The following is a 72,089-nucleotide window of genomic DNA, read 5'->3' as shown; positions in this document are numbered from 1 at the left end:
ATATCTACTATGCATATTTCCTATTTAGTATTGGGGAAGTTTCATTTATAAGGACGTATACCTGTATTTGTCTGAGTGTTGGGTCATTTGGGTGCTTGGATAAGATGCGGATGTCAAGTTGACCCAAGCTGCCTCCATGGTGGTCTTTGGCATGTTGGTAAAGTATGGAGGACTGTTTTTTGTCATCATATTGTCTCAGATGTCCATTTCGTCGTTCCGCAATGCTCCTAGATGTCTCCCCTATGTACGTCATGTTCATGTCTTTACAAGCACCTTCTATGCATCTTATGCTGTAAACTACATTTCGAGTTCTACAGGTAATGCCAGAGCTAATCCTACATACCATGCAGTTATCATTGGTGCATATGGTATTCTCAAAGGAGTACGTCCTACATAGTTGTGATCTGATGGAGTTCCCTGGCTTTTCAACAATGTTGAGTTTGGTCTCCTTCAGAGCTTTTCTAAATCTACGGGCTAGTTCTTCATGGGCTGTGGCTTCTACAAACATCACTCCTTGATATTTGTCGGTTTTATACCATGTGTTCGCCCTGTTTGCTTTGTCACAAGTTCTTTGTATCCTATTCCATTCTTTGTTTCTATATTTAGGGCAGGTACCACTGATATCATTACGTATAACATTACCTAATTTCCTACTAGCTGCCCCCACCCCCTGTATACTCGAACCCTACCTTTCTGATCATACCCAGAGAATTGCATGCAGTGCATGAAGTTCTGTATATGTATTTTTCATTTTATAGGGGACGCATAGTGGGGACACATTGTTAATTATTCTAACTAAGCCTGCGATCAGTATGTTAATTTTCATCTTGTGTGACACAGCTGAGTTCTTGTGAACAACATATTTTGAAGTTATGGGTGTCATGTAATAGGAGTGGAAGAGCAGCACCTATTGTTCAGTCTCTAACCAAAGTTCAGTATCAAGTACAGGGAGTCTATTGTTGGGGTGCTTAGTGAGGTAATCTATAGTTAACTTGATACTTTGATGGATGGAGTTAGCTATTTGCTGGATGCTCTCCATTATGTTCTTCTCAGTTTCTACATTACCATCACTAGAGTTGGTCCTAACTATGATATTAATGTCATCTTCATATCTACTGTAGAGTAGAAGAGTTAAGGACTGTTCTGCTAACCTTTGTTTAAGTTTTCTGTTCCAACAGCTCATGAAGAGGCCAGTCACATTTCCAGCTACACCTACATGTGGATACATACAGATGGATGGGTACATAGATTATAAGAACAAACAAGCACACATACACAAATGGAGACTGAAACACATGACCATATATACAAACACACTTTACTCCCCACAAGGACACATATGGAGACACTGGTCCACACATAAAAAGATCCACATCCATACACAGTACATAGTTGCAAAACAAACACACACACAGATATGTATACACACAGACATGCACACACAAGGAGACAGAGGTGCATACGTATACAAACATACGCTCACACACACACATACATAGAAAATACACAAACACGGACATGCAAGCACATGAATATGCAGAATACATATATACAGATGCACACACATACATACATGTATACATATGCATACACACACATATATACTTACACACACTTGCATACATGCATACATACATACACACATACATACATGCATGCATGCATGCATAGGCACACACACACATGCGCACAAACAAACAAAAAGGAACTCAGTGTAAATAATAGACAGTCAAGACTATTGAAAAGGTTGCAAGATGCAACGAAAATTTTAGGAAAATAAAAATAAGAAATAAATGGAAATTTTCCCCTGTGAGTGTGTTATATCATAAGGCACAAAAAGAAAATGACTCTCCCCAGACACAACAGAATATGCTTCAACACATGAACTCATATAAAGAATCTTGCAAACCAAATCCAAAAATGAAACTTACAGTAACCACCTGGTCTTGGCATTTTTACAGACCAAGAATCAACTTGTCATCATCTATTGAAAGAACTGACCAACTGTATAGATATAAACACATTTTTTCTTCTTTCTTCCTTCCTTTCTTTCCTTCTCTTTTCCATTGACACTAAGAAAAAACACATTTTTTCACTTTGAAAACATTTTTCTTTCAAAAAACCTGGTGAGCTGGCAGAACCAAAGTAAGCATCTGTCCTAGCCACCTACTTAAAAATATATATTCTTTTTCTTTGTCTCTTGTTCAAAAGCTTCCTTTCAGATACAGGAGCACACACACACACACACAAACATTCTCAGTTTTTCCCTCCCTCCACATTATTCTTCTTTCTCCCCTCTCCCTCTCCACCCCAACCTATTCACTAATACTATAAAAATAGATAAATCCCTTCACAAAATTTAAATCTGAAAAATCTATTAGAGTAGATGAAAGTGCTTATATGTGATTTGTAAAAACATTTCACACTTTAATAAATATTTGTATATGTACAACCATCCAGATCACTGAATATCTTATTTATTTATATATATGTAATAATAATAATAATAATAATAATAATGATGATGATGATAATTAGAAAATGGAAATGAATTGAATATAAATGAATTTATTAATTAATCAATACCATCACCTACAATTGTTTCATTTCATGAAGTCAAAATTACAAGACATATACAAATATAAATAAAATTTTCATTTTAAATACCTTTGGTGAAAATCTTCAGGTTACATATAAGGACTACATAGTGATTTGATGGAATATTCAATTTATACACAGAATATATATTTATGTTTACAATGTGTAAGTGTGTGTGCATGCATTGTTAAAAATATTCATTCATTTTTTTAATTCAGTATTACTAATAACAATATCATTGGGCAAAAAAAAAAAACTGTCATGCTATTTAAACTTTTTCAGATGATTTAGGGTAATTTTAAGGTACTGAATCTGAATCTGACATCAGTTTTCAGACAGCAAGTGTAGCTTTTTTAGTTATTCACAGCATCAGATTTTCCAACCAATTGATAATATTGACAAAGTAGTAGGCTATTTGCTTTCAATTTTCATTCATATACTCATCACGGAAATAAAAATAAGTGCTAATAGAGGTTAAATGTAGGCTACCTGTTAAATTGTCACACAAGATGAGAATTTATTTTACTTTGTTATTGCTGTAATTATAGTAAAGTTCTCCTCACAAAAGGCTATTGATATTAAGTTATAGAAAGCCACTCAGACACCCTTTCCTTGATAACTGTTAGTGCTGTTAAAACAAAGTACATCAAATAAGAGAGCCAGGTTACATGAAAAGCAGTTTAGTAGAAAGTTTAGTTATTTATTAAAGTGATCAATCCTTAAAATTTAGAGATGGAAAAAATTGTTTCATGATAGCCATAGCTTCAGTACATTCTATAATAATTTCAATGATTTTTTTGAGAAATATATTTTGATGTTTTACAGTAACATTTACATTTGATTTATTTTATATTTTAGTTTACTGATAGTCTTCATTGAGTGTTGATTTAGGTTATTTCTGTTTATTTTTGATGAGGAGACAAGTTTGTGCTAATCCCCAGGACAGCTTTTGTTATGTGTGGAAAATTTACATCAAAAGATCAGAGAAATAAGCTTACAACAAAATTTTAAAATGCTTACAAGCTTTACTTTGGGTCCAAAGTTGGGGACCAAGATAAACTGTGGGCACCTCCTCTTTGTTGCAAAAGCTGCTACATAGCTCTAACCCAATGGTTGAAAGATAAACGGAAAAGTATGCGCAAACCAACAAACCACTATACCAATTGTTATTTCTGCTTAACTAATATCACAGGTTTCTCTAGGGAGAACAAATCCAAGATTTGTTTGTCGAGATTGCTCTTCAGCTTTAAAACCAGTTTCTCATGCTGCTGAAAATATTCCAATTCCAGAACCTCCTTCATCTTTTGACAAAGATAGTTTAAATGAAGAAAATACTGCATCTACTTCAATTGAAGGCATGTCAAGTGATACCGCAGATCACTGTGATGAACCAGGATCTTCGAAAAAAGTTCTGTATTTATTGAGTCCACTTGAGTTAAATGATTTAGTTAGAGACTTGGGTTTAACAAAAGAAAAGTCAGAACTACTGGGCTCCAGGTTGAAACAATGGAATCTTTTACACCATGTTATAAAATATTCGTACTTTCAAAACGGCATACAGAATTGCATTAATTCATTGCATGTAGGATTAAAGGAAATGTATGAATCAATGGATAAAATTTTGCACTTGATTAAATATTCTGAACACAAGTGGAATATATGCAGGGACTTGAAAGTTATTGGTTTGCTTCTTGGGTTGCAAATGAGGTATGTAAAGCGTTAGTGCTTTTTGTGCCTTTAGAACAGCAGAGATGACAAGCATCACTATAATCAAAAACAGTGGCCAAAGTGAAGAGAATTCACTCCAGGGAGATATGACATTAAATATATATCCCTTTAGTTGACCTTCAGAAAATTTTCCTTCATCCCTTACACATTAAATTTGGCTTGTTTAAGAATTTTGTTACGGCCATGAATGTAGACAATGAAGGATTCAAATATCTCAGTGAAAAATTTGTTTCTAGCATGAGTGAAACTAAAATCAAAGCTGGTGGACAAGATATCTCAAGAACAACCATATGAATTCAGATGAAACTTTCAGGGATGCTTGGCCTCATGGCTAGCATAAACTGATTAGATTTTGGGATCAATCTGGTACTGGACAAGGATTCTAGATTATTTGTTATATTTACTTAAGTATTACGATCTTACACTGAATTTTAAGTCTTTCTCTGATCATCTCCCTTGAAAGCACACCCATGGTTTCCACATAAGTTATGACAGTGTTGTTGCTTCCAAAGTATTATTTTGTTTCTCTAATATTAATTTTACACACATCTCTATCTTAGTAGAAACTGATGGACAAAGAAATCAAACTACATAAACAAATGGCAGCAAAACTGCTCAGAAATTAAATAACACTAAAATATTTAGTAACAATAATAAATTTAATTTATCCTTGATAATTTTTAGTTTTACCAATTTTGAATATATAGCTCCTGTTCAAAACCTCTTACCTACTTGGCAATTGCATTTCTAGCTCTGCCTTGAAGGAAGCTTTACTTCTTGAACTCACATTTTTGTGTGCAACGATGTTGTTAAACCTCCGTTAACAGCACTGTATGCAGGTCCTTTCCATTTTCTTTCACACATGGATAAATATTTCACTATAGACTTTAATGGTCATTAAGACACTATATTAGTGGATAGACTAAAAAAGGCTTTCATAGAGAAAACTGTTCCTGTTCCCAATGCAGACGACACACATGCAGCATTACAAATATGGCCCCACACACCCACCTTCACATTCCATGACTACCATTGGGATGAATCAGATAGTGGATAAGGATTCTGGATTAATTTTCCGTGTTTTTTACTTAATTTTTGAGAGCAGTCAGGTTCATTTTTAATATTCTCATTTGTGAGAGCAGTTGAGTTTATTTCAGATATTCTCATTTTAAAAATCCTCTCCAGTTAATCATTGAGAGGATGTTAGTGTTGCCTTGGTGGAGATTTCTGCTCGTTTAATATTCATATTTATATTTAAATTTAATAATGATAATAATCAATTAAATTATATAAGAGTAGAAGTAGATAATTAAAATATATAATATCTTAATATAAAAAAAATACCCTGTCTGTGTGTGTCCTCAATGCATGCTCAAAGTTCTGAATTAATTTGTACCATACTTGGGGTACATGAATAATTTGACCTTGGAAAGAATAATGTAATCTTGATTTATTTTTTGTTTTTTAAAATAAATAATATTGCTCTACAGAAAAGATTCACTTGTTCAAATCGTTTTCTTAACTTCCTGTGCTTGAACTTCCTGTCTTTGATGTCCTAACACACATGTATGTATACATTATTACAGTTGTGATGATTCTGACAAAAAGAATTTCTAAAGGTACTTTCATGTCAGAAAAATAATTTCATACGGAGACAGACACCATTTTTTCAGTTAATTAAATGAGGTACTATATACTGTACATTAATTTTCCAAAACATATTTTGGCCATTTTGGGAACAAGTGGCTTTATTAAGACTTGATATTTCACATTTAAATCCCATGTGATTATTCTTGATGCAAATCAACTTATTAACACTTTCACTTAATTGTATTGTCAATGTCAACATAGTAACTAAGTAACCAGCTATTTACACACACACACACACACACGTATGTATACATCATTACAGTTCTGACGATTTCAGATAAAAAAGAATTTCTAAAGTTACTTACATTGTATATTTTCTTCTCCGGCTTTCTATTTGTGTAAGATATATACTTATGTGAGTGTGTGTGTGTGTGTGTGTGTGTGTGTGTGTGTGTGTAAGAGAAAAAAAATTTCATATGGAGATTTCATTTAATTGATCAATTGTCAACAGGGCATAATTACAGATTTCTGCAACCCTCAGAGACTTTGGATGATCATAACTTTAAGAAAAATGGATATTTTTTAATGAAATTTTCTACGAATATGTTCTATATCATGTAGATTCTGAATATATAAAATTTGTTGGGGGAAGTGTTCACTGGAGTCCTCTTCAATCTGCTTAACTTTCACGAAAATGGATATTTTTAAATGAAATTGTTGACAAATATACCTTGGACTATATACATATAAGATTTTGTGGGAAATCCTATATGTACATATAGGAATTTTGGGGTGGGGGGAAACAATTGGGGATTATTTTTCAGAACTGTTCCTCATTCGGAGGTGTTTTGGAACAAGTCATCCGTATTTGTTACATTTTCTCTCTTTTGTGCATTTGTGCATCCATAGATTTCTACTGAAGCAACAGGCAATGAAAGCAAATGAACCCCTCATCAGAAAACTCATGCTAAAAATAACAGCTGAACGTATGGTACACAATATATGCTTCTAACATGACTTATCTATTGCATACATTTTTTTTTTCACTCGAAGTAAATTCCAGGTAAATGGTTCTACATAGAAAGGGAGAAGACATCAGAGCAAAATAGGAAGGAATTACAAACCATTCGTGGTCTGCTACCACAACAGTCCTTTAATATTACTCAGACATCATCAGGAACTCCAGTTTTTACTTCTCTAGTTTATAAATGCAAACAGTAAATATAGAAGTGTAAGTATAATTTGTTACATAATCTCTAAAATAAACATGATACTGATGGAAATTCCTCATTTGATCTTTTTCATTATATGTGTGTGTGTGAGACACTGAAAATAAGCATGCTACCCTTTTGTGCTTTTGTTTTTTCTTTGTATTCCCACCTTGTCTCCAATGGAGATTCTGAATATGCAAAAAATCTACTTTTAGACTTTTTAATACACCACTCCTTAACTTTTCAATTTTTTCTTGAATTTTACAACTAGGGTTAAGGGTTATATACAGGTGCACAAACCACAAAACGGAGAAACAGAAACAAATATGGATAACTTGTTCTGAAACATCCTCCAGTGGGGAATAGTTCACAAAAATAATCCCAATTGTTTCCTCCCAAATCCTATATGGATGGAATCTACATACTTCAAGGTATATTTGTATTAAAAATATCCATTTTCTAAAGTTAAGACAAATTCAAGTGGATTCCGGTGAATTTTCCGAAAGTCCTCCTCCAACCCCTGCTAAAATACTTTTCCCCCCCAATTTGTATGTTGGGAATCTACATGATATAACACATATTCATTAAAAATTTCATTAAAATATCCATTTTTCTGAAAGTTATCATCATCCAAAGTTGGTGGGGAGGGGCAGAAAGCCTGTGGTGAGATGGTACCAACTGTCAATGATCTCATAATGCATGTGCTCCCAAACACTGCACAAAACTTTAGCAACAGTCAATGGCTCTGTGAGCGAGCCATCTTAGTACCATGTAATGATGCTATTAACAAAATCGACTGGGATCTCTTGTAGCTGTTGCCTGGACAATAACAGTCTTTCAAACTAAGTTCTTGAACTCTCTACAGCCATCTGAGATGCTACCTCATCACTTAACACTTAAAAAGGAGGCCCCAATCATGCTGCTCAGGAATCTGGAATCACCTCGACTGTGCAATGGCACCTGACTGGTGGTGAAAGTGATGTGATTCCATGTCCCGGAAGCAATAATTATGACTAGGAACTATAAGGGTGAGGATGTCTTCATTCCACAGATCCTGTTAATCCCACATGACATCCCCTTTGAATGGTTCCAGCTCCCAGTGAAACTAAGTTTCACTATGTTAATAAATAAGGACAGCCTCTCTTGTTGAACTTCACCTTGCTTCTCGCATGGGCAATTATATGTAGGATGTTCGCAGGTTGGAAGTCCCCAAAATCTTTTCATTTATACACCAATTACAGGACACACTCTAAACATCATTTAGAAGCTCTAGATAATTAAACTGTGACTGATTGCTGGATTTGTTTCAATACATTTGTTTATACTCACACATCATCACATAGAATTTTTATTAAAATTCTTATTAACAGGAGGAGAGTGCCTGCAGACTGGTTCTTCTCAAATTTATGCACTTTCAGGTTCAATGCATTTCAAATAAGTACTGATAATTGAAGGTGATTGCAAAGACAAAGAACTACCTGGTCTTTAACAGTTCTAACAGTGAAAACATTGGATAAAACATGTTATTGACATTAATAGTTTGTACCTCAGCTAATTACTGTTGAGAACTGCATAATCCAGGTTTCATTTTAGTTAGGGATTTAAAAGGCATATTTAAATTTCATTATTTCCAATAACCTGGCAGGTTATTAATGTATAACGTTGGTACCTCAGCTACTAGGAGGTAAGACCAGTGTAGTCTATGTTTCATGTTAGAGATCTAAAAGGTATTTTTAAATTTCATTATTTTCTTAAACCTGGGCAACAGTAGGTATTTCAGCTAGTAATAAAATTAGATAAGGCAGCAGAAATAATGAATATAGAATAAATAAGATAAGAATAAAAATTAGAAATAAAGGGAAAGTTTATGTGGGAATTCATGCACAAGTATACATCTGTGTGTATATGCATACATGGATTACATTGAGGAGCACTCCATTGGTTATGATGACAAAGGTCCTAGCTGATATGATCGACAGGACAGCTTGCTCATGAAATTAATGTGCAAGTGGCTGAGCACTCCACAGACATGTGTACCCTTAACATAGTTCTCAAGGAGATTCAGCATGACATGGCTGGCCCTTTGAAATACAGGTGCTACTCATTTTGCCAGCTGAGTGAACTGGAGCAACGTGAAATAATGTGTCTTGCTCAAGGACACAATGCATCACCAGGAATTGAACTTATGATCTTATGATCATGAGCTGAATGCCCTAACCACTAAGCCACGTGCCTTTACTATGCATAGATGGATTATATTATGTGTATATGTATACATGGATAACATTGTTGGTATTTATACAACATAATAAATAAAATAAAATAAGGTAAATAAGTAAGGAGAAATAAGGAGTAAAGAATAAATAAAACTATAAAAGTGAAATAAATTTGCTTATGTGGTTATTTTTATTTATAATTAATTAATTCATTCATTATTTCTGCCTACTTATTTATGTTATTTTATTATATATTTTACTAGTAGTATAGCTCGGTGTTGCCCGGAATTAAGTTAGGATTATAAAGTGATCAAACACTCTATTTCAAACCAAAATAAGTGACACCGACATCAAATTTGAGCAAAATCCATTGAAATTGGTATACTATTGGCTGAAAATGGGTTGCAGGCAATTTGATTATGAAATCCCATAAGGAATTGGTTTATCGATTATTTCCATTCAGCGATTGTTTATTTATTTTTTTTGAGAACTTACAGTATTCAAAGATTCCATGGGTCCTAAGTAATGCTGGCATCAAGTTTGGGGAAAATATGTCAAAATATGTGAAAGTTATGGTTGAAAATGGGGTGTAGCCAATTTTAGTAGGAAATCCTATAAGGAATTGGTTCATCAATTTTTTATCCTGATTGAATGGAAAACCCCAAATGGATGCCTGCCACCAATAGTGTTTGGCCTTGGGATTTGTTGATGGACATGGCGAAGCATGATCTCACTGGGAACTGCGATCTGAGGAGGTTAAATGGCATGTCTGACCCTGAGGGATAAAGCTGCATCCTTGAAATGAAAATATTTTCACCCCTCCAGCACCCTGTAACAATGGTGGCCTCAGTCAAGTGGGGCGTCAGATACTTGATTACTAAGCAGGTCCCTTTGCACTGTTTAGGTGGAAGCAAGTTTCTAATTAGCATAATTGGGCATCCAACCCTTAGCCTAAGAATGTGAGTGGAAGCCATGTTGGCTCCAATGAGTTGAGAAACTCGATAGAGTAAATGGCAATGTCTTGGGGGTCAGAGATCTGGTCAATTGATTTGTAGATGCACTCCTCACCTGGAATTCGGCTTATGAGCTGGTCGTTGACAGCACTGACAGCTACGTTTTTGGGGGCCAGGATGGTTCTTTCACTGAGCCAATTGATGTCTGCATAATTACTTTCCAGATTGGGGAACACTGTTTCCAAAGATCAGAAGGGTTGTCCACAGTGTTGCACAGTTCAGAGATGGATATGTCACCCCTATAACTCCTAGGGACCTTGCCTTCTCCAAGGGTTAAAATGACTTCAGCAAATGCTGCAGACATGCTATCTCCAAGCAAGTGTGCACACATGTTGCGCTTAGGCTTAAGGTCTTAACCTGGAGCCACATCATCGATGACTTAAGGCATAAACGCACTTCATCAGCCTGGCTCCCTTTAGGGATGACAGGAAGTGTTTGCCACAAATCTCCTGAAAGTAATAGAGTTACACCACTCATAGAAGCTGTAGAATCCCTAATACCTTTCAGTGACTGGTCCAGTGCCTCAAGGGCACCCTTACTTGTCATTGTGCATTTGTCCCATACAATGAGATGGTACTAAGGACTTCAGCTTCCTCTGAAATTTTGCCAATCTTGCAAGTAGGAACCTCGGCCCTCACCAAATGTAAAGGCAGCCTGAATACCGAGTGCACCGTTCTACCTACCGGCAATAACGTAGCAGCGATTCCCGAGGAAGCAACTGCTAGTGCATTTGTTTCTTGCAATGAATATTAGCAAGTATTAATTGTGTTACAAAGGATTTTCTGGTACCTCTAGCAGCATTGAGGAAAAAAATGCCGCCCACCTGTTTTTCAATGGCACTGACGACAGTTTCGTACACTAGCCTCTGATCAGGCAGCAATTTTGGTTCATTTACTCTCAGGTACTCTGCAAGGCCATCAGCGTCATACGACAAGTCCAGATGTAACTTTGGTGGGAGTGTGTTAACGTCCTGTCGCAATGAGGATGGCAAACAGAATGTGTTCAACGCTGCCCCACCCATCCTGAGCAGGGCATCCTTGATTTCAATCAGCGCATTATTGTAGATCAGGTCATTGTATCCGATGTCAGCATTAGGGCACTGTTGCTTTGCCAGTCATCATTTGCCTTGACCATCAAGAAAGCAAAATTACATACAGAGAATTTCATAAAGAAATGAATGGAAAAGGTTTTGAATTAAATTTTAGACTAACACTTGCACGACTTTCACTAAGTAAAAAAAATTGATTTTTTGCTTGGAATCAACTACCAAGGCCACCTAATATGCTACAAAACCCTTTTTGTGGTCTAAAAAACAGGGTGGGCTGTAGTGGAAGCTTCTGAAATTTCACACCCCATACCCATTGATCTTTTCACCATCTATTTTTCAATGTATGTGGAAAAATAAGGAGATTAAGAATATGGAAAACATTTTTTTTTTACTCTCAAATTTACCATGAAACACTCCAGGCAAATTTTTAGATAAAGCTCACACAATTTTCACATACGAAATTTTTAAATGTGCCACCGGCATGGAAGCCAGTCAAGCTTCGGATGGTGCTTTTTACGTGACACCAGCACAGGTATCACAACTACAATTTCCATTTGATTTTTATTTGATGTTGATGTACTTGACTCAATAGGCCTCCGCAAGCACAGCAGGCCACCCGACAATCCAAGATAAGCACAAGGTCGTCCTGTGATCCACGGTACTTTGGATGGGCTGGGGCTGCTATGTGAAGCTGGTGCAGGAGACAGCCATGAACTCAAGTTATTTGTCGGTTTTCACAGTCACAGCATGCCTCCAGAGTTCTCGGTATTTTGTCATTGCCTCTGTGAGGCCCAACGTTCGAAGGTCCTGCTTGACCACCTCATCCCATGTCTTTTTGGGTCTACCTCTACCCTGGATTCCTTCAACTGTTTGAGAGTGGCATTTCTTCAAACATCTTTCCTCATCCATCTTTAGTACATGACCATACCAGTGCAAAAGTCTCTCTTGCACGCCACATCCAATGCTTCTTATGTCCAGTATTTCTCTCAGGGCACTTACACTCTGTCATGTGTGAACACTGACATTACACATCCAGCGGATCATGCTAGCTTCATTTCTTTCAAGCCAATGCATGTCCTCTGCAGTCACAGCCTATGTTTCACTACCATGAAGCATTGTAGTTAACACACATGTGTCGTACAATCTACCTTTCACTCTGAGCGAGACCCTTTGTCACTAGTAGGGGTGAACACTCTATGAGCATCCACCTCCACTACTAACTTGGTCACCTAGGTAGCGGGAAACTATCAACTACTTCTAGTTTCTCTCCCTGGAGTGTGATGGAATTTGTTTTCTGAGTATCTGTGGTGTCTATTGCCCCTGTGCATCTGCAGCACACAAAAGCTATCTCTCGGTTAATTTTCCTCTGACGTTGCTGCACCTCTTATGCATCCATAGCTTACACTGGGTACATCTTATGGAGTTTCTACCAACACCTTTTCTACAGATTGAGGGGGTGTGTGATGAGTTTGCCTTCCTACTTACTATAACTTTAGTCTTTGATACATTGACTCTAAGGCCTTTTGATTTGAAACCTTGCTTCCATAGCCGAAATTTCTTTTCTAGTTCTGGTAGTGATTCTGCTATGAGGGCCAGGTCATCAGCATGGAGGAGTTCCCAGGGGCAACCTGTCTTGAATTCCTCTGTTATTGCCTAGAGGACTATGATGAATAAAAGGGACTGAGGGCTGAACCTTGGTGGATCCCTACTTCTACCCGGAATTCTTTACTATACTCGTTGCTAATCGTAACCTTACTAACAGCCTCTCGGTATAGGGCCTGTACAGCCCTTATTAACCATTTGTCAATCTCCAATTTCCACATTGCCCACTAGATAAGGGATTGGGGAACCCTGTTAAAGGCTTTCTCCAAGTCCACAAAAGCTAAGTACAGGGGTTTATCTTCAGCTAGGTATTTCTCCTGCAGTTGTTAAACCAGGAATATGTCATCAGTGGTGCTTCTGCCCAGAACAAAACTGAACTGCATCTCATCTAAGCAGACTCTCTCCCTAATGAGATGGGCTATGACCCTCTCTGTGACAGTCATCACCTGAACCAGCAGTTTAATACCCTTGTAGTTATTTCTATCTAGAGCATCACCTTTACCTTTGTAGCAGTTGACTATGGTGCTGCTACGCCAGTCATTGGGCATGGCTCCATTATGAACTACCTGGTTTACAATGCATGTGACTAGGCCATAGCCCACTCCACCAGATGTTTTAAACATCTCAGCAGTGATTCCTGATAGGCCGGGGCTTTTTCTTATACCCTTAATTGCTTTATCTACTAGGGAGCTGTCTATTCAGATAGCTGGTCCTTCTACTGGGTTAACATTTGGCAGGCTCTTCTCCTCATTCATTCTCTACATTCAGCAGTCTTTCATAATAGCTTCTCCAAGCCACTTTCTTTTCAGAAACATTAAATGCAAGTCTTTTCAGAAACTTAATGTTTCTATGTTGTTAAATACATAGATTCTCAACAAAACACTTTTTCAATGTAAAATAAAAACAAACTCTTTCGTGCCCAAAGTAATGTGTGTGTGTGTGAGAGAGAGGGGGGCAGGGAGAAAGATGAACAATTAAAATAAATAAATGATTTAAAATGAATATATTTTAATTGTTGTGTGAGAAAGTATATATAATCTGATTATAAAGTATAGTGTCTTTCAAAAACATCCTAAATTTGAATACTATATCTCGTGTATAAGAAAAAAAAACATTTTACATTTTTATTTTTGGTGAACACTGTCACTTACTCTATCTCTCCCTCACACACACACACACATCAACACACAACATCTGTCTCCCTCACACACACACATACATACATCAACACAACTTCTCTCTCCCTCACACACACACATTTTCACTTCGTTATGGCAAGAAGGGACTTAACTCATGTTAGCAAACTTCAAAATTGGTAAAAGTTAAGGTTGAAAATAGGTTTTTACTACTACCCGCTGGTGCTTCGGGAAAATAATTCGACAAAAATACAGTTAGGATCATGACAAATGTCCTCCTAAAATTGGAGCGACATATGCTAATTTGTGGACGTGCAAAATACATTCACGTACACATACACACATCCTGCATTTTTATATACAGATAAATACCAACAATATTATACACATATACATCATCATCATCATCATCGTCATTTAACATCCGCTTTCCATGCTAGCATGGGTTGGACGGTTTGACTGTCGGCTGGTGAACCAGATGGCTGCACCAAGCTCCAATCTGGCAGAGTTTCTACAGCTGGAGTCCCTTCCTAACACCAACCACTCCGAGAGTGTAGTGGGTGCTTTTATGTGCCACCAGCTTGGGGCCAGTCAGGCGGTACTGGCAACGACCTCGCTCGAATTTGTTTTTACACATGCCAACGGCACAGGTGCCAGTAAGGCGATGCTGGTAATGATCCCGCTCGAATGGTGCCTTCTACATGCCTCCTACAAGCCAGTTAGCCGCTCTGGCAACGATCACACTCAGATGGTGCTCTTAGCACCCTACTAGCACAGGGCACAAGTGCCAGTAAGGCGAAGCTGGCAACAATCACGCTCATATGGTGCTCATGCCTGTCATCGAATTTCACTTTGATTTTGATTTCGTTTCGATTTCAATTGCCTCAACAGGTCTTCGCAAACAGAGATTAGTGTTCAGAGAAGAAAAGGTACGCACAAGTGGGCTGGTTACACCCCTGGCACAGGCAAACGAGGTTATGGTCTCATTTGGCTTGCCGGGTCTTCTCAAGCACAGCATATTTCCATAGGTCTCGGTCATTAGTCATTTCCTTGGTGAGGCCTAAAGTTCGAAGATCGTGCTTCCCCACTTCATCCCAGGTCTTCCTGGGTCTACTTCTTCCACAGGTTCCCTCAACCGCTAGGGTGTGGAAATATAAACTAATGAACTAATGAAATAACTAGAAATAAACATCTGTATATCTGTATATGCAAGTACATATAGAGATACTAATATGTAAACAAGATACACCCATACGTGTATGCACATGTATAAACACATAAGCAAATTTATTTCACCTTTATATTTTTATTTATTCTTTATTCCTTATTTCTGCTTACTTATTTACCTTATTTTATTTTATTTATTATGTTTTATAAATACCAACAATGTTATCCATATATAGATATCCACATACACATAATATAATCCATGTATGCATATACACGCACATGCATTCACGCATAAACAAATTTTACTTCCCCTTTATTTCTATTTTTTATTCTTATCCTATTTATTCTATATTCATTATTCTGCTACCTTATTTTATTTTATTTTATTATATATATATTTAATCATGTACTTTTACTTTTATATAATTTAGTTGATTATTATCATTATTATTAAACTTCAATATAAATATTAATATCAAATAATGTGTGAATGAACTTTTATTGCTGCTCTTATGTATTTATGTACATTAATAAAAAACTTAGAAAGTAACATATATACACATGTAAGTTGACATATAAACCATTGGCATCCATAATTATTGTGTGTATATATATCTGTATCTCTGTATGTGCGTCTGTGTGTGTGTGTGCGTGCGTATATGTAAATATGAGCATAGACATGCGCACACACATATACAAACATGATCATAAACTTTATTTCTCTTTCACTTTAATATTATTTCATTTTATTCAGTAAATAATGTTCCTCTTACATAGTATAAATCATTATTCATGATTATTGTTATTAGTAATATTGAATTTAAAAATAAATGAATATTTTTAATGCATGCGTGCACACACACATATACATAGTAAACATAAATATATTTTCTGTGTATATTTGAATATTCCAGTAAATCGCTATGTAGTTCACATATTGTCCTTTTATGCACCCTGAAAATTTTCACCAAAGCATTTAAAATGCAAAATTTATTATATATATAAAGAGAGTTAATTAATTTGTTTGTCAACCAAAATGAAACTAAATGGTTCAGGGGAAGCTATTATGTTTTATCTATCTATATATATATTAGCTGATGTACCCAGTAATTCCTGGGAAAGCAGGGCTTATCTCTTTGTTCTGTTCTTAATCCAATAAGTAGCATATGCAAAATGGTATTAAAGAAGGGTAGGAAAATATTAGATTTATAAACCCCAAAATTCACTCCATAATTACCCACGGGCTTATGGCATAGTGGTTAAGAGCGCGCGCAGGCTACTAACCCAAGATTCCAAGTTCAATTCCAGGCAGTGACCTGAATGATAATACTAACATCAAAACTACTCTAATGGAAGACAAGGTTTACGATATCGGGAGAATATCGCCTTCTCTCATTATATCTTGAGAACCCAGGTTCGCAATTTCCCAAGACACCTGAGGGTATATCAGCCAAAACATTGTGTTAACAAGACAAGCAAGATGAGGACAAATATTCGTCAAATGTAAATAATATACAGCTGTATACTGTTTAAAAGTTGATAGGTTGAAATAAATTTTACAACCTACAATTTGTATTTTTATTAAACAATTTATTTTAGAAAAACAAAGAAAATCAACTATGTGAAGATTTTGGGGTAAAACCAAATTAACAAAGATGAAAGATCGTAGTACTTTTCTGTAATGAATGTAAATAAATTATTTTACAGGTTTGTAATAGAATTTTAAGCTTTCAACTTACATTCTACATTGATCCAATGTTTTTATGTAATTCTCTTTTACTGCACTTGTTAGAAGCATAACAAGTGTAAACCTCATTATTGTGTGTTCGATTGAGTTGAGAAAGTGTTAAATTTTGTGAGGTTTGTTACTTACTGGATCCCACCTGTAGCTGTACTTTTCTGGATATCCATTTATTGCCTTACAATGCAAAATACCTTTGCGACCTTCAAGAAAGGGTTCATCAGTCTTGATTTCTATTGTTTTAGGTGGATCTGTATAAAAGGAAATCAGATTATTTACGTAAATACTTGCATAAAGATATTTTATTTTTTGCTGTTACATTGGTGATTAATATTCCAAGTTGCATTAGATATAAAGTGATGCATAAAAATGAGAAAATTTTAAATAAATTCTATTAGTATTGCAATCTTTTACACTGAAAGAAATGTCCAATACAAATTTTCAAATCCTAACCAATATATTAGAAAATACACATCTATATAAAAATACTTGTATCCAAGAATTTCATCAGACTACCATTTAAGTTTTGAAGATGTTGGCAAAATTTAATTAGCAAGACACAAAGTTTCAGGAAAAGGATGCAGAATAAAAGGCAACATTGAATATAAGTCTACATAGGTTCCACAACTACTATCATTAAATAAAATAAAATAAAAATGTGTATGATGAAATATTACATTTTTGTAAATTGGGACTGCTGATAATGATAGAATTGTAATAAAATAAGGGAAGTTTAATGTCAAACTAAAATACCACAATATAGGTGTTTTTAAAAAAGGAATTTATGAAAATTTGTTGGTGCAGGCTTTTCATAATGTTTTACCTACATTTTGCAAAACTTCATAAATTGCATTACATTATTAATTTCTTTATACCTTCCTCAAAACAGATATTTTTTCCATACCTACCAGATCTCAAGAGCACAGAGTATTTCTTAATTGTGCTGTTATCTAATATCCATTTTAATTCCCAGAGTAAAACCAAGTGGTAAGATTAGCTGTAATGGATCTATAATACTGTACATTTTGACTATTATACCTGCCCTATTAACAAATGTAAATGGGCTTATTTTTTTCTGACATATGGATTCTTAATATGTATATATCTTCCTCAAAATAGACATGCACTATCATCATAGAGATGATGATAATCATCATTGCTGCCACTACCACTATCATCTTGTGTCTGCTTTCCATGCTAGCATGACAATACGTTTTAACAAGGTCCTGCAGGCCAGAGAACCACATCTTGCTTAAAAGTCAGTTTTAGCATGCTTTATGTATACCTTTCCTAATGCCAACCACTTTACAGAGTTTACTGGGTGCTATTTTCATAGCATCAACTCTAATGAGGTTCCTTTGAAACTTGCAAGACTGAAGAGCTATTCAACTAATGGGGAAGATAAGAGATAGGGTGGATGCTTTAAGCAAGGAGTTGAGATGTTAAAGTATCACTGTGGAGGGTGGCAGAAAGATGTATGGCAACTATTTATTTTGCATCAATGGGTGGGAAGGACTGGAATGGGACTCAAGAGGTAAAAATGGTGATGACAAGGTAACAGAACATACATGCATGGTAACATGTCCAAGAGATAAATGGAGAGAGAAGGATACAGGAGAATAATGAAGGTTTGCGAAAAGGCTGTAAGAGTGTGAAAGGAGAGTGAGGTGGATATAAACATGAGGTGAATGAGGTCAGTAGTATATAGAAGATAAATGTAGAGAAGGGTGAACAAGGGTGGAGGTAACCAGTATGAGTGAGGTACAATTGAGAATGAGGAATGAAGGCTGATTGAGAATAGTATAGAGAAGAGTGGTGATCAGCAGTACAGAGATGGCAATGGTATGGTATATAGTAGCAGGTTCTATATCAGTTTCTTACAAGAGCAGAAAAATGTAGTATATTGGGAAATGATAGAGGAATGTGTGATAGCGTGATGAGGGATAGAACTCAGGTTGCAAGTGGAGGAGACTGAGGGGATAGGATGCTGGATGTAGAATTAGAGATTGCGAGTGAGATGTGAGGATGAGAAGTGGAGTTGAGGTTGTGAGTGAAGTGAATGTGAAAATTGAAACCCAACGAGGAAAGGAATGTAGTCATGGATGACAAAAATGAGGAATGAGTATCAATAGGAAGTGGCAGCGATCCAGAAGTTACAAATGAAGATGAGAGTTTAAGATGGATATTAACAAGGGTGAGGTAGGGATTGTCAATTGTTACAATGAGGAGAATGGAAGTGGCTTGAAGGGGGAACTTGTTGTCTGGATAGATGGGGGAGACGACTCAGGTGCATAGTGTACATATATATATATATTACGCTTTGAGAGCCTTAGCCATGATGTGCAATCATAGGAAGGTAAATCATGTTGAGTACTGCATATCACTAATCAACTTGGTTTGTCATCTCTTCCATGAGTGCCAGCATCCTGAGATCAGCCTTCACTACCTCATCCCATGTCTTTCTCTCACACAGGTTTCATCTACTGTGAGTGATCATTACTTTATATACAACTGTCTTATCCATACATATTACATACCCAAACTAATGTATACTACATTTAATTCTTGGCCAGTTGTTCTCCTCAACACATTGTATTCCATCAATCTTTCACACTAACATTGCATATCTAGTGGAGCATGTATGCTTTATTTATTTCTAGTCTTTTCAGGTCCTCCACATTCAAGGCTCATGTCTCACTATCATGGAGCATTTCAAGTTGAAAAAAGCATCATAAAGTCAGCTTTTCACACTGAGAGAAAAACTTTATGTTTATGACAGAAGTAATAAATCCATGGACTTTCTCTACTCAGATTTTACATTGGCTACTACACTTTGAGAACAATTTCCACCAATACTGTTTTGATCACCTAGATAACAAAAGCTCTCTATTACATCTAGAAATCTTCCTGGGCTTTTGAAGGCTTCATTTCTCATGTTCACTTAAAGTTTATTGCTCCAGCACACCTGCTATATACAATGTCACTTTGTCAACCTACCCATAATTCCATTGTATCTCTTGCACATACACAGTTTGCACTGGATACACTATATCAACTTTCCACCCATTTCTTTTTTACATATGAAACAAGGTAATTATCCAGATGGATGAAGGGTCTTGTATGTTTTCTGATTTACTAAGATTTGAATGTTTACCAAGGTAATGAGGCCCTTTGATTCCATGCTTTGCTTTCACACCTGTAATGTTTTCCCAGTCTTACTCCAGCTTCAGCCATAAAAAGGAGAACATGAGCAAATAAGAATTCCTGTAGACACCTAATCTTAAACTCCCCTGGAGGTCTTTGATAAATAGAAAGAGACTAAGCACTGATGGTATCCTACCTACACACTAAAGTCATCACTGTACTCATTGCTATTTCTCATATTGCTGACAATACACCTGTATATGGATTGTATGGCTCACATAAGCCATTCTTATACTCCTAGCTTCATCAATAATTACTAGATCCCCAAATGAGTAACCTTTGTCAAAGGCTTTCTCTAGGTCAACAGGTTCTTCACTTGTTGACTCACTAGGAATATGATATCAGTACTTCTTTTTTCCAGAACAAAACTGAACTGCATCTCATCTAGTTTAACTGTCAATTATCAACAGAGCCATAACTCTTTTTCTGACTTTAATGAACTAGTCCAGTAATTTGATATCCCTCTAATTACTGATCTCTTTTCCTAAATAAAATTTAAAGAGCTCCCAGATATTTAGCCATAAATCTTTAAATTGTTTCAACTTCAAAGTTGTGGTCATGCTGGGGCACTATTTATAATGGCATTTGACCATAAGTTTATTTCCTCTGTATATTCAACTTGCATGATAAAACTACACAAATTCCAACAATGCAATTAGATACATAGTTCCAGAAGAATAACAACGCTCACACTGGTTTGGAATCACAGGATATTATTATTTTTTCTTTCCTTCACTCAAAAACCTACAGCCAAACCAACCAACATATACAAAAGACTAAATCTTACAGTTAAAATTTTTTTTCATATTTGAATTAAAAAAAGAAAATGATAAAAACAGAAGATAAAATTTTCAAAAGATGCTTCATTATACTCACAATGAATAGTTAAATTCTTTTCACGAGACACATTTGCAGCAATATGAATGCCCGACACTTGACTGTTTGATGAGATTTGGAAGGTATTACATTAATTTCAACTTCTTCTTTACTAGTATTTGAGTATTTTTCATACTCCAGGGTTACACTTGCTGGTGGATTACCACCTTTCCAACTGCAGCGGAATTTGGTTGGAGTATCAACACATACTTTTCCTCCAGAAACATCTAGTATCATATTTTCTGGAGAATCTATGAATTTCAGAACATAAAGAGTTAAAAGAAAAACAAACAAAATCAAATTAGTGCACTTAATAAAAGAACAAAAAAGTAAAGAAAAAAACAAACCAGAAGTATATTTTGAAGAAAATTAGCAATTTTTCAAAATTTTTTAAATATGTTTCTAATAATAAAGATTTGAACATTGGTCACATTTGTAATAAATCAGGTACAATTTTGAGAGGAGGGGCTATGTCAATATCAATGACCCAAGATGGGTTCTCTCTTTTACTGGCCTTGAAGAAATGGAAGTCAAAAATCAATTTCAATAGAATTTGAACTCAGAATGTAAACAGGCCTAACTAAATAATGCATTGTATTTTGTCCCATCCTCTGCTGATGCTGCTTATTTACCACATTAATTACTTTGGATTTTAGGGCAGTGAGCGGGCAGAACCATTAGCATATCAGGAAAAATGCTTAGTGGCATTTCAACCAACTTTATATTCTGAGGTCAAATTTTGCTGAGATCAACTTTGCATTTCATCCTTCCAGGGTCAATAAAATAAGTACCAAGTAGGACACTGGAGTCAACGTAATCAACTTACTCCAACTCCTAAAATTGCAGGCCTTGTGCCAAAATATGGAACCAATAATTACTTTTGGTTTTTGCAAAAGGCCAGCAATTTCGAGGTGAAGTGTGTTAGCTGATAACATCAACCACCTGACTTAATTTCTTTATTTTTATCAACATTGGAAGGACTAAGGGTGAATTTAATCTCACTAGGAAATGAATGCAAATATTGCAACACATCTTGTTTGACACATCTTGTCTGTCAGATTGATACCATAATAATAATAATAACAATAATGATAATAATCTAAAACTAAAGGCACAAGGCCTGTAATTTGGTGGGAGGGGACTAAATAATTACATCAACCCCAGTATTTCACTTGTACTTAATTTATCAACTCCAAAAGGATGAAAGGCAAAGTCAACCTCTGAGGAATTGAACTCAGAACATAGGAATGGGTGAAATACTGCTAAACATTTTGCCTGGTGTGCCAATGATTCAGCCAGCTTGCCATCTTGAATAACAATAACCCTATTATAGGCACAAGGTGAAATTTTGAGGGAGGTGGGGTTAGCCAATTACAATGAGACCCTAGTCATCTGCAAAGATGAAAGACAACCTCGTGCCATTTGAATTCAGAATATAAAGACAAATGAAATGTTGCAAACATTTTGTTTAGCATGCTAATGGTCTTGTCAGTTCACTGCCTTAACAATAATAATAATGATTTCAAATTCTGGCTCAAAGTCAGCAATTTTGAGGGAGGGGCATGGTGATTACATCTATCCCAGGGTTCAACTGGTACTTATTTTATCAACCTCGAAAAGTTGAAAGGTAAAGTTGACCTCAGCAAAATTTGAACTCAAAACATACAAATGGATGAAATGTTGCTAGGAATTTTGCCTGGTGTGCTTACAATTCTGCTAGCTTACTGCCACAATAATAATAATAATAATATAATAATAATAATAATAATAATAAAGGTGACAGTTAGACAATTTTCCAGGAATTAGTCAATATCACCAATATTATACAATTTTATTTTGTTTTATCAACACCAAAAGAGTGAAAGGTACACCTGACCATTGCAAGAATAGAACTCAGTACATAAAGTGTTGGAACAAACACCACAAAGCATTTTTCTAATGCTTCAAAGATTCTGCTAGTTTACTACATTAACAACAACAGCTACAATTTCTTTCATTTGCAAGCTGGGTGATGGATGAGGGAGACAATACACAAAGATGAAGATAAAATGTGGTGATTTAAATAGAATTGCATGATAAAAATGTGTAGAAAACATACACAGTAAAAATACAAAACAAGGTAAAATGTATACATAGTTGTTGGCACCACTCTGTCCAGATTTGGTTCATTTGATGCCTCCACAATACTTAAACTTGACATGGCTGAGAAGGCCAAGTCAGGAATGGAACAACCTCACGCATTGACTGCATGGCAGGGTGGGTGTGGACTTGGCTGCAGTTGTCAGGCCTTGCATTGCTTTCTTTTGCTTCTTCTTCAGTCTTTCTCCTCAAAAGTAGAACAACTGAAATGAATTGCTCTTCGCCAAGGTGGACAGTTGACAATTTCAGTTTCCAGGTATTAAGGGTGATTGCAGCTTGAAGGATTGAAGACTTCAGTTGTTCTTTGAATCTGCAGTTTGGGGGTCTTCAATGCCATTGACGAACTCACTGTAGAGGATGGGACTGTTCAGATGATATATGTCTTGACCACTTGAGGCAATGCAACTTGAGGATGGCAACTTCAATGCTTGGCATTTCTGAATGATCGAGGACTTTGTAGATGACGTGTCAGTCCTGCCATTTGATATTGAGGATCTGTTAAAGCTTAGCTGGTTGGAAATGCTCAAACTTTTTCAAGTCTTTTCAATACAGAGTCCATGTCTCACATGTGTAGAGCAAGGTGAAGATGACAAGGACATGGAACACCATGAATTTTGTTCAGAGAGGGAGCCTGTGGTTGTTGAATACTTGCTTGCTGTGTCTTCTAAAAGCTAAATGAGTGGATTTGATTCTGTGGTCGATGTCCCTTTTGTATGGTCCAGATTGTGAGAGAGTGCTGCTGAGGTACTGGAAATAACTGATGACTTCCAGTGGTGCCCCCTTTGTTGACAGTAGCTTCTAGTATTTCTTGTCCAGGAACAGACTACACAAGTCTTTTCATTTTGTCCTCATTCACTTCCATCCCAAAGCAATGGTAGGCTTCTAAGACAAGAGTCAAACAGTGCTGGAGGTCAACAACAGAGGCAATAGGAGTAGCACTGTCATTTGTGTACTGGAACTTCTTGATGCTGCTATTTGATGTTCAAGTTTTGGATCTTAGGCGTGCCAGGTTATAGAGTCTGCTATGCAGGTGATAGCGGATATTGACACTGAGAGAGTTATGTGAGATTTCATTGAACATCACTATCAGGTTGAAGGAGAACAAGGTAAGAGCCAAGATGCAGCCTTCTTTCAGACCTCTGGAGATGGAGAATGATTCAGAAAGTGCATTTAGTTTGCAAACATCCTACCATGCCATCATAGAGATGTGAGATCTCACATTGGTTATCGGTCCAGCAACCTATTTGTTTGTACACTGACCACTGAAAATACTCAATAAAATTGATAATATTTCAGGCTTTGCTTGTTATTGACCATTCTGCACATAACAGTTCACTTATTTTCTAAAAATGGATTGGTGAGAGTCAACTTGGTGGTGTATTGGCAATCCACGTATTATTTCACTGTGATGTCTACATGTCCTTATAAAAAGCAAAGTTTGTTTGTTTCTAGGTTGACCACTGAAAACACTAAATAAAATTGGCAACATTTTAGGATTTTTACATCATTTGAATTAATCTAACCATTCTGCAGATAACTGTGCACTTATTTTCTGAAAACAGAATGAAAAGGGGGCAAGTAGGAGGTGTACTGGCTACTATTTCTAGCAATTCACATACAGTCTATTTCACTATTATGACTGCTGAAAATACTAAATAAAATTGATAGTATTTCTGGTTTTGTGTATCAAAGTGGCTGAGTTCCTTTCAAGTGTTGGGCCTCACGGAGGCAATGACCAAGACCTTTGGCATTATGTCGTGCTTGAGAAGAAGACCCATCAAGCCAAGCAAAATCACAGATGCAGCAGATACCAGTGTCACACTAATTGGCACCTGTGCCAGTGGCTCATAAACACACCTCAGTGTCATGCCAGTGGCATGTAAAAGCACCCATTACACACTCAGACTGGTTGGCGTTATGAAGGGCATCCAGCTGTAGAAAACGATGCCAAATCAGACTGGAGTCTGGTGCAGCCTTCCAGCATACCAGTCCAGTCAAACCATCCAACCCATGCCAGCACGGCCAATTAAATGATGATGATGATTCCGCACATAACTGTACACATATTTTCTGAAAATAGATGGGGGTGACTTGGTGGTGTATTGGCTCCTATTTCAAGCAATCTACATACTATTTCACTGAAAAAAACCCAAAGTTTGTTTGTTTTTACACTGACCATTGTGAACAAAAATATAAAAAGCAAAGTTTGTTTGTTTATGTAGTGAAAAAATACATTTGTTAATATAGATATGTATATACATTAATACCTAATACATTATTCATCATTATCTCATTTGAATTTCGTTTTCATGTATTATCAGTTTTCATGTTACATTTGATAACATCTATAAACAAGATTTTTGTCCTTGGTAGCAACTGTTATTTCCTATATATTTACCCCTAGAAAGTATAAAAAATGGCTTATATTCCTTTCAAACTTTGCTTTTGTTACATTTATTCAAACCCCAAAGAATCCCTCTCAACACATGGCTATAATGCTCCACCACTACTACTCAGCTCACAATTAGAGATGCACAGATTGTCAACCAATAACAGGCATGCTCAAGTGATAAAGATCAAGCAAATGACAAGCAAATATGTGGTATCAAGCAGATTATATGTTACAACAATATTTCTGCTTCAGCAGCTCAGCAGTAAATTAGTCTGAAGTTAAAATATTTTTCATAATTCACATCGTTTCCAGGCAACAATCAACTCCAACTTACAATTTTCTATTAAAAATTTACACACAACACATACATATGTATCTATTGTATCTATATACATACATGCATATAAATATGTATGTATATGTAGCACTTGTCACTATGTCAAAATTATTCTATTGACCTGTGAACTGTTTTCATGATGTGCATAATTATGGATACACGTAATGCATAAATATAACATTGTGGACCCACGTGCATGTCACTACTAGTAATGCATGCTTCATGTATGCACTTATGCATACAAGTGTATGTCTCATATATATGTGTGTACAATGTGATGATAGTTATAATTTAGAAATGTATATTATCATGATGTGCACAGCTACTTCTGTAGCGCCAAAGACTAATTGTTGCCTTAATAATAATAATAATGTCAAAGACTTCCAATTTACCTGAAACCTCCACCATAGTTGCATATCCACAAAAGATAATCAGAACCGATGGAAATTTTAATTGTTATCTATGTTGCAACCTGTACCTGTACCTGCTAACTCTAGGCTGCAGGACCCATTATATTCAAGCAAGCAAATGCTAAGATCCTGATTTTGCAAAGAAACAACTTCCCTCCCAGGCTTCCTAGATTCACAAGCTCAGAGCTGCCACAATCAATGTCAGAACAAGGAAAGGTACGTCTGGTGAGATTGTTGAAATGCTTGAGTGGAGGCATGTGGATGCAAGAGGTTATGATGAAAGTGATCAACTAGACTGCTCACAAACCAAAATAGAAAAGGAGGTTATGGAAGCTCAAGTATCCTTCAAATGGGCAAAGACTTTAGAGATGTTCTTAATGAAACCTTTCATGAGTAGGTAGAGATGGAGTCATGCAACATAGAGGACAATTGGGAGTTCTTATGGGACAATCAACAAAATGTGACAGATCAAACCTATGATTGGAGCAGTTTCTTTCTCTCAGACCAAGGTTGACAAAGTGGTGAAACAGTGAGATTGATGGAGTTATAAAAGAGAAGAGGCAGTCTTGGAAATAATGGAAGAGTGTGGGTACTAAAGAAACATACCAGATAGCTAAAAAAGAAGCAAGGCGTCAGGTATATTTGGCTTGGGCAGAAACAGAAAGGGAGAGTTTTGCCAATGTTTTACAGTGTGAAGATCAGAGATTTGAGGTATTTCAGATTGCTAGACCGTGTGTTAGAGAGAAACAAGATGTTGTGGGGGAGAAGGATGTACCAACAGATAATGGTACGCTTGCTCTTAGTGATCCTGAAAAGAAAGTGGCATAGAAAAGTTATTATGAAAGACTATTAAATGTGGAGAATGAATGGAAGAAAGAGAGTCTCCGTCATGTGAACCCAACACAGGGACCATCTATCCTAGTTGACAGTAGCATGATACATAAGGCAATTAAAGATACGAGGTAGTATCAAAAAGTTCCCGGACTAGTTATATTTAATACAAAATTATTTACTTACTAAGTCTTAACATCATCTCCTTCGAAATAGTCACCTTGTGTGACAATACTCTTGTCTCAGCATTCCTGCCTCTTTTGGAATCCAACCAGAAAGTTGTTTTCCATAAGTGAGTTGAGGATCTTCTGTGATTAAAAGTATTAGAACCATGAACATTGAGCTGCATTTTCATCTTGGGAAATAGATGGAATTCTGCAGGCACTAAATTTGGCGAACATGGTGGGTGTGGAAGTCATACCATATTGTTTTGGGGGAGAAACTCATGAGTGAGGGGAGCTTGGTAACAGGGTACACTGTTATGAAGAATCCAATTCTTCACACTCCATAAATCTGGTTGCTTTCACCAAATGTCCCTTCCTCAAATGTTTCAAAATATCACAGAAGTTACAATTGACAGTCTGGCTCTGGAGGATGAACCCTCAATGCACAATATCACAGATGACGAAGAAAATGATGAGCATGTTGTTGATTGAGCTGTGACTCTGTCGTGCCTTCTTCAGTCATGGAGATGAAGGGCTCTTCCACTGTGATGACTGCTGCTTTGTCTCAGGGTCAAACCTGTAGGCTCAACTCTTGTAACTGGTGATGATCCTTGACATAAAAGATGAGTCATCAGTGGCATACTACGAAGATCTTGACAAACTTCAACATGATACTCTTTCTGCTCAGTAGGTGAGAGACAAACTTGGCAGAAACACACCACATGTTCAATTCAGGTATTAGAATTGCCTGCATGGACCCATACAACAGACCAACAACATCAGCAATGTCATTCATTCCTCCGACAGTCCTCATGCACAAGCTGATGAATTTTCTCCACTTTCCTGGGGGTGATGCTTGTTCCAGGTCTTCCAGATTGCTCAGTGTCTTTCAGGAATGTTCTTCCACTTTTGCAGCACCTGTACCACTCAAAATATTGTGTATGATCCATTGCTTTGATACAAGAAGCCTAATTGTCCATTTTTATTATTATTATTGTGTATATGTATGTGTGCTTTAATGTATCATCATCCTTTTAATAACAAATGTTCCATGCTCACATGCAACTGTGGACATGAAGTTTTTACATGGCACTGGCAGCAGTAACATCACTAAGTAAGTAACTTGCAAGGCAAGACTCCTCAACTGAGAGGAGGAAGAGTATCAAAAGAAGTGGCTTTGTGCTAAGTGATAAGAGGAATAGAGGGACAGAAATAACTGCTTTGCAGTAGAGGAGATGCATGGCTACCTCAGCTGGAAAAAGAAAGGGTGAGAGAGATGATTACGTGATGGGGGGAGGAGTGCATTCAAGTTACAGGGAGGTGTAAGTAATTGGATAGGGTGAGTGGATAGGTAAGTTTATGAGAATGCAAAAGAAGAGTGAAAGGTTGAGGGGAAGGGCTGTAGCAAGTGGACACAAGCAGACAGAGGAAGAGTGTGAGGAGGATATGTTGTTGGGAAGAGATTTGACGGGGACACATTTTGTGCAGGTAGGTTTACAAAGGTGCAAAGGGAGAGTGGGAGATAGAAGGGAGGGGAATACAGTGAGTGGTGAATATGGATGGAAGGAGGGGGAGGTGTTTGGATTGTGTGGGAGAAGTTTGCCTGGAACATAGGCATAAATGACATGCCTTAATTGTCCTGATTTTACTTAGCTGGATGAATCTTCTCAAGCACAGCGAATCACCAACTGTTTCACAGGGGTTTTGTTGATTACAATGACTCCAGTACTTGACTGTACTTACTTTATCGACCCAAAATGATGAAAGGCAAAATCACCTTCAGGTGGAATTTGAACTCAGGATGTAAAAACAAGAAATGCTGCTAAGCACTTTGCCCAGTGCAGTAATGATTGAGCCAGCTCACTGTCTTATATGGAAATAATAATAATAATCAAAAAAACAGTATGGTATTCAATGCTTTATAGGATATATAAGTATTTCAACAAAATTCTGAATTAACTATTTAACAGTTGTAGAAACATTATGCAACTTTACATTTGACCTCATTAGTATCTCTCAATAAATACAACAGATTTAAAGCTCCAAGTATATACACTTTTCCCAATAATAGTAATAGTGTATAGGAGTTTTGACATCTGTGGCTGCATTATGTTTCTACAAATGTGATATAAATACTTTGGCATTTTTCGGAAACACATGTATGTCCAATAAAGTGATGGATACCATACTGGTTTTTTAATTATTACTATCATCAGTGTTGTTGTTATTTGGCTTGTATTCTGCACAGTAGCCTACCCCAAGTTTGATGCCCTGTATCATAATACATTGGATATTAGTGTGAAGTGCGAACCCACAAATGAGCCTGATCTTTGGCGACATATCGTACTTTACAGCGTCTTTCTTTTAATATATACTAGTGTGAACAAGCTATCTTCAAGATAGCAAGTCTTACATTGGTTTGATATCATTGTATCATATATATATATATATATGTAATCAAAAAATGCAACAAGGGTATACAGAAGTAATGCAGTACAATCGTTTCACACGTAATTCCATTTAATTGAACAATGCAATCATTAAATCAATTTAAATGCAGAGCAATCTTCAACTGCATAAAGACATAGAATTTATTTAAATTAAATCAGATGGACACATTAGTATAATTTTACATAAAATCTCCAAGAAGGTAAGGAGATTTACAGAGAACATGCTATCTTCACTTCAGCTTAGAAGTTACTAAGGAAGAAAGACTTGTTACAGATTTTGCTTGTCACTGTTTTATGGGGTCAGTTTTAATTTATAGACTAGTTTATCAAATCTTTGTATATCTAAGGCCAAAAGAGCAAGGAGTAATGCCTGTCAGGAAGTGGGCTGAGGGAATCAACAGAAATCATAATGGGTATAGTCATAAAAAACTATCAAGATTTATTTTGAAGCAGTATCATGAGATTTGGTAAAGGAAAACTGAAATCAAGATTTTAGCTTCCATTTAAAGGGGCAGGCCACTATTAGACCATTTATAATGAAAAATGGGAAATCTTATGTGGTACTATAGTTAAAAATTTGAAACATTTTAAACAATATTTCCATATTTTATAAGTTAAAATTTAGGGTTATTCAGAAGAATATTAAAACAAAAGGATGAAAAGATTTTTTTGAATACTTTTGAGTATATACCAAACTTTTACCACATTAGAGGGAGGAAAAGAAGTTATCTCATAATAGCTTAATATTTATACTTATTATATACTTAAATACGAACTTATCAGATTGTATCTATGAAGAATGATCAATTAGTATATACTGGTATTTAATAAAGGTGTACTGAGGTAAGAGAGCATACTAACTATATATTAATTAAATTATAATCTAAGCAGTTTATTTTAAGTAGTGAATATACCAGTATTGTTTTGTATATGCTCAGTATGAATTTATAGAGGTACAAAATTAGATTCATTTTATAAATAAATAAAGGCTATTTTAAAATAATAGATAATAAAATAATCAGGTAGGGCAGAACACCATTTTCTCCTAACCACTCAGTTGAAGTCGACTCTCGGTCACTCGTTGGATCAGTGTCCTCCAGTCAGTTCTATCCTGGGCCGCTTCTTTCAGACTGGCTATGTCCATTCCGGTATCACTCTTGATGGTGTCAAGCAAGCAGGTTCTCGGTTGGATTCTTCCTCTCTTGCCACTGACCATTCCGAGCATGATGTCCTTCTCCAGGGATTTTCTCCGCATAATATGACCGAAATATGCCAATCTATGCTTGGTGATCCTAGCTTCTAGCAACATTTCCGACCTTATCTGCTTAAGAACTTCTCCATTGGTGAGCCTCGCTGTCAATGGAATCCGTAAAAGTCTTCTCCAACACCAAAGCTTAAATGCATTAATTCTCTTCTGGTCAGCTTTCTTTAGTGTCCATGTCTCGCATCCATATGTTGCTATTGGGAAGACAATTGCATTCACCAATCTGCATTTGGTAGCGAGTCTGATGTCTCTACTCTTCCAGACCCTGCTCATGCTGACCATTGCCTCTCTGCCTAGTACTATCCTAGTACTATCTTATTTCTGGAGTGCAGTTACCATCTTGATTTATTTTGGAGCCAAGGAAGATGGAATCATCAACCACTTCAATCTCTTCATTATCGATCTTGATGCTGATGTTTGTCATGGCTGATGTTGACATGATCTTTGTTTTCTTAACATTGAGGTACAGCCTAAATTTCTCACTCTCTTTCTTGACCAGCAGGACAAGATCCTCCAGATCCTTACCACTCTCCGCCAGCAGGGTTATATCATCTGCATAGCGAAGGTTATTAATATTTCTTCCTCCAATCCTAACTCCAATGCTGCTATCCTCCAGGCCTGCATTCCTCATGACCTTTTCAGTGTACATGTTGAAGGCTGCTGGTGACAGGATGCAACCTTGCCGATATCTTAATCACTAACAACATGACAAAGTAAATATACCTTATTGACATCATTAGAGAAGGTTTAAAGAAAATGTATAATAATTTAAGTATACTAAACTAAAATTAAATCTTTATTTATTAAGCTAGGATCAATAAAGACTGATACCTGGTATTATCTAAAGGAATATTGATGTTATAGGGCATACTAATTCCATACTAAATTTTAAAACTAAGAAATATATTATAAGCTTTAGAAGATATTATTCTTACTCCATACATAATATTTATAGTTTCTTAGGGGTACTTAATTTGAAAGGCTACTTATATAAAGGCCTATATAAATATTAAGATCAGGAGGGCAGAACACTTTAAAATCATTAGGTAGGGTAGAACACCATAGAAAAGTACATAAAATAGCTTAATCACTAAAAATAATGATGAAGTATATACACAACTTAGTAACATCAATAGAGAAGATTTATAGAAAATGTATACAATTCAAGTATTTAAAACTAAAAATAGTTTATTTACTTATTCAGCTTTTATCTCTAAAGACTGTTACCCTGTATTAGCTAAAGTAATAATGTTGTAGGACATGCTCACTATATACTAATTTTGAGCAAAGAAGTTTCTAATAGGTTTTAAATTTCAAGATCAATAAAGTGCTACTTTCTAAAATATTTAAAGGTACAGGTGACACTATGTACATATGATACCCTAAGGTCTAATCAATTATTAATCAGGTTGCCCTTATCTTTTTGCTTAAAAATTTCATGTTTCCATAGAGAACAGCTCACACCCATATCTGCTATTTCCTTCAATTTCCAAATTTTACTGGATAATAACGTACAAATTGCTTTATACTTAAGTTTAAAGGATGACAGGTAGTTGTATAGACGCCGTTTCATATTAATCAAACAACTGATATATATAAAATCATTAGTTGTAGTTTTTATTGTACAGTTATATATCACGTTCTGGGTAAGATGTAAGCAGAAAGCGAATTGTACTTTAACATCCTCTCCAATCTGCATATCTAACCTCTCTTCCACTGAGGAAATTTTCAATAATCACGCACCATATTACACACAAGCACTTGCTGCTAGTGGCATTTTCCAACAAATAGAATACATCCATAACACCAAGCTCAAACAATATATATTTCAAATCACATCTCAAACACCCACCAACCATCATAACGACCAACCACACACACTCATTGATGGAACCCAGGAAGGTCTTACACCAAGGCAACCTAGATCCCACATACATACATTTAACACTAGGTCAAAAACTAAAACAACTAAAACAGCTAATAACAAAAGGCTTCACTGCCCACATACATTCTACAAAAGTATAGATAGCACTTCTTTATCTAAAAACTTTGATAGCACTACATCCAGACACTCTAAAATAAGTGGCAGATGCGCCATTCTGTGGTACATACCCCCATTCTCACTTAACTTTAAGAACTTAGCTGAATCCTTCTTTAAAATACTAGACTCTAACTTCCTTCAGAAACATAAATATCATTCTATCTTTATTAGATCCACTCTGAAACTATCTTATTCTGCCCCACCCAATTTTGAATCTATTGTAGCAGCCTCTAATAAGCACTTTACTATCAAAACTCACATAATTACAACTCTAGTCATAAGAACACTCAACATATACACAGCTCCAGCACAGATGCCCTTACATTAGACCACAACCACAACCCAACCCATCCTACTGACACTGCCCAGAACACCACCACAATTTCTACCACTCTTACAAATAGTACAATTAATAACAACAATAGTAATAATAACAATGACATTAATGATAATGTTAATAATACTAATAATCTAGAATCTTCGACCCCCTTCTCTAACCTCTCCTCTGATAATATTACCTCCTCCATTCCTGAACACATTCCCCAAAATTCACTTAATTGTACCTGCCATCCTGGAATCATCTGCCTGTTACAAACCCATTGCAGAAGATATAATGTAATTTATAAATGCACTGTCCTTAATATATTACACAACTCTACAGCCATATACATAGGATCAACCCAAAATTTTAAGCAGCGATATGCCGCTCACCTCCATTCTTTTAGATATGATAAACATAGTAAATCTACAGCACTCGCCAACCATATACATCATCTCAAAAATACAAATATACCCTACTGGATTCAGGGCATCCCTACAGAGGTCAACGCTCAACCAGCTAGCTTTGCCTGAAGGAGGCACTTCACATATTAAAGCACAACTATCCAACACTGCTAAATAAACATAATGAGGCACTAAGCACATGCAACCACCACTTTTTTCACACATTCAAATTCTTCCACAAATCCAAATGCCTAAATGACCATACAGCATATTTCCACAATACCCCTTAGGTAATCCCAATAACCTTATAAATGTGTGTATGTGTATGTATGTATGCAAGGTATATATACCTGCGTGTATAGGGGCGATAATACTTACAATTACATGTATGTATGGGTCTACATATACATATGAGTACGTGTTGTATGTGTAGGTGTTGATATGTATAAATATCTATATTAATATATGCATGTGTATACCTGTTTATATATATATATTCTTCTACTACTAAGCATAGACCAGTCCTCTAACCAACCTAACCTATATTCTCAAATTCTTCATTCCACCAATTTACTACTCTTACCCCCCTCTCTCAGCCCCTCACTTAGGCTCTATCACTACCTTCCTGACAATCCTTTACTCTTTACACTCCCATACCTATCTCTCTCTATCACCAATCAACCCCCATTCCTTCTATCTGACACTCTTTACACTTTACCCTATCATCTTTTTACACTCTCATATCTTTCTCCCTTTATCACCCCACCTCCCTATTCCTACTATCAATTTATCTTTTATATACTGACCACTAACCAGTATATTTTCCCCTCTTCATCTCTTTATTATCTCTCTCCCCACTTTTTTTTCTTTTTTCTTTTCTTTGTTCCTATCCTCCTGGTTTTGATTTGATGTTACAAATACATTACCAACTTTTAAGTCACTTTAAATAAAACCCTCAATTTAATAACAATGTGTACAAACTCTATACTTGGAGTGACCAACTTTAAATATTATTGGAACTTACTCACAAGGTACTGGACTCTTATATGTATACCATTCTGCCCAAATAATGGATCTACAGATGCAACATCCCTACATATCTCATGTCTATTTTCATTCCTCCACTCTTTGTTTCATATCTATGGCTTAACCATTTTCTTACACTGTCTTGCAGTGTTTCTACAGCTGGATGCCCTTCCTTATGCCAACAAGTCAGAGCATAGTGGGTGCTTTTTATGTACCACTGGCACAGGAGCCAGAGGAGCTGGCGTTGATCACAATTGGATGATGCTTTTTACATGCCACCAGTACAGAATTCAGTCAAAGCGGCACTGGCATTGTCCACGCCCGGATGGTGCTTTTTACATGCTACCAGCAAGGGGTTTACAACTACAATTTCCATTTGATCTAATTTTGATATTGCTGTTGATGTTTATGTACTTGACTCAATAGATCTCCTCAAGCATGGCATGTCACCCTACGATCCAAAGTACTTTTGAGTGGGCTGGTTATGCGACACTGGTGTAGGTTACAGCTGTGGACTCATTTTATTTGCTGGGTCTTCTCAGTTACAGCATACCTCCAAAGGTCTTGGTCTTTTGTCACTGCCTCTGTGAGGCCCAATGTTCAAACGTCATACTTCGCCACCTCATCTCATATCTTCCTGGGTCTACCTCTACCCCGGATTCCTTCCACTGTTTGGGAGTGGCACTTCTTCACGCAGCTCTCCTTGTCCATCTGTAGTACATGACCATACCAATGCAAACGTCTCTCTTGCATGCCATATCCAATACTTCTTATGTCTAACATATCTCTCAGGGAGCTTACACACTGTTATGTGTTCACACTGGCATTACACATCCAGTGGATCATGGTAGCTTCATTTCTTTCAAGCCTACACATGTCTTCAGCAGCCATGAAGTATGGCAGTTCGCACACATGCATCATACAATCTACCTTTCACTCTGAGTGAGAGACCCTTTGTCACCAGTAGGGGTAGAAGCTTTCTGAACTTTGCCCAGGCTATTCTTATTCTAGTGGCAACACTCTCTGAGCATCCACTCCCCACTACAGACTTGGTCACCTAGATAGTAGAAGCTATCAACTACTTCTAGTTTCTTCCCCTGGCATGTGATGGAATCTGATTTCTGAGCATCTGTGGTGTTGATTGCCCCTGTGCATCTGCTGCATGTGAAAGCTATCTTCCTGGTTAATCTCCCTTTCATGTTGCTGCACCGCATATGTGTCCATAGCTTAAACTGGGTACATCTTATGGGGTTTCTACCTAGACCTTTTCTATAGATCGAACAGGGCCACCTACCTGAAGGGGTGTGTGATGTGTTTGTTTTCCTTACTTACTAGAACTTTGGTCTTTGCAATGTTGACTCTAAGGCCCTTTGATTCTAAACCTTGCTTCCACACTTGAAGTTTCTTCTCTAATTCTGGTAGTGATTCTGCTATGAGGGCCAGGTCATCAGCATAGAGGAGTTCTCAGGGGCAACCTGTCTTGGATTCCTCTGTTATTGCCTGGAGGACGAGGATGAATAAGAGGGAGCTGAGGGCTGATTCTTGGTGAGCCCCCACTTCTAAACAGAATTCTTCACTATACTCATTTCCAATCCTAACCCTACTAACGGCATCTTTGTATAGGGCCTGTACATCCCTTAATAACCATTTGTCAATCCCCAGTTTCCACACTGCCCACCATATAAGGGATTGGGGGACCCTGTCAAAGGCTTTCTGCAAGTTCACAAAAGCCAAATATATCTTGGCTAGGTACTTCTCCTGCAGTTGCTGTACCTTGCTTCCACACTTGATGTTTCTTCTCTAGTTCTGGTAGTGATTCTGCTATCAGGACCAGGTCATCAGCATAGAGCAGTTCCCAGGGCAATCTGTCTTGAATTCCTCTGTTATTGTCTGGAGGACTATGATGAATAAGAGGGGGATGAGGGCTGATCCTTGGTGGACCCCCACTTCTACTCGGAATTCTTCACTATACTCATTTCCAATACTAACCCTACTCTGTATAGGGCCTGTATACCCCTTATTAACCATTTGTCAATCCCCAGTTTCCCCTTTGCCCACCAGATAAGGGATTGGGGGATCCTGTCAAAGACTTTCTCCAAGTCCACAAAAGCCAAATATATCTTGGATAGGTACTTCTCCTGCAGTTGCCATACCAGGAATATAGCATCAGTGGTGCTGCTTAGTTGGGTTATGACACTCACCGTGACCTTCATCACCTGATCCAGCAGTTTGATACGTCTGTAGTTATTTCTATCTAAAGCATCACCTTTACCTTTGTAGCAATTGACTATGATGCTGCTGTGCCAGTTATTAGGTATAACTCCATCATGAACCACCTGGTTTACAATACGGGTGACTAGGCCATAGCCTACACCACCAGACGTTTTAAGCATCTCAGTGGTGATTCCTGATCAGTCGGGGGCTTTTCCTAGCTTCATATCCTTAATTGCTTTATCTACTAGGGTGCTGTCTATTCAGATAGCTGGTCCCTCTGTTGGATCAACATTTAGCAGGCTCTCTTCCTCCCATTCATTCTCTACATTCAGCAGTTTTTCATAATGGCTCCTCCAAGCCTCTTTCTTTTCTGAATCATTAACAGCAAGTGCACCATCATCCATGCAGATACATTTCTGTCTTGTGACATCACAATTTTCCCTTACATACTGTCTTACAATCTGGAATACCTCAGTTCTTTGGTCGTCACGTCACTGGACATTGGAAAACTTCTTTTCTGCTTCGCCCTTGGCTATGTATACCTGGTACCCAGCTTCCCTTTTGGCTATTTGGTATGGTTCCCTGCAACCCACACCCTTCCAGGCTTTCCAGGCCTGTTTCTTTGCCCTGATGGCTTTGTCTACTGTATTATTTCCCCACCACAAAACTCTAGGTCTGGATGGGACTTTGCACCATCCTCAAACTTGGTCTGAGGCACTCAGTAAGCTGTCCCATAAGAATTTCCAGCTACCTTCTATGTTTGAGGACTGTAGTTCCTCCTCCCTCTCCTTAAACTTCTTAATGAGGATGTCTCTAGGTGAGATATATATATGTATATGTAAGTATTATATATCATCATTATCAACATCAACATTTAACATCTGTCTCCCATGTGTGCGATGGTTTGACAGGAGCTGGTAAGCCAGAGGACTGCACCAACCTCCATTGTCTGCTTTGGCATGGTTATTGCATGTGGATGACCTACCTAATACACCTTCTCCTTGACTTATGACAATCTGCACTTATAACCACAAAAAATAAATAAAATATAAAATCAATTTTTGGACTTTGGGCAGTTGTGCATACAATAACTATGGCAGCATCTGGTAATACAGGTCTCCCTCAAACCCAGGCATCCACTGCCTGCCACTGTCTCTCACTCAGTTGCAGAGATTGGATTGGAAGCACACAGAGCAGCAGAAGAAAAAGTGAGAAAGAAGAAGATGAACCAGAAAAGAAATTCACAGTGAAGTGTCTATTGATTCGTTTTCGCAATTGAATAAAACTCTTACCAGTTTCAAAGCAATGGATCCTAATGTCAACCGCTTTGCAAAGGTTGAATGTATCATTCAAGATACTTTGTATTGTTATCATAAGATATGAAAGGAAAAAAAAACTACTCCAACAAAGCTCACCATGTTCCTCAAAAAACCCTCTGTCTCAACCCAAGAACCTGACTGTGAAGATTAATATTGTATTTTCAATTGCACTTTTTTCACAGGAACAATTTTTTTATTGTATGTATGTGAAATTTCATTTATTTTAATTTTTACATTAATTTTAGATTGTATTTTTGTTTACAGTGCAATAAGGTATTTATGTATTTTTTACATTATATATAATAATTATAGATGAAATTTTTGTGTTTTATATTTTTGTAATGAAAATACTGCTGAAAAATATAAATTCACCATACAACCTGTCAGTCGGAATGGGACACATTCGTAAGTCGAGAAGAAAGTGTATATGCGTGTGTGAGTCTATCTGTGTGTATATATAAATATGAGTGTTATTTATTTATACATGTAGGAGTATCAAGGAAATAAAACAAGTTGAAAATACAGTGAGTGGCCATAAGAGATGCATTTACCCAGAATATAAACAGTACCTACTAGTTACCTTATGCCAACCAACACATATCAAACCAAATATACCATTTAACCTTGCTAGAACTTCACTCTCTTGTTTCCAATCTTGAAGTACAGTATAAAAAGCTCCAACAATTAAAACAGGCAGTACTTGAAAGACAATACCTGTCTAAGATAACAGGGAATTGAATAGAACATGTCAAAGCAATAGACATTGAAGATACACCCAAAACTCTACCTTTTATAACAATTATTACATCACAGACCACAAGAAACACTAAGACATTTAACGTTAAAAAGGCAAAAAACTATATACCAGTTCAGAACTACTTCCTATAAACAGTTGAAAAGTATGGTTCTAAATTCATAACTTGTACTAAACTTATTGAAGATACATAACATAAATTAAAATCAGCATATCTTTTTATTGTGAAAACAACTTCACTTGCTCATCAAATAATTTAACATATATCATCATATGTAATATATGCAGTGAAGATTACATTGGAAAAACCAAACTGAGTTTGAAAATGAGATTAATGATACACTAAGATTAATAATACAAATTTGAGATCCCAGGACTAGATACATCTCAAACAGTGAACAGTTGGACCTATATGCAACAATGAAATCCCACAAATTCCTAGTCTTTCCACTTTATCACTGTGCAGGTGATACCACAAAACAAACACAAATAAGTAAAGAAAATACTTTTATTTAAAAATTCAAACCATAGTTGAGTAGGCTACAAAAACATCAAAAATATACAATTTGCCACTCACTATAAATGCTTTTCATTTTTATATGAAGATCCCTGCTGATGGAAGTGAATATGGTCTTGTTTCTGTTAAGGACATTGCTGATGTAGGTATCACTTAGTATTCAAGCCAACATTACAAAGTCATCAATAAATGCTGATATCCAAGTTACACAGCCTATCCACTTCAACTTCCAATGAGTTTATTGTATTTACCTTTTTTATAGTTCTCTATCACCATTCAAATATTTTTCTTAAACATTACTGCATTTAAAATAAACTTCACCTCCTTATAAACTTCTGCCTCTCTTTTTAGGCAAGTTAGGCTACTGTCTTATTATAAGAATTGTCCACATTTTCAAGATTATACAAAGAACAAATGAGACACTAATACTTCACCTTAGATAATTAAGATAATAACTACTCATACAGCAACTAGACACAGCCCAAAATTCAGGTGTAACTTTTATTAAGCATAGCTATTGTTCTGATTGTCACATGACATATCTACTGCATTTAACTTTTGAAGTGGCGTTTACATATGGTCATCACATGACATTAATGTATAAATGTAGCAGAGAATTTACCACAGAAATCCCTTACCTCACTATGAGACCATTCTCATCCAATCAATCTGTACATTAACTGGTAGTGATCTGAGTCTCACTCTCTCTATAAAAACACATTTTAGAACAACAGCTAGAGGCAATACTGTAGCTGAACCAGCTCTATGTCCCTCAAATCTTATAATTTTGAAAATCATACAAATGTGGAAACTGTTAAGTGCATTAATATTAATATATCTTTCTATACACTCTCAATGCATTTTTAACATTTTTTTAATTTCCTTTATATAACTACTACTACTTATATGGATTAATAACTATTTTTTCTATACATATTCCCCACACAAGGAATGAAAATGTCATCAAAAACCAACCGAAACAAAAATAGACAGAGCAAAGATATTCTTAAATAACTGCAAAAGATATCTTCTAAACTTTCAATCCTGACTAAAAATATTGATCAATTTCAGAACTGTACCAAAGGAAACTGGGCAATAGGAGTGAACACCTAACAAGTGTAATATGTAGTACCTCTGAGTTGTAATGTATTAGCAATATGGGTAGGGATTCCTTTCTTCAACTTGTATATAGATAATAACGGATGCTGAACAGTCTGTAATCAAAAACTTCTACTGCGTAAGAATATATGAAATTTTTTATAACAAAAATAATTGCTAAATTGCTAGAGCCTCTTTCTCAATTTGGCTGAAATTTTTTCTGCTGGTATCAGAGAAAGTGAGGCATGACCCACAGTCTTCATGTTACTATATATTTATGTAGCATTATTGCCTCTGATACCATACTCAGAGGCATTTGAAGCTACAACTATCTCTGATACAGGATCGAAATGTACTAACAACAAATCAGATGTTAATATTTTCTTCATTTTGTTGAATGCCTTCTGACAATTTTCAGACCAATTCCACTTTTACATCTTTTTTTAGTAGATTATTTAGTGGAGCTCTTACCTTATATATCTTTGGTATATCACTTTGATGATAGTTTTCAAGTTCAGAAAAAGGTTTTAAGTAGATATAGTTGTCAAAGAGGGCATATTTTTAAATGCATCTGCTTTTGATGGATCTGGTTGATGACCATCTTTATCAATAATTTGCCCTAAACATTTGATTTTCGGTAGGAATTCACACTTGTCCTCACTCAAAGTGAAGCTGTAATCCCTTATTTTTTCCAACACATACTTTATGTGCTCTACATACAGGTCCCAAGGTTCACTTTTAATTACTATATTGTCCAGGCAGGTCATCACAAAGTTGCACTCTGCAAGCTTCGTATCCATCTCTAGTTGGAATATAGTTGGAGCAACTTTTATGTCAGAAGGAAATCCATTAAATTAATATAATCCCTTATGAGTGTTTATTGTTAATACTTTTGAACACTCCTAATCCACTTGTATCTGTAGGTATGCTTTGAAAAAACTTTCCCATCATTTGACTTAGCAAAAATTCCTTCTGGACCTGGTAACAATTAATTATGAGTGATCAAACACTTGTTTAACCCTGTTGAAAAATTAACACATACGTGGATTTTGCTTTCTTTTCTTTGACGTAAACTGTTGGTGATGCCCATTCAGCATGATCAATTTTTCCAATAATCTCAAGCTTTTCAAGTCTATTCAATTCCCCATCAACTTATTTCAATGCTGTGAAAGGTACAGTTTGTTTTGGTTTAAATACCGGAATAATGTCTTCTTTTACTTGAAACTTCACCTTTCTTTTGGTGCAAAGACCTAATTCATCAGGAAAAAACTTCAGGAAAAATCATTTTTAATTTTTATTTTAATTCCTCTGACACCTGATTTGTACTGGTGGAAAGACCATTCACATTTTTCAGGAAAAATATATGGAAAGGTCCCATAAGTTAAATAATTCCATTCAGTCTGTTCCAAATAAATTTGTCCTATTATTTAGTAGAAAAACTTTCAAGGTTTTTCCATGAAATGTAATATCACTTATCATTTCACCCTTGAAATGTAATTTTTTTTACTGAAACACCACATGCAATTTTTGAAGTTTCTTTCAATTTAGGTTTCCCAATTTTCTCCCTGTATCTGTATTAACTCTTTAGTGTTCAGATTAATCTGTCAAATGTAATGCTTATTTGTTCACGTTATTTTGAATTATTCAGGTTCAAGAGGGGTGTCCACAATAATTGCTTGTAACTTTGTTATTTTTTATATACAGATTTGAAATTTTGTCAGTGGGTGCTTATATACCAAAAGATTATAGTTATGTAATTTTAGCTGATCTAGTTGATTAACTTTGACTTTTATGAGCAAGTAAATTTAATTAACAGTAATAACATTATGGATAAACACTAAAACTGAAATTCTTAATGCATCTTACCTATATGATTTGTTGCGAAAATCATCCCCAATCTCAACCAGTAACAATTTTGCCACTTTTCAAGAAGAAGCACATTAATTTGAATTACATTTATAATTAGCATAAGATTTTATTCTTTTCCTGTATTTCATTCAAATATTCTTATCGAAAATCATCATCATCATCATTTCATGTCCGCTTTCCATGCTAACATGGGTTGGATGATTTGCTTGAGGTCTGGCAAACCAGATGGCTGCACCAGACTCCAGTCTGATCTGGCAGAGTTTCTACAGCTAGATGCCCTTCCTAACACCAACTACTCCAAGAGTGTAGTGGGTGCTTTTACGTGCCACCGGCACAGGGGCCAGGCTGGCAGTACTGGCAACGGCCATGCTTAATAGGCGCTTTTTATGTGCCACCTGCACAGGAGCCAGTCCAGCAGCACTGGCAACAACCTCGCTCGAATGTTTTTTCCCATGCCACCAGCACAAGTGCTAGTAAGGCAACGCAGGTAACAATCATGCTCCAATGATGTTTTTAACCTGCCATCGGCTCAGAGGCCAGATTGTTGCTCTGGCAACGATCTCACTCATATGGTACTCTTAGCGCCCCACTAACACAGATGTCAGTCTTCGAGTTTGATTTCGATTTTGACTTCACTTGCCTCAACAAGTCTTCGCAAGCAGAGTTTATGCCTCAACAAGTCTTCGCAAGCAGAGTTTAGTGTCCAATGAAGGAAAGGCATGCAAAAGTGGACTGGTTACACCCCTGGCATAGACCATAAGGTTATGGTCTCACTTGCGCTTGCTGAGTCTTCTCAAGCGCAGCATATTTCCAGAGGTCCCGGTCACTAGTCATTGCCTCGGTGAGGCCCAGTGTTTGAAGGTCATGCTTCACTACCTCATCCCAGGTCTTCCTGGGTCTACCTCTTCCACAGGTTCCCTCAACTGCTAGGGTGTGGCACTTTTTCACACAACTATCCACATCCATTCTCGCCACATGACCATACCAGCGCAGTTGTCTCTCTTGCACATCACATCTGATGCTTCTTAGGTCTAAACTTTCTCACAAGGCACTAACACGCTGTCGAGTATGCACACTGACATTACACATCCATCGGAGCATGCTGGCTTCATTCTTTGTGAGCTTACGCATGTCCTCAGCAGTCACGGCCCATGTTTTACTGCCATGTAGCTGATTGTACACATGTGTCGTACAGTCTACCTTTTATTCTGTGAGAGAGGCCCTTTGTCACCAGCAGAGGTAAGTGCTCTCTGAACTTTGCCCAGGCTATTCTTATTCTAGCAGCTACACTTTCAGTGCACCCTTCCCCGTTACTGACTAGGTCACCTAGGTAATGGAAGCTATCAACTACTAGTTATTCTCTCTGGGATGTGGTGGAAGTTGTTCTTTGCACATTTTCAGTTTTATTTATTGCTCCTGAGCATCTGCCACATACAAAACTATCCTCCCAGGTAGCCTTCCTTTGATATTGCTGCACCTCTTATGTGTCCATAGCTTACACTGGGTACATCTTATAGAGTTTCTACCTACGCCTTCTCTACAGATCAAGCAGAGCCATCTACTTCAAGGGATTTGTGGTTTGCCTGCCTTCCTACTTATTAGGACTTTGGTTTTAGCTAGGTTGACTCTAAGGCCCTTTGATTCTAATCCTTCTTTCCATACTTGAAACTTGTGCTCTAGTTCTGATAGTGACTCAGCAATTAGAGCAAGGTCATCAGCATAGAGGAGCTCCCAGGGGCATCCTGTCTTGAATTCCACCATTATTGTCTGGAGGACTATGATAAATAGGAGGGGGCTGAGGACTGAACCTTTATGGACCCCTACCTCTACCCTGAATTCTTCACTGTACTCGTTGCCAACCCTCACCTTTCTGACAGCGTTCATGTACATGGCTTGCATGGCTCTCACTAACCATTCAACTATCCCTAGTTTCCACATTGACCACCAGATAAGGGATTGGGGGACCCTGTCAAAGGCTTTCTCCATGTCAACGAAAGTCAGGTACAGGGGCTTATCTTTGGCTAGGTATTTCTCCTGCAGCTGTCTTACCAGAAATATAGCGTCAGTGGTGCTTTTCCCTGGCAAGAAACCAAACTGCATCTCATCTAGTACAAAACTCTTATACTAGTCAATATACCATTGGCTATGTACTCTTATACAATTTAATGAATACATTTACATAACAAAATGTATCTAATAAAGAAAGCTCATTAATAGGTGAGGCAAAGGTGAATATAGGTGTGTAACATAAATATGTATGAAAATAAATATGTATTTTGCACTTTCACATATTATTTCTAATAAAATGAAAAGAATACATGATAGTATTACTATCAAACAACAAAATATAGTAATGCCATGTTTCTATGGTGAAACTGTCCAAAGCACCCTTTACACAAGGGCACTTTGCAAAACAAACACATATATGAGGTCTCAAAGTGATATCCTTTTGGAGTTTTACTTATTTGCAGTGAACACAATCTGCAAACTTTTTCCCTACCATTCATTTTCTCCACTTTATGGAAGTCAATATTTTCTCTCAGTTAATTTTGTTTTTCTCCCAGTTCTGTGCTTTCTGGAAGAAAAGCCCTCCCATAACTGAGATGCAATGTCAACCCAAAATTTCAAATGGTTGTAGTCCTTTGGTGGTGAAGGTACCTTGTGGCTTTTTACATGATATATGAATTAACTATAGTTAGACATAATGCTGGAGATATATGGGTCACCATACCTTATATCAGGATTCCACTAGTTCCTCAGCTGAGTAAGCTTCTTGATACCAAACATAATGTTTATAGTAAAAAAAGCTCGCATTTCCACAGTATCAGTTGGCTGTCATAATGGATCGGGTCTTCCGCGAAAATAAATTATGCCTTGAACATTTGTTTCCTCCGCGACAGTTTCAAAAAAAATTTTTCAGTAAAAATAAAAATTAATAGATAGTCCAGTCATTGAGCATTGGGAGGTAGACTGTATTATGGACCAGTCTTTTCTGTGAAATCAGAAATTGTGGTTGATGTAGTAATCTTCAACCATGTTGCCATAATGTTTTCAATATCATTTATATCACTTTCATTATAAAAATTTTCCTCATCTGATGAAGATTCATAAATGTGAATATGATTTGTCTTCAGACAAATCATTGCTGTTTTCATTTGTGTTTTATACATCATCAAGAGTAAAATCTTTGAAGTTGGAATTGCTACTTGCTGATACCATATCATTAAAAACCAAGAAGTCTCAAAAATTTCACCATATTTTTACTTGAATAAAGGTGGGAAAGGCTTTATCTCGCATTATCTGAAAGCTACGAGAATTCAATAATATAATTTGTTTATCTTTTTAGTGATTTTGTAGAGAAATCAGATATGGCAGATTTGACTGGTTCAAACAAATAAAGAGGAATAATTTTCAGCCAGTAATGACCTGTTTAAACACTAAAGGCTTAATTATTGTGATATCACTGCCTGTATCCAATTGTAACATGATATTCACTTTATTCATTTTTATAAACTCGAATTTTCTTTTCTGAGCCTTGCTTAGGATTTCTGTTGACAATACCTTCTTGCCAGAATTTATTTCATTCAACCTTTAAACATTTTCGTTTCCTTTTACATTGTGAGCTTTTGTGACCTATTTTTCCACGCTCAAAGCATTTTAGATTTTTAAAAGAGCAGTTACATTTGAAATGTAAACCTCCATTCCTATAGCATGGATTGGGTCTTGACATTTGTTTCTTTTTTCTATTCATTCAGGTCAACATGAATGAATATGAGAGCAATCTTTTCTTTCAATTTTATCTGCGTCATCTCTTAAATTTATAATCCTCTGGCATTCTTCTGCTACAGTCTACAGAGTTAATTTTTGGTCTTGTTCTAATGTTGTTAATATTCAGAAATGGATATCTGCATCTTTGCTTGATCAAAAATTAGACATTTGAACATGTCAAGGGTTAATTCATTTAATTTGAATTTTTCATAATCTCTTAACAACCCTGGCATAGGTGACAAAATCTTCATCATCTTCTTTAACCAAATTTAAATACTACCAGTGAGTACAGAACAGGGAACTTCTTTCACTGAAATCTTTCAATAAAAAATTATTTCATCACAACAAATCTCACCTGGTTTCTTCGGCAGAATATAGCTACTATATTTTTCATGTTCAGCAGGGGATAACTTTCTTAAAAGTAGTAGTACTTTTTTCTCATCCATCCATACATTCTTCTTTGAACATTTCTTCATATCTTTGAGAATATACAGAGAAGGTGATCCAGTCTTCTGGATTATAACTGAATTCTCCAACTGAGTTTGCTATGCTCTCTGGCGAGTATGAACCTTAAGTATTTTTAAACTTCTTTAATTTTAATCCAAGCAACTGTTGGCTTTGCTGTTGTAGTTGCTGTTGTTGTTACTGTTGTAGTTGTTGTTAATGCTGATTTTGCATGGAGGCCAATAAGTCCTCCATGTTAAACAATTTTTTGTTTTGCACCAAAAGTTTTAATGTTCAATGCAAGCTTCGAATATCTCATCGCCATTTTTATAGCCTACTGCGTTGGATATATTTTCTGATTTGGGCGTAAAGTAAGGTCTTCGTATGATGTAGTACTACTGCTGCTAGATGAGGCTAAACACTTTCTATCAACTGCTCGAGTCAACTCGACAGTTCTTTATTTTATAGAAAAGTATCAGTCCATGTTTAATCATTAGGAAGTGGTCGGAATCCTTCCACAACATTATACATCTTACTCTAGAAACCAGAACTCAATGAAGTAGATGCTTTAGTAAATTTAGGCAAATTACAGAAATGACCACATATATTTTGGGATCAACTAGTTCATAATTGCTCAGAGATACGATATTACAACAACAAAAAAGTGAATTAAAACAAAAAATCTTTTCAAAACTGCTGAAGTTGTGTAATCTTCTCATTGTTGTAGTAAATATAAATCTAGAAATGAAGAAATATTTCACAAAAATATTTTGAACAAATCTATACTTTGTGCTTTATAGAGATAAAGAAGAAAAACTTACATTTTATATGCAAATCGAGTTCCTTTGAATGGTTACCAAATTCATTTTTACCCGGAAAATATGCAACACACTGTAATTTCTTAAAATTCTTATTAAGAGTTAATGTCAGTTCTGATGATAAAGTAGTCAGCTTTCCTGATTTGCTTGACTTGTTTGAAATATACTTTGTAGCATTTTTTTGTGTTCCATCATTCCTGGTAATCAACCAAAAGACTGAAAATTCAGGGTTGGTGTCTTTAATAAGGCATTCATAACTTTTGATCTGATTTTCCACAGGAACTGTGTTAGAAATACTCTTGATTGTGACTGATTTTGGTAAAACTGAAATAGGAAAAGTGATAAAAATTATATTGAGAAATGAATGGAATGTGTGTGTGTAGATTTTGAAAATATATATATGTATATTTATTTCTGCTGGATAAGAGAACTGTGATAATAGTAATCTCATGAATATTGTTTATATATTTTTAGTTAGATGAAAAATAAAACAGGCTATTGTATGTTTAAGAGTTCTGCCAAATGCAAGCTTTCTCTTCAGGTACATGATGCTGCTGTCCCCCATTCCAGGGTCTCACAGGCCCACACCTTCCACACCCTCAGAGTTGGGATACTTAATATTTTTGTTAATATCAATAATCAGGTGTTGCACAATACTCACTGTTTGATCTAACTTAGCAAACCATCATATATATGGACCAACTGGAATACACTCTTATGCTTTTTTTTCTTCGGATATGCAGATGACATTTTCAAGCTCAACTCTTTTCATGGTGAGACTGACAGAGTAATCTTGCCTTACAAAGTAGAAGCCAAGAAGATGTTCAGATAAACAACTTTGTTTTCCAACAGACTACACATCTAAAACCTCTTTTTACAGTGCAAATTATAATTACTTTATTATTTCATTATCTATGTATGTAAACATGGTTTAGTCTTCCACACCATAGGTTAGAAAAAACTAAAGATCCCGACATTCAATCCAATTCTCCTTCTCTTTCATGCTCATTTATTATTGTTATTCATTCATTTATCTAATTTTGTCACAGTTTGGCTGACCAAAACCTGTTGGTTATAACTCTAGTTAAAAATGCAAATGTCCAATTCTATCTTCTTCTTCTTATCATCATCAATCTTTCACACCAACAGCCAAAGTGTTTGTTGCTTCGCAGTGTTATTCACCTAGCAGTTTGTTATGATGGCAAGTTAAATCCATTCCATTTGATGAATTATATTACTCTAAATTCCAAAAATTCCATCTCGCCATGTTCTGTCTTCGCCCAGCCTAACTATGGACTCTCTCTCTCTCCCTCTCTCTCTCAGTTCCGTTAACCACTTGCTTCTCCCAACACGACATTACCTCCGCGCTCCTAACCCCACCCTATATAAAGTAGCTTCATTCAGATTCTGCTGCCTCACATTTTAATATCTTGCCACACAAAGTAGAACCCAAGAAAACGTTCAGATAAGCAACTCTGTTTTCCAACCTAAAACACATCTAAAACCCCTTTTTTTTAGTGCAAATTATAATTACTTTGTTATTTCATTATCTATCTATGTAAACACAGTTTCTTCTTCCATACCATCTGCTAGTGAAAACTTAAGATCCCTATGTTCAATGCAATTCTCTCTCTTTCTCTCTTCTTCTCTTTCATGCTCATTTATTATTGTTATTATTATGGAGATTTTAATGGGCATGTTGGGCGGGATTCAGGTATCGTCACTGGTGTACACAGGGGCCACGGTATTGGTTCCCGAAACAATGAGGGAACTAGGCTACTGGAGTTCTGTGATGCATGTAACCTTTTAATCTGCAACACTAACTTCAGCAAACCAGACAGCCACCTGATAACCTATCAATCAGGTGACTCTGCTAGCCAGATTGTTTTCATCCTCACTAGACAGTGATCCTCCCAGGTGAAGAATGTACACCCCAGCATAGGTTAGTCATTAGTGACTTTAGGCTTAAGGCCAGAAGGATACCAAGAAGCAGACCAATCTAAAACAAGGATTGGGAAGCTAAAGAACCCTTCAAATGGTCAGAGATTTAGGGACATCCTCATCAAGAAATTTGATGAGAGGGAAGAGGAACTACAGTCTTAAAACAAAGAAGGTAGCTGGAAATTCCTACAGGACAGCTTGCTGAGTGCCACAGACCAAAACTGCGGATGGTGCAAAGTCCCTTCAAGACCTAGAGTTACGTGGTGATGGAATAGTACGGTAGACAAAGCCATTACACTAAAGAAACAGGCCTGGAAAGCCTGGGAGGGTGCGTGTAGCAGGGAACTGTACCAGGTAGACAAAAGGGAGGCTGGGCGGTAGGCATGCATAGCCAAGGGAGAAGTAGAAAAGAAGTTTGCGAAAGTCCATCAATGTGAGGACCAAAGAACTGAGGTATTTCAGATTGCAAAACAGTGTGTGAGAGAAAATTGTGATGTCACAGGAGCGAAATGTGTCCGCATCGAAGATGGTGCACTTGCTTTTAATGATTCGGAAAAGAAAGAGGCTTGGAGAAGCCATTATGAAAGACTGCTGAATGTGGAGAATGAGAGCCTGCCAAATGTTGACCCAGTAGAGGGACCAGCTATCCGAATAGACAGCTCCCTGGTAGATAAAGCAATTAAGGATATGAAGCCAGGAAAAGCCTCTGGCCTATCAGGAATCACTGCTGAGATGCTTAAAACAACTGGTGGTGTGGGCTATGGCCTAGTTACCTGCATTGTAAACCAGGCAGTTCATGACAGAGTCATACCCAATGACTGGCGTAGCAGCACCATAGTCAACTGCTACAAGGGTAAAGGTGATGCTCTAGATAGAAATAACTACAGGGGTATCAAACTGCTGGATCAGGTGATGAAGGTCATGAAGAGGGTCATAGCCCATCTCATTAGGCAGAGCATCTGCTTAGATGTGATGCAGTTCGGTTTTGTTCTGGGTAGAAGCACCACTGATGCCATATTCCTGGTTTGACAACAACAGGAGAAATACCTAGCTGAAGATAAACCCCTGTACTTAGATTTTGTGGACTTGGAGAAAGCTTTTGACAGGGTTCCCCGATCCCTTATCTGGTGGGTGATGTGGAAATTGGAGATTGACGAATGGTTAATAAGATCTGTACAGGCCCTATACTGAGAGGCCGTTAGTAAGGGGAGAGTGTCTGATTAGATGAGATGCAGTTTGGTTTTGTGCCAGGTAGAAGCACCACTGATGCCATATTCCTGGTTTGACAACTGCATGAGAAATACCTAGGTAAAGATAAACCCATATACTTAGCATTTGTGGACTTGGAGAAAGCCTTTGACAGGGTCCCTCGATCCCATATTTGGTGGGTGATGTAGAAACTGGGGACTGACAAATGGTTACTAAGAATAAGGACTGTACAGGCCCTATACAGACAGGTCGTTAGTATGGTTAGGATTGGCAATTAGTGAAGAATTCCTGGTAGAAGTAGGAGTCCATCAAGGTTCAGCCTTCAGCCCCCTTTTATTTATCATAGTCCTCTAGGCAATAAGAGGGGAATTCAAAATGGGTTGCCCTTGAGAGCTCCTCTATGCTGATGGCCTGGCCCTCATAGCAGAATTACTACCAGAACTAGAAAAGAAATTTCGGGTGTGGAAGCAAGGTTTAGAATCAAAAGGCCTTAGAGTCAATGTAGCAAAGACCAAAGTTCTAGTAAGTAGGAAGGCGAACACATCATACACCTCCTCAGGTGGCCCTGCTCAATCTGTAGAAAAGGTTTTGGTAGAAACTCTATAGGATGTACCCAGTGTAAGCTATGGACACATAAGAGGTGCAGCAACATCATAGTAAGATTAATTGAGAAGATAGCTTTCGCGTGCGACAGATGCACAGGGGCAATAAACACCACAGATGCTCAGAAAACAGATTCCATCACACTCCAGGGGGAGAAACTAGAAGTAGTTGATAGCTTCCGCTACCTAGGTGATCAAGTCTGTAGTGGGGAGGGAGGTGGGTGCTCAGAGAGTGTTACCACTAGAATAAAAATAAGCTGGCCAAAGTTAAGAAAGTTTCTACCCCTACTGGTGACAAAGGGCCTCTCACTCAGAGTGAAAGGTAGATTGTACGATGCATGTGTGCAAACAGCCATGCTTCACAGCAGTGAAACATGGGCTGTGACTGCGGAGGACATGTGTAGGCTCGAGAGAAACAAAGCTACCATGATCCACTGGATGCGTAATGTCAGAGTGCACACACGACAGAGTGTAAGCGCCCTGAGAGAAATGTTGGACATAAGAAGCATTGGTTGTGACATACAAGAGAGACGTTTGCACTGGTATGGTCATGTACTATGGATAGATGAGGAGAGATGTGTGAAGAAGTGCAACTTCCAAACAGTTGAAGGAATTCAGGGTAGAGGTAGATTGAGGAAGACATAGAATGAGGTGGTCAAGCATGACCTTTGAATGTTGGGGCCCACAGAGGCAATGATGAAAGACCGAGATCTCTGGAGGTATGCTCTGACTGTGAAGACCTGGCAAATAAAGTGAGTTCACGGCTGTATCCTACATCAGTTTCGCATAACCAGCCCCAGCCCATTCAAAAGTACCTTGGATTGTAGGGTGACCTGCTGTGCTTGAGGAGTATATCAAAATCAAAATGAAAATCAAATGGAAATTGTAGTTGTGATACCCATGCTGGTGGCACATAAAAAGCACCATCTGAACATGGCCAATGCCAGCACAGCCTTGACTAGCACCAACTGGTGTAAAAAGCACCAACCGATTGTAGCCATTGTCAGCCTCCTCTGGCCCCTGTGCCGGTGACACGTAAAATTTACCCACTACACTCATGGAGTTGTTGGCATTAGGAAGGGCATCCAGCTGTAGAAACACTGTCAGATCAGACTGGAACATGGTGCAGCCTCCTGGCTTCCCAGACCCCGATCGAACCATCCAACCCATGCTAGCATGGAAAACGGACATTAAACAATGATAATGATGATGATTCATTTATCTAATTTTGTCACAGTTTCACTGACTGAAACCTGTTAGTTATAGCTCTTGTTAAGAATGCAAATGTCCAATTCCATCTCATTATTTTTATTAGTATTATTTCTATTATCATTGTTTTCATTATTATTATTCTTTCACACCAGCAGCCAGAATGTTTGCTGTTTCAAGCTGTGACTGCCCATCCCACCCCACCACCTATACTGGAAGTCTTTGTCCTCTGACCTCTATCAGATGTCTTTCCCCTGAACACCTCCAATGGCTTAAATGCTACCCCATCTCTACTTAGTGTTTAACTCCTATGAAATGTAGTGATTATGTAGGACATAAAATGATGGTGTAGTGCATGCAGGTTGAAGTCTATTGTATGTTTATGAGTTCTGTCAAATGCGAGCTTTCTTTTCAGGCACATGATGCTGCTGTCCCCCATCCCAGGGTCTCGCAGGCCCATACCTTCCACAACCTCAGAGTTGGTATACTTAATATTGGCACATTGAAAGGTAGGGCTGGTGAGATTGTTAAAATGCTTGAATGGAGACGTGTAGATTTGTGCTGTATCCAAGAAGTAAGATGGAGAGGAAGTTCTGCTAGGTTCCTCACAGGCAAAGAATACAGGTATAAGATTTTCTGGGCTGGAAACACTGATGGGGTCAGGGGTGTGGGTATACTTCTTGCGGATAAATGGGTTGATTAGGTAATCAAGGTAGTCAGAGACTATGACAGAATACTTAAGCTTAGATTAGTACCGCAACATGGATTAGCAACCATTATCTTGACTTATGCCCCTCAGCAAGGGCTACCTGATGAACAGAAAGACCGATGTTATGATACCCTCTTACAGACTACCATATTGACAAATGACAAGGACCTTCTCTTTGTGGCTGGCGACTTCAATGGGCATGTTGGACAACATCCAGGGGACTTCCATGGTGTGCATGGTGGCTATGGCGGGAAACAGGCTGCTGAATTTCTGTGATGTAAATGATCTTATGATTTGTAATACTAACTTCAGGAAACCTGCTAGTCACCTATTCACCTACAGGTCTAGCAGATGCTTAAAATATCTGGTGGTGTCAGCTATAGTCTAGTCACCCATATAGTCAATCAGGTGATACATGAAGAAGTAATATCCAATGATTTGGTGTAGCAGCACCATAGTCAACTGCTACAAAGATAAAGGTGACGCTTTAGATACAGATAATTACAAAGGTATCAACTTGTTTGATCAGGTAATAAAGGTCACGGAGAGGGTCATAGCCCAACTAATTAGGGAGAGAGTCAGTTTAGATGAGATGCAGTTTGAGTTCATGCCAAGGAAAAGCACCACTGATGCTATATTTCTGGTAAGACAGCTGCAGGAGAAATTCCCAACCAAAGATTAACCTCTGTACTTGGCTTTCATTGACATGGAGAAAGCCCTATCTGGTGGTCAATGTGGAAACTAGGGATAGATGAGTGGTTAGTGAGAGCTGTGCAAGCTATGTACAGGGATGCTGTCAGTAAGGTGAGGATTAGTAATGAGTATAGTGAAGAATTCTGGGTAAGGGTAGGGGTCCATCAAGGATCAGTCCTCAGCCCCTACTTATGGATCATAATCCACCAGGTAATAAAAGAGGAATTCAAGACAAGATGCTCTGAGAGCTCCCCTATGCTGCTGACCTTGCTCTAATAGCTGAGTCACTATCAGAACTAGGAGAAGTTTCAGATGTGGAAGCAAGGTCTAGAGTTGAAGGGCTTTAGAGTCACTCTAGCAAAAACCAAAGAGGAAGGTAGACAAATTACAAATCCCTTCAGGTAGATCACCCTTCTCGGTCTGTAGAAAAGGCATACATAGAAACTCCATAAGATGTACCTGGTGTAAGCTATTGACACATAAGAGATGGGCGCAATATCAAACAAAGGCTATCTAGGAAGATAGTTTTTGTGTGTGGCAAATGCACTGCGGCAACAAACACTGAAAATGTGTAGAAAACATCTTTCATCACATGCCAGGGGGAAAACTAGAAATAGTTGACAGCTTCCATTACCCAAGTAACCAAGTCAGTCACAGAGTTGGATGCTCTGAGAGTGTAGCTGCTAGAATAAGAATAACCGAGGCAAAGTTCAGAGAGCTTCTACCTCTGCTGGTAACAAAGGGCCTCTCGCATGACGCATGTGTGCTAACAGACATGCTATATGGCAGTGAGACATGGGTTGTGATTGCTGAGGACATGCATAAGCTTGCAAGAAATGGAGCTTGTATGTTCTGCTGGATGTGTAATGTCTGTGCATACACAATGGAGTGTAAGCACCACGAGAAAGAACTTGGACTTAAGGAGCATCAGATGTGCTGTGCAAGAGAGATGACTGTGCTGGTATGGTCATGTGTTACATATGTATGAGGACAGTTGTGTGAAAAACTGTTACTCCCTAACAGTGGAGGGAACTCGTGGAAGAGGTAAACCCAGGAAGACCTGGGATGAGGTAGTGAAGCACAACCTTCGAACATTAGGCTTCATGGAATCAATGGCAAGTGACCAAGACCTTTGGAGATATGCAGTCCTTGAGAAGAACCTGGCAAGCCAAGTGAGACCATATGCCAGTGTAGCATAACCAGCCCACAGGGCAATAAACTGTGCTTGAGAAGACCTGTTGAGTCAAGTGAAATCATTGTCATGGCTGATGCCAGTGCTGCCTGATTGGCACCCATGCCGGTGGAACATGAAAATCACCATTCTAGCATGGTTGATACCAGTCCCACTGGACTAGCTCCCATGCCAGTGACACGTAAAATGTACCACACAACTGTGGTTGATACCAGTGCCAGCTGACTGGTCCCATGCCTGTGGCACGTAAAAAGCGCCATGCAAGCGTAGTTCTTGGCTGGTTCTTGTGCCGGTTCACCAAGATATTCTATTGTAAAAATTGACCAGGAACAACATGATACTCAGCAAGCATAGTTCCTGGCTGGTTCTTGTGCCGGTAGCACATAAAAAGTACCATTCAAGCATGGTCATTGCCAGAGCCGCCTGACTGGCTCTGGTGCTGGTGGTGTGTAAAAAGCACCTACTACAATCTCGGAGTGGTTGGTGTTAGGAAGGGCATCCAACTGTAGAAACCTTGCCAGATCAAATTGGAGCATGGTGCAGCCTTCTGGCTTGCCAGTTCTCAGTCAAACTGTCCAACTCATGCCAGCAGGGAAAGTGAACACTAAATGATGATGATGATGATGATGATGCAGACACTGAAATTGAAAACTCCATTGACATTGGAATTCAATATCTACAGGTAAGTTACAAATCAGTCTTAACAACGAGAGCCAAAGCTACTCACTATACAATGGTATTACAGATGGCTAACAGCTGTGGCAAAGTAGGAAATAGAACCACTAATATAAACCAGTCTAGAAGACACTTGCCCAAGGTGTAGTGCAGTGAGGCTGTACTTGAAATCATATGTTTGGGAAGCAAACGTCTTAACCATACATTTTGTAGAAATTCCTAGTTATCATCTGTGCTATAGGTGCCTAAATCATTATCCTTACAACCATATGCATCAGTTAAAATTTCCCTAGACTTATTCCCAATTATGGGATGTTTTGTTTCCATATTTTCCTTCTCCAAGTCATATTTCATTCCTGTGTCTGCTTAGCTCCGACTGTTATGTTATTGGCTACCAATCTATGTTGTATAGTGCATTCTTCATTAGAAAAGATTTTCACTAGCAAATAAAACCTTCTGTTTGGTTTGTTAGTGAAAATGTCATTTATCTGACTACTTATGTGTTCACCAGATTAGTATGTGTTTGATGATTTGCATCACAGGATTCTAGGAGCATTACACCCTCCCCATTTCTTAAATCACAACCAGAACCTTCACTAACATTATGGAAAACACCATCTTTTTGGCCAACATATTAAATGAAGTTGCCAGCCACAATAATGAAAATACTGTCAATCATTGTTGAGTCTATAGAAAGAACTCATAGAGTATGGAGAGAGTGGGGAATATTGCTTTTACACACAAGTGATGGTGAGTGAAAGACATTAAAGAAGACAATGTAACATGATGTAGAAAGAGAAAAGAAAAAGAAAAATGACAATATATATATATATATATATATAAATATATATATATGTAGTATCAAAAGTTTCTGCAGAAAGACAATAGAAAGAACAACATTCTATAGAGTCAATAGAGATGAATGTTATTAATAATATAGTCTACTGGCTCAGTTAGGTTACCCCTAGGTTACAAAATCTACATCTGTAGACAATTATTTAATGCTCATATTTCCTACGTATCTCCCATCAGGCCCAAATAACATGATGGACTTAACTTGCGATAACATAATTCAAAGAGACAAAATTGATTAGAGGTTATAACTCTTTAGCATTCATAAGTAACAATCAGAAGGACATGAAATACAGCACCATGAAATTTTCATATGAAAAATATGATTATGTAATCTTCGAGAACTGATATTACGAAAGTATAATTTAATTTATGTCAATTTTTCTTTCAATTTTACTCTAGCACAAAGAAGTTATCTTAAACAACTGAAACCTTCTATTTCTTATTTTTTCAATATATATTTATTTGTGTGCAAACTCTGAACTTTTTACATACAAGTTATATATATATATATATATATATATATATATATATATATACTAGCTGAGTATCCTGTTGTTCCTGGTCAATTTTTACAATAGAATATCTTGGTGAACTTTTGGAATAGCACACCCACATAAATTGGATTTTTAACATTTTTCAACTTTTCGTCATCACAGTCTGCAAATGGAGGTGGAAAGGCTTTTGATGATAAAAAAGTTGTGAAAATGTATGAAGTTTTTTACAACCTCCACGCACCACTGATTTGGCCAATTTTTTTTTGCACTACTCACTTAAAAACACTGGGAGTAGCCTGGAAGTTAAAAAAAAATTGGAGCTCACTATGTTTATATATAGAGAGAAAGAAAGTTGCAAATATATATATATAGACAGGGGGAAAATTCATCATGAGAAAAGCAAAAAAATCAAAGAGATAAACAAATAGAGAGATCTTTTCTGTAGCTGTTAGATTTTGAACTTGGTGAAAATTTTCAAATTTGGTATATTGATGTACTTTTTCACATTGAAACCAAGTTTGCAATTCATTTATTCTAGAAAAATTTTAGAAAAATGATAGACAGGTTTAAAGTTTGATCATTTTTACCCAATTAGAAAACAGGATTCGTATGTGATAGCTAATGATAAAATGGAAGTGATGCAAGAGAAATAATACATAAAATAGTGGACAAAGTATTACATCAAGGAAGTCTGAACAAAGCTACACTTCTCTCAAAACCAAATATATACAACAAGAGAGAGGGAGAGAGAGAGAGAAAGAGAGAGAAAGAGAAGGGGAGACAGAAAACTCATAAAAAGGAAAATAAAATGACAAGATGCATACCAAGCAAACTGATTGACAAAGCCATATATAGATTCACACACATATATATACATAAAATATACACATATATAACACACCTATATACGTGTTTGCACACACGTTTTCATATGATAAATATGCTGCTTAAAGTGTACATGTGTATAAATGTTGCATTAATAATAATAATAATTAAAATTGTAAGCAACATGGGGGTACTATTTTATTCTCTGCGTATGTTTTCTGGACATAGCAGCCATTAACATATTTAAGGAATGGTTTTCATAAATATCACTCAGCTTGGCTGTCTACTTGTTCAAGGGACTACATCTAAGTATTAATCTATTTTATTCAAATGTCACTTGATCAATCAATGCTTACAATTCCTCTCTCCCATCAACATCCTATCCCCTGCAAAAACTAGTTGTACACTCTATCCTCATTGCTTATATGATAAATATGCCAGTTAGAATGCCCATCTGTATAACTATTGTATTAATAATAATAATGATTAAATGCTAAAACTTTATCATAAGTCTGATTAACAGTAAATAATTAAAACTGTAAGCAACATGGGGCAACTGGTTTTCTCTGCATAGGTTTCTGGGCTTAGCATCCATTTTTGCAAACCAATTATGTCTGCTCACCCACATTCACCTTTTCAATCTGAATGTGCATGACTTGCTTCCCTAGCTGCTTGTACTCCTCCTGTTCTGTGAGTAGAGGTTCTTTGTACCCATATACTTGTGTGCATATGCCTGTTAAAGAACCATGTGCATGTAAGTATGCACTTATGTGGATTCCATATATATATATACACATGTGTATGTAAATGTATGTGCTTGTGGGTATGTATATATATATATATATATATATATATTATATATATATATATATATATATATATATGTTTCTTTATTACCCACAAGGGGCTAAACATAGAGGTGACAAACAAGGACAGACAAATGGATTAAGTCGATTACATCGACCCCAGTGTGTAACTGGTACTTAATTTATCAACACCGAAAAGATGAAAGGCAAAGTCGACCTCGGCAGAATTTGAACTCAGAACGTAACGGCAGACGAAATACGGCTATGCATTTCACCTGGCGTGCTAACGGTCCTGCCAGCTCGCCACCTTTTATGTATATATATATTTACATTTAAGCATACGCTTATTCAGACTGCATGTACATATATGTATATATATAGTTTAGAGGATGAAGACAGGTGTTCTCTATATAGAATACACTTCGAAGTGCTCAAGAGATTTGAACTTCAGCTGGTAGATGAGTAAATATAATGACAAGCAAATTAGACAAGTTGCTTTACACAGAATATTAAATACATTTAATAGGAAAAATATACATATGTATAGATATAAAATAAGTCCGACTTATAGAATATAAATGATATCAGGAGTTAAACAGGTAGAGTTTTTTAAGTCCAAAAGCTGTTTCTGGGAGCTTGGTAGTCCCGAATAATGGTGGTTATTTGCAGTCATCATCGGATAACATTGCCTTTGTCTTCAGGGGAGAGTTTTACACTGGAGAATTTTACATTTGAGGTGTTGACAGAATAGAGTTTGAAGATGCAATTCCATTTTCAAATACTTATTAAATATCTTAAATCGACTTGCCTAATTTGCTTCTCATTATATTTATATGCATGTATTATATATATATATATATATATATTATATATATATATATATATATATATATATATATATATATCTATAAATATACTAGCATTATGACCCGGCAACGATGGGTCATAGTGCTAGTGCATGTATATATGTGTATATATATGTGTACATGTTACATGTACATCTCTATATATACATCTACACATAAAATACAAAATACAAACTTATATCTTGATATCGCTAGTAATAACAATACTCAAAATATATAACAGACTGGAATTGTAGGCCCGTCTCTTGCAATTTCGATCAATTTTATCTTGTCCTCCCTCTTGTATAGAAGTGTAGCTACAATCCAGCCTACCTCTACTTTTGGGGGGACATTTTTAATTTTTATCCGGGACCTCCTATGTCCCAGATATAAAGGTAAAAATAAAATATTTCCACATTGCAAGGCTCGAGTCGAGTACTCCCTTGCATGCTCCGTTGACTCGAACCTTGCTTCTATTGTGGCGAATTTACCACCTCTGGTTAGATACTTGATATCTTTCACAGTCACACCAAGACACTTTTCAATGGTGCTTTCCTCCAGGTGTTTAAATCGTTTTTTTTCTCTACATTGTATACTTTATAGGCAATAGTCTTTTCTTTAATTTAATTTTTTTATTTCGTTTGGTGGTGTTATCCTAGATTCACCGTCTTTGTCGGTGATCAATCCAAAATAGGTTTGTATTTCTTCCATTTTAATTTTAATGAATTCGCTGCCCGCCGACAGCTGCAGCGAAATTCATTTTTGGACTTTCTTCTATCGAAGACATTTTAACAAGAATGTTTCTGTGTAAACGGTGAAAATATTTTCAATTTCCCCAAACAGGGACACAATTCAATTTTTAAACAATAACCAAAGCTCCTTCTCCCAAAGGGGGAGGGTTACGGTTTACAATTATTTAACAAATGCAACACAACAACGCTTCCCTTACGAGGAACCAACAAACGTGATAACAATAGTTAAACAGAAATAATAATAACACAAACCTTACAGTAAACCAAAGAGCAGTACTCTGTTGAAGCTATAGACCTTTATGGATCAGAAATAAACCAACAGCAGTACTCAGTAGAAGCATCTTTCGAGAAAACAGACATTATATACAGCCAAACTTCATATAGATACTTAATGCTAGCTAATTAGCAAATAATCTAATGTAAAAGCCGTGCACACCTCCATCTGGACTATTCCATTTCTCCACTTAAATTTATTTTTTATTTATTCCCATTCATGTGAAACGACTGATTCAAGTTCAAGTCATTGATGCAATTTTATACCAATTGCTATTTTTACTTTTGTTATGTTACAATAATATTATACTTTAGTTTGATTTTAATTATTACTTACTACATATAATTCAATTGTTATTATTATTTATGTTAAAGTGAAAGCATCTGACATAAAATAGAGAAATGCTTTTGTTTCACTTTTACGTAATACTGAAATAGTGGAGAAGATATGATATTGCTATGGGCTCGCTCTAGGTAAGAAGTTAAACATTTTTTTGTGCCCATGAAACTACATGGACCCTAAGTAAGGCATGTGTCAAATTTGAATGAAATTGGTTGTGTAGTTCTCAAGTTTTATGGAAACACACAGACAGACAGACATTCTCAGTTTTATATATATAGAGATATATAAATATATATATATACACATATATATATACATATATATCTCTTATTATAAAAGGCAGATTTTATCTGCCTCCCTTTGGGAGTTATACAAATCTACAATATAGGATTTTTCTTCAATTACAATTTACCTAGCATTTTTAAGAGTACAATGCATCGCGTCATGCCAGGTCCAGTTTTTAAAATTTAAACTCCAATTAAGCAAAATTTACAGAAAACTCACATTCTGGTGTGTGTGTCAAATGCTTTTCTTAGTCTGGTTTATACCACACGCAAACGCATACACACAGTGTGCAACGAATAAAATGAAAGTAAATAGCGACAGAGTGATTTGAGGAGACTAAACTGAAAGTATTTAAACCACTACTCAAAAAATAAAAAAACACAGCAAACAGAAAATTTCTTCAATTAGAGTTTACCTAAGATTTTTTCAGAGTACTTCAGTGGGTGATGCCATAAAAAATTTCTTTCAATTTTACCACCAATTAAGACAAAATTCGAGAAAACTCAATATTTTAACATATCACTCCGAAAGCATTGATGTACATGTGTGCGTGCGTGAGTGTGTGTGTGTCATTCCTCACACACACGCATACACATACATATACAACTACATACAACTACATACACATACAACTACATACAAACACGTGTGTTTTGTTATTAGTAAAAAAGGCGCCAAATCACAACTCACTTATCATTCCAACACATTTGCAAAGACACACGGACGGACAGAAAGGTAAATTGGTTTTTATTTTACTCTGTATATATTTTATTACGCCCGAATTTACATATTCATATTTAAATGAGAATATCAGAGCAAATCTCTTTAGTACATTCGTGAAAACACGTATTATACTTCGTAAAGAGTTCAACTACAGTTTTGTACAAAAATCGAAGTGTAATTTTAATTCCGTGAATTATGGGAGATTTTTTTTCCGAAATTTGTTCCTATTGTGTTTTCAAAATTTGTAATTCTGACAAAAAATGGATACGAATTTCATTATATCAAGCAGCGAGTCAGAATTCGAAGGATTTTCTACTGAAGACCTTCATAAATCTAACTCTATGAGTGAAAAAAAAAACCATCTTTATATAAGAGTGAAGTTGTGTGATGTCTGTCTCCTACGATTTAGATTCCTAACTACTCCCACATTTTGCGGTGCAGTTTAACCAAAAGCGGGTATCTTATAGTCGTGATTCATATCGAGCCCTTCTGGGTATTAGCGTGCGTCTACGATGAGTCTACGATTTAAAAAAAATTTACCATCATATTTTTCCATTTTAATGCATTTTTTTCGCTTTTATATAAGGGAAGTAACTCTCTAAAAATATCTACGATGTGTCAACGATTTAAAAAAAATTTACCTTAATTTTTTTTCAATTTTTAATGCATTTTTTGCTATTTTTTGGCTATGACTCTCTAAAAATGCTTATATAGTTATTTCCCTTACAACCCGAGCAACGCGGGCGATACTGCTAGTATATATATATATACACACATATATATATATACATATATATATATATAATATATATATATATATATATATATATATATATAAAAGTTGAACTTCAAAATGCAAAAGTTTACAACACATTTATACAATTAAATCCGTATTTAGTTACATCACACTTGTTGATGATGAGTGCTTGCAGACACTTTGAATAGTTTCCTAAATACTTTTTACATGTGGCGGGGCCTATTTTCCCCCATTCCAAAATTCTTTTCAATTCTTGTAAGTTACATGGATTTCTTTTTTGAACTCTGAGTTTCAATTTTTACCACAGATTTTTGATTGGATTATAGTCTGGAGATTGACTTCTCCATTCCAAAGCATTAATCCCATTTGTTTCCAACTAATACTTGCTCAGCTTTGCTGTGTGCTTTGAATCGTTATCATGTTGAAAGGCCCATCCTCGTTCCAAGTTTAGGGAATATGCACTAGGTATTAAACATCACTCTAAAATCTCCCTATATTTTTGACCATCCTTATTCTTTTTGTTATTTCCATTCTACCAATACCTGATGAGCAAAAACAAGTCCATACCATTACTGATCCACCTCTGAATTTGACTGTACAGATAGTATTTTATGGCAGGTACTCTATACTGTTCTCTCTCCAAACCTTGTTGACTGAGTTTCTGCTGAGAAGCTCAATATTAGTTTCGTCAGACCACACTACATTTTCCCAATATGTAACCGGTTTACTTAAATGTCTCTTTGCAAAGGCAAAATGAAATTTAAAGTGACATTTCTTAAACAATGGAGTCTTTCTTGGAGAAGGAGAAAAGTGATCCTAATAACAAAGTGATATACTAATTATATCTTTGCTCACTTATACTTCACATGATTCCAGATCTTCCTGCAGCTCCTTGAGTGTGGTTTGTGCTCTATTACTAGCTGTCCTTGTAAGTTTTCTTGCTGTATGCTCTGCTAACTTACATGGGTGACTTGAACAGACTAGAGAGAAATTTCCAGTTAGGCATTAGCATACCAACTGAATTCAGTGGCACATTAAGCTGTGCAGAGACCTTTCTGTACCCACTGCCACTCTTGTGAAGGTCAACAATACACTCATAAAGGTCTTAAACAATTTGTTTATTTTTACCCAGAACTGATGTCAGAAATGATGCAATGGCTATAAATATTCACAAACAAAACTTCCCAAATCTTCTAGAACACTATGGATATTTTGAGAAACAAAATCATTTTTATTCAAAATATATGAAAAATTATTCAATTGAGTTAAATGTGTTGTAAACTTTTGTTTTGAATTTCAACTTTTTTCCAAATAAAGTTTTTTCTGTTCATTATTATGTAATTCTGATTGTTGCACTGAATTTATTACAAAAACTTCATATATGGAAGCCTCTGATGATAGAGAAGAGGAGGAGCTAGGAACATACAGCTTAGAGGACAAATGAAAGTTCCTGCAGGACAATCTACTGAGAGCTGCAAACCAAATCTGGTGCAAAGTCCCAGCTAAGCTGAGGGTGACATGGTGGTGGAATAGGGAGGTGGACAGCGCTATAAAAGTGAAGAGACAAGCCTAGAAGGACTGGAAAAATGGTGGAAAAATTATTTTACACAAAACTCGATCACACACACAAAATGCCTATTCGTAAGTTTCTCGCCGTTTCTTTTATATTCTGGTGACGGTTGTCAGGTAGCCAGAAGGGAAGCTAGGTGACAGGTTTACATAGCAAAAGGAACAGCAGAAGGCAAGAGCTATGCCAATGTTCTATGGTGTGAGGATCAGAGTTGTAAGGTGTTCAGGATAGCAAAGCATGTATCAGAGATAATAGGTGTATGTTGGGTGAGAAATGTGTGTGAATGGATAATGGTATGTTTACAATTAGTGACTCAGAGAAGAAAGATGTGTTGAAGTGCCACTAAGAAAGGTTACTAAATGTGGGAAATGAATGGGAGAAGGAGAGACTTTCATATTTTGAAAGAACTAAGGGACCAGCCATCAGAGTTGATAGCAATATAATAGATAAGGCAATTAAGGATATGAAGACAGGTAAAACCCCTGGACCATCAGGTATCACTACTGAGATGATTAAAATATCTGATGGTGTAGAATGCAGCCTAGTCACTCACATAGTTAATTAGATTATTCAAGAAGGCATCATCCTCAATGACTAGTGTAGTAGTATTATAGTTATCTACTACAAGGGTAAAGGTGATGCTTTAGATAGAAACAACTACAGAGGTATCAAACTGCTAGACCAAGTCATGAAAGTTACAGAGAGAGTTATAGCTCAATTGATTAGGAATAGAATTAAATTAGATGAGATGCAGTTTGGTTCATCTCATCTAGTTGGGAGTATCACAGATGCCATCTTCCAAGTGAGACAGCTGCAGGAAAAGAATTTGGCCAAAAGTAAGCCATTGTACTTAACTTTCATTAACCTAGAGAAAGCTTTTGACAGAAGCCCCACTACTCTATTATCTAGTAGTCTCCAAGGATACTAGAAGTAGAGGAGTGGCTTGTTAGAACTGTACAAGTCATGTACAGTGGTGCTGTCAGGTGAGAGTTGGCCACGAATACAGTAATGAATTTAGTGTACAGGGCTCAGTTCTTAGTCCACTCCTATTCATTATAGTCCTCCAGGCCATAACAGAGGAATTCAAAACTGGATGCCTGTGGGAACTACAATACATGGATGACCTCACTCTTACTGCAGAGTCTGTAGCAGAATTGGAGAAGAAATTCCAGGTATGGAAGTAAAATCAGGAATCAAAGAACCTTAAAGTTAACCTAGCAAAGACCAAAGTTGTTAGCAAGAAAGCAGATAAAACCCTCTTTCTATGAAGTAAATGGCCCTACTCAATATGAAGGAAAGGAGTGAAAAGTACTTCTATTTGCTGCACCCAGTGTTAGCTATAGACACATAAGAGATGCAATAGAATTGCAGGTGGATTAACAGAGAAGGTCATTTTCATATATGACAGATGTGAAGGAACAATAAGCATTAAGAGCATACAAGACTTAGACTCTCTCAATTGCCTAGAAGGCTCTATTGAGGTAGTAGATAGTTTCTGTTACCTGGCTGACCAAATTAGCAATGGAGTGGATACTTTCAAAGTATTCTTTCTCGAAAAAGGAGAGGATGGAGAAAGTTCAAATTACTACTACCTCTACTGGCAACAAAAGAACTCTCTCAGGGTGAAAGGTAGATTGTATGCTTGTGTACAAATGGCTATACTCCATGGTAGTGAGACATGGGCTCTGAATGCAGAGGACATGCATAGACTAGAGAGGATTGAAAGAAGTATACTCCACTGGATGTACATGAACAACAAAGCACAGATGTGTTAAGAGAAAAGTTAGGCATAAAAGGAATGTAATGCAGTGTGCAAGAGAGGAGACTATGTTGGTTTCGATGTGATGCATATGAATGAAGACAACTGCATAAAGAAGTACTGGTCACTGAAAGTGGATAGCACCTGGGGAAGATGGAGATCCAGGAAGACATGGGATGAAGTGGTGAGGACTGATCTCAGGATGCTGGGGCTCGTGGAGCCCTAGCATCCTGAGATCAGTCCTCACAGCATTCCCCCCACTACATTTGCAATGCTCTGTTACATATATTATGATCTTCATCTCCTGGGGGTATACCCTGGCACTTGCCATCATTTATCTCTCTCTTTGTTACTCTACTATCCCATCTATACTCTGATCACCATTCCTTGTGAGTATATCCTGGCACTTCTCCCCCATCTTTGTCCTATACCTCTTGCACCCTTGCTGTCTCCCACTCCCTCTCTCTCTTTCTCTTGATCTTCCCTCTGGATGGGTAATCATGTGTCTCTTCTAGAGCAGCACACCTCTTTCTGTCCTCATTCTTGATCAGTCTCTCCCCCTCCATCTCTCACTCTTACCTCTGGCAAGGTAACCATTTATCTCCTTTATAGTAGCTCATCTGTTTTTGTCCTCTTTCTTATTAACTCCCTCTCTCTCTCTCTCTGTTCAGGTAACCATGTATCTCCTCTGTAGCAAACATCTGTTTTCATCTCTTTGTCAGACACTAACTTTTCATCATCTGATAAAAGATCACTTTCTTCCATGACCCCTCTCTTCTCCAAGATTCCTTGTCTTGTAAGTTACTGGTGCCACTTAAAAAGCACCCAGTCCATACTATAAAGTGGTTGGCATTTGGAAGGGCATCCAACTATAAAAACCATGCCAAAACAGACACAGAAGTATGGTGCAGTCTTCTGTCTGGCTAGCTCCTGTCAAACCATCCAACCCATGCCAGCATGGAAGGAGGACATTAACGATGATGATGATATATACACACAAACATACACATAAACATATACACATGTTCACAAATACTGACTGAATATACAACATTTATGCAAAGTTACACAAGAGTACACTCATGGCATATGCTCCAGTTGTCTAAAGGCTCAAGATCCAACATGGAGAAATTTCCGAGTGTGGGGAAGTATAAACAATAACACAGAAGAGTTGAGGTCCACTACAGCTGTTTCAGACATGTTCTTTACTGATGGACAAAAATAGTACATCATGTAAAAAACCTGTTTTCTTCAGTGAATTATGAGTACAATTTAACACTTAGGATTTTTCACATAAATAGAACATAATACAAGTTGACCCTCCCATCTTAGTTACTGCTGACACATATATATATATATGCACACATACATACACATACATTATACTGGTGAACAAGCAAAATCTATACACTCGTAAGTATACGTAGGTGTGTATGTGTGTGTATGTTCTATTTTATGTGACATGTGAGGTTATTGATCATTTGCATAACAAGGAAAAGTGTATATATTTGGAGCTTCGACATTGATCATTGTATTCATTGCAGGACACTGATGACATGAAACACATGGCTGCATGTTTCTACTACTGTTATGTGATTATTTCAGCAGATCATGTGTTTGTTTATTGTTTTTCCCAATTATTTGACTCATATTCCACACTCAAGCTGATCTCAAGTTGGTGCCTTGCATTGTACTACACTGGATACAGGAGTAGAATATGGAATCCACTAATAAGCCCAATTTTGGTTGAGTATTGCATTTTACTGCACTCCCTCTCCTTGATATATCACCTTCATCATCATCATTTAACACCTGTTTTCTACACTGGCATGAGTCAGATCGCTTGACAGGAGCTGACAAAACTGGGAGCTGCTTCAAGTTCTGTTGTCTGTTGTGACATGGTCTCTACAGCTGGATACCCTTCCGATCACGAACCACTTTACATAGTGCACTGGGTAGTTTTTATGTAATACCAGCACCAAGAGGGTCCCAAAGTGTCTTACAAAACAAGAAAAGTCTCAACTAGGAGGGTGATTAGTATTGAGTTTGTGTGGCTTTGAGCCATTTGAAAGATTAGAGGTATAGAAGGACAGAAAAAGGTGTCTTACAGTAGAGTAGATAGATGGATACTCCAGTTGGGAAGGAAAAGAGAGTGAGTTACAGAGTAAGATAAAGAGAGTGATAGTGACAAAAATGTTTCAGGACATACACTTAAGGAACACAGGGAGTGTTGAGAATAAGTAAGGTGATACAGAATAAATGAGGTAAGTGAGCAGGGTAAAGGTGACTGTAGCAAATGACAAAGAGAGAAATATAGGAGAGGCTCAGGGGTGAGGGTTGCAATAGATATGTGAGGGGATTGGAGATGACAGTCAATAAATAAGATGTCAATGATGGAGAAGAGCAAAGGGGAGAGAAGATACAGAAAAACAATGATTGATGAAGACAGAAGATGGGAAGATAATGGAAAATAAAAGTGGTTTGAGGTGGAGGAACAAAGGTAACTGAGAAACTAGGGAGATGTAGTATGTGCCTTTTCTGTTCTTAGGCAGTAGAAAAATGATGGGTGTTTGTAGGAGAAATGTGTGAGTGTGTAGTGGTGGAATGGTTGATAGGGCAGAGAGGATGGAGGTGGAGATAGGGCAAAACATAGACAAGCATTACCAAAGTGATTTTAGGATATCAATTCTACTGTAGTAGATGAGTCTTCTTCAGTACAGCAAGGTACCAGGTATTTCAGTCCTTTCTCATTTCCTTAATAAGGCTCAGTGTCTTGAGATCAGCCTTCAATGCTTTGTCCCATGTCATCATAGGTCTTTCTTTTCCATAAGTTCCATATACATTAAGTGACTGGCACTTCTTTATGCTACTGTCCTCATCCATAGGTATCGCATGAATAAACCAGTCCAGACTTATCTCTTGCACACTGCATTTAATTCCTCTTATGCCTAAATATTTTCTCAATACACTAACACTCTGCTGTACATGTATACTGGCAATGCACATCTGAACAAAGCATACTAGCTCCATTCCTTTCTAGTCTCAACATGTTCTCTACATTCAGGGCCCATGTTTGACTATCATGTGGAATTGCTGTTTGTACACATGCATCATACAATCTTCCTTTCATTTGGAGACAGTGTGATCTTTGATTTCCAGCAAAGACAAAAGCTCCAAATTTTCTCCATTCTATTCCCATTCCAGCAGTTACACTTTTGGAACATCCTCCTCTACTGCTAATTAGGTAAGCTAGGTAGTAAAAATTATTCACTACCTGTACAGAGCCTAAGGATCATTTGAGAAATTCAACTTCCTGTGTATCTGTAGACTTTATGGATCCTGTGCATCTTCCACATGCAAAAGCTACTTTCTCTTTTAACCTTCCTATTATTCCACTTCACCATAACTTTCACTGGATACACCATTTGGAATTCCAGCCAACACATATGCTACATATCAAGCAGGACATTTACCTGAAGGGGTAGGAAACTGTCAGTTTCCTTGCTTAATAGGAGCTTGGACTTTGTCAAGCTAATTTTAATTAAAGGTTTTGCTTCAATGTCTGGAATTTCTTTTCTAGTTCTGTTACAGAATCTGCTATGAGAGCAATCATCAGCATATAGCAGTCCCCAATGGCAGGAAATCTCTCTCTCTCTCTCTCTCTCTCTCTCTCTCTCTCTCTATATATATATATATATATATATATATATATATATATATATATATATATATATATATATATATATATATATAGGGAGAGAGAGAAAGAGAGATAAAAATTACTTGGAAAAGGATGTGTGGCATTCGATCATATAATAATATTAATATATGCATATATACATACATATATGTACATATCTACATATATATGTATATATACATGCATATATAGGTACAGGACATCAAAAAAACGTTGAACACAATGAGAAACGAAAATATAAAACAAAAACAGAAAATGAACATTTTTTTGAACAACGAAAAAAACAAACAGAGAAATGAGACACGCAACATAACGAATATTCCCCTTCATCAGTTGTCCCTGTTTCATCTACTCCACGTTTCGAAAGCAAGGACAATAAGCGACTTTTTTGAAACAGTCTTTCCCGCAAAATAAATTAAAGAAAATTTGGGATTTTTTGTGGAGGGTGAAAGTGGTAACAAGAACAGGACAGTGAGAACAAGACAGTAAAAACAGACGGTGAGGGCTGTTAAGCCAAGACGATAGAAAAATTATTATGAACACTAGGAAGACGAGCTTATGAGAAGAGACAAGTTTAAGCACGTTGTCTTTAGGAAGGAAATGGGCAGAAAGATAGATTCTCTTTTGTCACATGCCAGCGATGAGAGAGTCAAGAAGGAAGAGTGAGAGAGAGGGAACGGTGAAGAGAAGAGAAGAATAGGAAAGGTTGGGAGAGAAAACCAGAAAGGATGAAGAACATGAGAGAGAGAGATAGACAGAGAAGAGATAGTAGAGATAGAAGAATGCGCATTGTAATTATTAAGATAAAACTTACTTGGAAAAGGATGCGTGGTGTTTGATCATATAATAATATAAATAATATATAAATAAATGCATATATACATACATATTGGCCTGCTCGCTTAGCCAGCGGGGTGGCATCATTTGAAGGCTAAAACAATGCGAAGCGCATTGAACCAGCGATGTGTAGCAACATCTGATAGCCTGGTCAGTCACGTGATCACGTGATATACATACATATATGTACATACCTACATATATGTATATATACATGCATATATGGGTAGAAACATTTATATATGGGATGAAGGGGAATATTCTTGAAATATTTATCTATAAAATCGTCAAGAGCTTGTTTATTTTTATGTTTTTTTTATTTATTTTTAGTGTTGCTTAATATGTTTTGCTAAAATTGCTGCTTCTTTTCAGATATCACCAGAAAAATTAATTAAAATTCATTAAAATGACAGATCTATTGGACTTTCAAAGAGAAGAAATTGTTGGTGCTCATATGGCAGGTGCTAGCATAATGCAAACAGCCCAAATGTTTAGTGTATCAAGAAGTACTGTCTTGAAAATAACGACAGCTTTGAGAAAGAGGGAAAAACCTCCTCGGTGAAACAAAACTCTGGAAGAAAACCCAAGCTTTCAGATAGGGACTGTTGGATTCTTATGTGTATTGTTGGAAAGGATCATAAAAGTACAGCGCCCAAAATTACTGCAGAGCTTAATGATCACTTCAAGAACCCAGTTTCCACAAAAACTGTTCACTGGGAGCTGCACAAAGCCAGATTTCACAGGAGGGCTACAATCAGAAAACCATTACTTTCAAAAACATACGTTGCAAAACATTTAGAGTGGAGTAAAAACTACCAGAATTGGTGCATAGAGCAGTGGAAGAATGTTATTTTCTTGGACAAGTCATCCTTTACCATATTTCTGACCACCGGCCGAGTATATGTGTGGAGACAGCCAAAAGAAGCATTTGACCCAGACTGCCTTCTTTGAACTGTTAAACATGGAGGAGGATTTGTGATGATGTGTGGGGTGCTATATCTTGGATATCTGCCGGCCCAATGGTTTCTCTTCATGGCAGAATTAATAGTCAAGGCTATTTAAGCAATTTATCTGATCAAATTTATCATATGGTTGTGGAACTGTTTCTGGAGGCAAACACAATATTTCAGGACGATAATGCACCAATTCACACAGCTAAAGTTGTTACTGAATGGCATGAGGAACAATCTAGTGAAGTTGAACATCTTATCTGGCCACCACAGTCTCCAGATCTCAATATTATAGAATATTTATGGTGCATTTTAGAAAAACAAGTAAGGATCTTGATATCCTCCACCATCATCACTACAAGAACTGGAGATTG

The 72,089-nt window shown here is 36.8% G+C and overlaps 1 protein-coding gene across 1 annotated transcript; it reads right to left on the bottom strand.

Annotated features, from left to right (window-relative positions):
* Window positions 1-17,185: 17,185 nt before the first annotated feature.
* Window positions 17,186-48,035, bottom strand: LOC118761539 (the record flags this gene model as incomplete). The annotated part of the gene is made up of 3 exons (XM_036499549.1): window positions 17,186-17,304; window positions 21,134-21,384; window positions 47,715-48,035. Coding segments are annotated over 2 exons (563 nt in total), but the record flags the coding sequence as incomplete, so codon positions are not given.
* Window positions 48,036-72,089: the final 24,054 nt, after the last annotated feature.

The sequence above is a fragment of the Octopus sinensis genome, unplaced genomic scaffold (assembly GCF_006345805.1).
Source record: "Octopus sinensis unplaced genomic scaffold, ASM634580v1 Contig14907, whole genome shotgun sequence".
In the NCBI taxonomy this organism is placed as follows: domain Eukaryota; kingdom Metazoa; phylum Mollusca; class Cephalopoda; order Octopoda; family Octopodidae; genus Octopus; species Octopus sinensis.
The sequence above is the reverse complement of the archived record's forward strand: the minus strand, read 5'-3'. Positions and strand labels throughout refer to the sequence as shown.